Source organism: Amphibalanus amphitrite, unplaced genomic scaffold (assembly GCF_019059575.1).
Source record: "Amphibalanus amphitrite isolate SeventyFive unplaced genomic scaffold, NRLGWU_Aamphi_draft 000364F_arrow, whole genome shotgun sequence".
Lineage (NCBI taxonomy): Eukaryota > Metazoa > Arthropoda > Thecostraca > Balanomorpha > Balanidae > Amphibalanus > Amphibalanus amphitrite.
The window spans coordinates 221602-293690 of NW_024881858.1; the positions used below are offsets into that span (position 1 = coordinate 221602).

General features: G+C 45.6%; 1 protein-coding gene and 1 long non-coding RNA gene across 2 annotated transcripts; one reads left to right on the forward strand and one right to left on the reverse strand.

Annotated features, from left to right (window-relative positions):
- Positions 1–20950: 20950 nt before the first annotated feature.
- On the reverse strand, positions 20951–21988 carry LOC122389601 (protein ALP1-like). The gene has a single exon (XM_043381774.1). The coding sequence runs from the start codon at positions 21986–21988 to the stop codon at positions 20951–20953; it is 1038 nt and encodes a 345-aa protein (XP_043237709.1).
- An 8760-nt stretch (positions 21989–30748) lies between these two features.
- On the forward strand, positions 30749–31833 carry LOC122389607. Its single transcript, XR_006258006.1, has 2 exons — positions 30749–31098; positions 31530–31833. It is a non-coding gene; the product is annotated as an uncharacterized LOC122389607 (long non-coding RNA).
- The last annotated feature ends 40256 nt before the right edge of the window (positions 31834–72089 follow it).

Genomic DNA, 72089 nt, shown 5'->3' on the forward strand with positions numbered 1-72089 from the left:
GGGGCAGGGCTGGGAACACTTAAAGTCTGATATTTTAGTACTGATTGGATCCAATTATTCTGTGACCTGACATGACCCGGCGGTGTTGGTAGGGGTAGGGGTAGGGGTAGTGGTAGGGGTAGTGGTAGGGGTAGTGTAGTGGTAGCGGTAGGGGTAGGGGTAGTGGTAGGAGTAGTAGTAAGGGTAGGGATAGTGGTAGGGGTAGTAGTAGGGGTAGTAGTAGGGGTAGTAGTAGGGGTAGTGGTAGGGGTAGTGGTAGGGGTAGGAGTATGGGTAGTAGTAGTGGTAGGGGTAGGGGTAGATGTAGTGGTAGGGGTAGGGGTAGGGGTAGTGGTAGGGGTAGTGGTAGGGGTAGTGGTAGGGGTAGTGGTAGGGGTAGTGGTAGGGGTAGTGGTAGGGGTAGGGGTAGTGGTAGGGGTAGGGGTAGTGGTGGAGGCAAAAGCAGAACAGTGGCCCGGGCTGATCCCAGCGGACGAGAGGTGACCTATATGACCTGGCCTGACCCAAAGTGACCGGGGCTGACCCCTTTGACCCGTCTTGACCCCGTATCACCCAAATTTCATCCAACAACGCCCTCAGAGCAGTTCTTTTTTCAAAATTTTCTCTTTACATTTCCGTCCATATCTCCGCTTCTAGACGACACATCGACGTAAATCAAACACCATTCGAAAGCAAATTGGCTGGTGCCGCTTTTTCTCTACCACGCAGCAAAGCAAGTGGCGCAGCCGCTTGTCTATACTACTATTTGAACAGGATCCATCTGTTTGTTTGTTTGTCTGTCCGCCACGCCGTGTAGTGGGTTCAATTTAGCCGGCCTACAGGGCAGACGGTATATCGTAGGGGGTTGAAATTTACACACCTTCTAGGTGACAGAGCGGGTCAGCGCCTTTTCTAGGTTCCGACTCGCTGGGGTGCACGGCTGGCACGTGGCGGGCGCCGGAAGAACGCCAATGAAATTTTGATTGGTTCGTAGATCTTCATTGAGAGCCGGGGTCGACAAACTTTGTGGACTAAATGCATGCCGATCGGCGGCGGGTGCCTCGCATTGAAGGATGGTGAAATTATTAATTTTGATAAATGGTGGCGAAAAAATGTGTTGATTGTTGCTAAATGGGTACAGTTTGTGATAAGATTGTACAAATGAACCGCGTTTGCCGCAATGCGTCACATTGGTCACAGGGCGTCATTTTTGCCGCAAATCGCACAGTTTTGTCAAATATGGTCTGTTAAAGTTGCAATTTGGTGCAAAGATGCATGCTCAATCACCGGGTGAAAATGCGCCACGTTTGCCGCAATGCGCCACATTTGTCACAATGCGCCATTTCCGACCAATAAGATTAAGCGTAATGGAATGGCACGAATAGGAGCAGGGCTAGAAACTTTTTTAAGCCTGTTTTTTTTTTAATACTTATGTATTGCCGGATCCAATTCTTCTGTGACCTGACATGACCCAGTGGTAGGTAGTGGTAGGGGTAGGGGTAGGGGTAGGGGTAGGGGTAGGGGTAGGGGTAGTGGTAGGAGTAGTAGTAGGGGTAGGGGTAGGGGTAGTGGTAGGAGTAGTAGTAGGGGTAGGGGTAGTGGTAGGGGTAGTAGTAGTGGTAGGGGTAGTAGTAGGGGTAGTAGTAGGGGTAGTGGTAGGGGTAGGAGTATGGGTAGTAGTAGTGGTAGGGGTAGGGGTAGTGGTAGGGGGTAGGAGTAGGGGTAGGGGTAGTGGTGGAGGCAAAAGTTGAACAGTGGCCCGGGCTGATCCCATCGGACGAGAGGTGACCTATGTGACCTGGCCTCACCCAAAGTGACCGGGGCTGACTCCTTTGACCCGTCTTGACCCCGTATCAGCCAAATTTCATCCAGCAAAGCCCTCAGAACAGTTCTTTTTTTAAATTCTCTTCACATTTCCGTCCGTATCTATGCTTCTAAACGACACATCGATTTGAATCGAACACCATTCGATAGCAAATTGGCTGGTGCCGCAATTTTTTCCTACCACGCAGCAAAGCAAGTGGCGCAGCCGCTTGTCTAACTTACTATTCCAACAGAATCCGTCTGTGAGTCTGTTTGTGTGTCCGCACATCGTGTAATGGGCTTCATTAGCCTCGCCTACAGGGCAGACGATACGGCGTAGGAGGTTGAAATTTGCACACCTTATAGGTGACAGAGCGGGTCAGCGCCTTTTCTAGGTTCCGACTCGCTGGGGTGCACGGTTCGCGCGTGGGACGCGCTGGAAGAACGCCAATGAAATTTTGATCGGTTCGTAGATCTTCATTGAGAGCCGGGGTCGACAAACTTTGTGAACTAAATGCATGCCGATCGGCGGCGGGTGCCTCGCATTGAAGGATGGTGAAATTATTGATTTTGATAAATGGTGGCGAAAAAATGTGTTAATTGTTGCTAAATGGGTACAGTTTGTGATAAGATTGTACAAATGAACCGCGTTTGCCGCAATGCGTCACATTGGTCACAGGGCGTCATTTTTGCCGCAAATCGCACAGTTTTGTCAAATATGGTCTGTTAAAGCTGCAATTTGGTGCAAAGATGCATGCTCAATTGCCGGGTGAAAATGCGCCGCGTTTGTCGCAATGCGCCACATATGCCACAAAGCGCCATTTCCGACAAATACGATGAAGCGTAATGGAATAGCACGAATAGGGGAAGGGCTGGGAACACTTAAAGTCTGATTGTTTAGCACTCATTGGATCAAATTAGTCTGCGACCTGACATGACCCAGTGGTATGTAATGGTAGTGGCAGTGGTAGTGGTAGGGGTAGGGGTAGGGTAGTGGTAGGGGTAGGGGTAGGTGTAGTGGTAGGGGTAGTAGTAGGGGTAGTACTAGGGGTAAAGGTATGGGTAGTGGTAGGGGTAGTGGTAGGGGTAGTGGTAGGGGTGGTGGTAGGGGTAGGGGTAGTGGTAGGGGTAAGAGTATGGGTAGTAGTAGTGGTAGGGGTAGGGGTAGGAGTAGATGTAGTGGTAGGGGTAGGGGTAGGAGTAGATGTAGTGGTAGGGGTAGGGGTAGTGGTAGGAGTAAGTGGTAGGGGTAGTGGTAGGTGTAGTGGTAGGGGTAGTGGTAGGGGTAGGGGTAGTGGTAGGGGTAGTGGTAGGGGTAGGGGTAGTGGTAGGGGTAGGGGTAGTGGTGGAGGCAAAAGCAGAACAGTGGCCCGGGCTGATCCCAGCGGACGAGAGGTGACCTATGTGACCTGGCCTGACCCAAAGTGACCGGGGCTGACCCCTTAATTGGCCCATCTTGACCCCGTATCAGCCAAATTTCATCCAACAAAGCCCCCAGAACAGCTCTTTTTTAATTCTCTTCACATTGCCGTCCATATCTATGCTACTAGCCAACACATGGATTTGAAACGAACACCATTCGAAAGCAAATTGGCTGGTGCCGCAATTTTTTCCTACCACGCAGCAAAGCAAGTGGCGCAGCCGCTTGTCTATATTACTATTTGAGGAGGGTGCGTCTGTCCGTTACCGAGGTCCCGACTTGGTCGTGCTTTGCGTGGACTACAGGCCAGACCGTTGCACCTAGCCCGGTGAAATTTGCACAACTTATAGATCAAGGATGCACGACGTGCCTTTGAGGGGTCTCAACTTGATCGGATTGATAGGGAGCGCGTGGCGCGTGCTCAAAAAGTGCAAATTCGCGTCATAGACTTTACATGTATAAATCGGCGTGCGAAATCGGGCGAAAACGGCTAATTTTGGCCGACACGGGTCCAGTTCCCGTGCAATATCTTGGTGACCAGGGGTCCGACCGGCACGGGAAAAAAAACAGCATCGTGTAGATAATTGAATGGGCAATGGAATCGTGTGCGATACAGAGGATAGCACGCGCCACGTGCACCGGGGAGGGCACTTTTGTTGAAAAATTGCGGTTTTTGGCGGATTTTGGAATTGATTTTATTTTTAGGTGACCGTTAAACAGGGCGAGTTGGAACAACGCCTGTTGGCAAGAGAAATGTACCGCCTATCATATAAAAATTGTGAAAAGCTGATTGATCCAAATCAAGGTGGTACAAATCACGGGAGAAAATGGTGTTTGTCAATTTTGTGTCACTTTGTTCATCAAAATGGCTTTGCTCCATGATCTGATGTATCTGGCAATCAAAAATGGCACCGTTGGAAAGAGCATTCAATTCTGACCAAGGTTAAGTCTTCATTTTTGCATGATGAGCAACAGTATTCTTAAAAACGTAAATTTTCCAAACCACTGCATCGTCATTTTTAGCGAAATTCATCGATGGCCCTCAAAAGACTTCACGCCAGTTTTCGAATCATTCTAAAGTAGAACGCATGATAATACGACACGGGCACCTCGATGCGATGTATCTTTTTGTTTTCTTACAAAATGCTTGGCCGTCAAAAAGCAATCGAACGAAATGGATATCTACCAACCAAATCGACACAGACCAACCCAATACCCACGGGTCAAAAAATCCCCCTTCGCGTTGCGGAGCACGCGGGTAACCCTAGTTTTAAGTTTTTTTTTGCGTGTGTACTATATATCGCATCGCCTGCATTAGGTTTTCGGCCATGTCGTTTTCATTTCTCTTAGAGTTACGTTAGTGTGCATTAATTTGAGTCTCCGTTGCCATGGATTCGTGAGCCTCCGCTCAAAGACAGTAAGAACTAGGGTTACCCGCGTGCTCCGCAACGCCAAGGAAGGATTTTTTGACCCGTGGGTATTGGGTTGGTCTGTGTCGATTTGGTTGGTAGATATCCATTTCGTTCGATTGCTTTTTGACGGCCAAGCATTTTGTAAGAAAACAAAAAGATACATCGCATCGAGGTGCCCGTGTCGTATTATCATGCGTTCTACTTTAGAATGATTCGAAAACTGAAGTCTTTTGAGGGCCATCGATGAATTTCGCTAAAAATGACAATGTAATGGTTTGGAACATTTACATTTTTAAGGATACTGTTGCTAATCATGCGAAAATTAAGAGTGAATATTGGACAGAATTGAATGCTCTATCCAATGGTACCATATTCAATTGCCAAAGGTATCAGGTTATGCAGCAAACCCCGTGTGATTAATAAAGTGGCACAAAATTGACAAACACCATTTTCTCCTGTGATTTGCACCACCTTGATTTGGATCAATCAGCTTTTCACAATTTTTATATGAGAGGCGGTACCTTTCTCTTGCAAATAGGCGTTGATTCAACTCGCTCCATTTAACGGTCACCAAAAAATAAAATTAATTCCAAAATCCCTCAAAAACCGCAATTTTTCAAATAAAAGTGCCCTCTCCGGTGCACGTGGCGCGTGCTATCCTCTGCATTGCACACCATTCAATAGCCCGTTCAATTCTGTACACGATGCTGTTTTCCCCGTGCCGGTCGGACCCCTGGTCACCAAGATATTGCACGGGAACTGGACCCGTGTCGGCCAAAATTAGCCGTTTTCGCCCGATTTCGCACGCCGATTTATACATGTAAAGTCTATCACGCGAATTTGCACTTTTTGAGCACACGCCACGCGCTCCCTATCAATCCGATCGAGCTGAGACCCCTCAAAGGCACGTCGCGCATCCTTGATCTATAAGTTGTGCAAATTTCAGGGCGCTAGGTGCAACGGTCTGGCCTGTAGTCCACGCAAAGCACGACCAAGTCGGGACCTCGGTAACGGACAGACGCACCCTCCTCAAATAGTAATATAGATTTGCTCTTACTTGACAGATTGTACCAGCATTGACAGCCTTGCTTTACAGGCTGCCTCGATCGATAGCTACGTTTCTAACTTAATTTTATAATTTTGTCGCAGGCTCCACGTTATTATGTGTCTTAAGTACTGTCTCCACGTGTAAGCATTTTCGGTTTTTACGCGTTTTAGCAAACGAGAGTTTTGCGCTTTTTTCGCTTTTTAACAGACGCTTTTGCGAGTTTTGCGAGTTTTTTGCTTTTTACGGTTTTAGTTTGTCAGTGTAATCAGAACAATTACAATTTCAGAACAATTTCAATTTCAGAGAAAGAACATCTTTCTCCGCCCTTCGTGCGCTGTATGCCGTGGCCCTCTTGTCCCACAGGGCAGGTATCTGGCGCACGGCTTCTATTAACCCCTCGATTTTTGCTGTAAAGATAGTTATAGGGGTATCATCACGTTACCTATTGTTATCACCGCTATGACATAAGTTACCTAATTATCAATTATCTGAAATGATCTGATATCGTAATATCTGTTATCCATAGACTCACTATGTAATTATTTGACATCCACATCGTCGGAATAGCAACAGAAGTTATTGGTATGGTTGTCTGAGTACTTGCCATGATCATTGGCTTAATCAAATTGCGTTTCATCGCTTCCACACTTTCCATTGCATCCATTTCACCGTAAAATGGTATTAATAGCAGAAGGATTACCTTCTTAGCGTTGTCAAAAACCGGAAAACTTTCATTGGATCCAAATGTTTGGATAAAATCGCGCGTTTTTACAAATGAGAGTTTTGCATTTTTTAAAGGTTTTACGAGTTTTGCATGACACAACCTGACGCGTTTACGAGCTTTGCAGTTTTTTTATTTTATGAAGCCACGCGTTTTTCGATTTTTGACAAATCTTCCGCCGTGGAGATGGCACAGTGTAATTTAATGATATAGATCAACGCCGGATGATGAAAAACTCGCAAAAAATCAAAAACGTCATTAAAAACGCGCAAAACATGTACCGTGGAGAACGACCTTTATGTTTCACATTCTTCTTTTTGATGGTTTTTCTCGGTTACTTATTACGATGTACGGCAGGGCAGTTAAGTATTCCGAAGTTTGGCGGAAATCTCGTCCATTTCTGTCTGCGCTCCAGAGGACGTATGATTTGCTTGGCGGCGGTGACCTGGCGGCGGTGGCGTCGGCGGCTCCGGCGGCGGGATCGGCGGCTGCGCCCGGTCCGGTGGCGCGGCGGTCGGCGGCGGCCGCTGGATCGGCGCGGCGCGCGCCCTGTCGCCTCGCCGGTGTGCGGCGGCGGCCGGCGTCCCCGTCGGCTGCTGGAGCCGGCTGCATCTTCCTATCCTCGCCCAACATCGAGCCTTTGGTGAGCAAGGACAACCCTCACTACAGACGCACTCTCAATCACCAAAAAGAACACAGTACACAGTACTTACGCGTCTGCGTCTGTTCCGCACGCGTCTGCATCTGTTACGCTCTGCAACACTCAACAGCACCCTTCACCACACAATGCAAAGCAGCATGCAAAACAAACGCTCAGAAAACAACCTGGCAAGCTGTGAAGCATGTCTTAAACATTGCATATTACAAATACTTTAATGGCTAAACTGAATATAATATCCATGAACGCAAGAGGTTTGGGGTCACAACATAAACGACGAGATGTTATCCATTACTTGAAAAACATGAATTGTGACGTAATTTTGCTACAAGATACACACCTAGTGGAAAGTAAAGTAACAACGTTCAACTTATTAACCCGCGCCCCACTGGGGTCTGCGTATAACACGCCCTACTGGGGGGGGGGGGGGCTATTCATAGCCCCCCTCCTAACTCCGAAACTACTGGGCCAATCGTCAAAATTCAAACGGCGTCTGATAGCTCCGGAAAAACTGTCGAGCGAAACCTAATTTCATTGACCTCGAGGTCACTGATGACGTCACAGGTAAGGTCAAAGTAAAAAATATTAGCATTTTGGCTTGTTCACGTTTTGGGCTCTGGCCGCCGTCTTGCAAGTCAGATCAGGCTCATTTTTGGATCACACACTCGGGAACAGATGCTCTTGTTACCCTGAGGGTACCAAACTTGTATTTTGATTTTCAGGTCAAGGTCAGGTCATCACAGGTCACGAAAATATTATATCATGCGTCGGTCACGTGACACATGTTTTATGGTCCATTTAGGTCAGAGATTTCGAATGTGATGTCGTCTGTGTCATTCGAGGTCATTTTGAGTCGAATTTAGCTTAGGTCAGGTCACTTTCAGGTCAAAAAAGGTCAAATTTTGAAGTTAAAATTTTTTCAACAAAAAGGTGTCTATTGGATGCAGTTTGAGCTCAGGAGGAACACGATGGTGCTATTTATATTGGCGTACGATGTCAAATACGTGCTGAAAAATTGATTTGAAAAATTAATAATTGTGAATTTTTTGCAATAATGCGTAAAACTTGGCCATTTTTGAAGATATTTAGCTAAAACTTGCTAGAGTTAGTCATAATAATGCGTTCTATCACTTATATTCCGGTTTTTCGAAAAGTCAAAAACTTTTTGAAGAAAATGTAAAAATGTAAATTTTGAATTTTATTTTATAAAATTTTCGAAATTTTCAAAAATTTGAAAATCCGAGATAGCAGTTTGATAGCGCAGTCTATTCTGAGTCTTCCCATGCAAAGAAATTGGATCTAGCTTAAAAACTGAGCCCTTGGGAGCCATTGCCGTGGTTCAATGTTTTGCGTCGAAATCGGCCGAACATGACGTCACTCTGACGTCATTTCGCCGACCTATGGTAGCTACGAAGTTCAAATTTTGACACAAGGTGTCAAATTGATGCAGCCTAAGGTACTGAAAGTTTGGCGTCGATACGTCAAGCGGTTTGGAAGTTATTGCCGAAAAACGGGAGGGGGGGCTATAAATAGCCCCCCCCAGTGGGGCGCGGGTTATGGAAAGGAAAAGCGTATCACTCTTGCTACAAAAGCTGTAGCAGAGGTACGTCGATTCTGATAAAAAACGGTGTGCAGCGCGAAGTTTTAAGTCAATTTTCAAGTAGCGAAGGTAATTATATCTTAATACACTGTAAAATAGAAGGTAACTTGTATCTTATAGGCAGCATATATGGTCCAAACAAAGATGAACCGCATTTCTATGAAGCTGTCGATGAGTTAAGTAGAAAATGGTTTTTCCCAATTGACTTAATGTCGTGGGAAACATGCATTATTACTCTGTCAAAAATGGTTTTATATGACGCACGTCTGAATGAAAAGCAACCAACATTTAATCATCTAAAAAACAAGATTCTGCGAGAAATCATGACAGAATACCAAGCTGCTCAAAGCGCGAACAAATATGAGACATTTATGAGGGAATGGGGGCCAGCGAAGGAAATTATTTCCAAGCTTGCCCACATCCCTTCAGCAATATAACTCAGGTCAGATCAAAACATTACAAATAGACACACACCGCACGTTGCAACTTCTTAGCACGTGTGTTGACACTTTTGGCACATCGTCAAGCTCACATGCTCATACATACCTAAGCATATTCTTAGCCAATCGCACATACACATTCACACCATCCTATACGCATCTGGACAAACATGAAACAATCATCCTGATCCTATTCCCAACCCTACTTGATGCGGCGGGCGCATCGGCCGTCGGTGTCGCCGGACGTCCCGCCACCCGTTTGAGTTAGTCAATCAGGGTGGTTTAAGACATGTAAGCTGCTGCGCTGATCCGGAGAGCGGGTAGGCCGCCGCCGCCCGTCGCTGTCGCCGCCCGGGGCGTGGCTGCTGGTCCTGTCTTCGGTGCTGCTGACGTCGCTGACGTAGTGTTGTGCGTCATAAAACATGACCGTTAAGACTGTTACATGTAAAAGTGAATTGTAGCATGTGCAGGGAATCTTGTGATGAGTTGGTGAGGGTAATTATGCCTGATGCTTGTGAGCACAGTTGGAGGTTGGTTCCGTGTTTGTTTGCTTTCCGCCCGTTTTATATAAAAAAGTTCCAGTTCCTGCTGGACGACGGCAGCGTGGTGACGAGGAGCTACACCACCGACGAGCGGGGCCACCTGGTCTGGCAGGGCACCGACCTGCGGCAGGCGCCCGCGCCACAGCCCGTCTACCAGTAGGGCGTCAGCTGCCCTAGCTAGCTGATCTTGTATTTGGTGCGCTATGCTGTTGTATTTTTGCCGTTATCAGCTCACAATGTATTTGCTGAAATATACTCATTTAAAAAAAAATCTAATTTGTAATCTAACCAAACCAAACCAAACCTAACCTAACCTAACCCAAACCCTGCTCATAACTTTGATAAGTTGCAGTCCTAACTCCTAACATCACTTTGATTCTCCTCAGCCAATTACATCAAGAGGGAGACCACACTGACAGGGGTCCAAGATCCAACTCAGGCCCTACTGTAAGTGTGGATGTCCTGACCTGTAGCCAGAAGCACTGCCACTGGAGCACAGCAGCTAATTCCCTATCTTCCTTCCAGCTCCACAATGGTCTGCATTTCTGCAATGGTCTCAGCAGGCCTAACTGAACACAAAAGGCCTTTTCACTTGCTAACAGTTTAAGACTAATCTTTTTCTAAAAACGGTTGTAAAGCAATGTATAATGAAATAGATATACGGTGTATATGAATAGAATTAGGTGTGCTGAGACTTGTACTTTATGAACTTGAACAGTGAACACTAGAGTAACTAATTCAACTATTTCTTGTTATTCAGACTGCCCGCCAGTGGACGGAGGCCCGACGACGGACGCTGGCTCAATGTCCAACAGTGGCCCGCCCGCCGGCGCGAATAAATAATCTGAATCGTGAGTGCACTAGCTGCAATCAGTCGCGCGCTTATTGCTGAGCACCTGTGAGCAAGAAAATTATATTAGGTCGTTCAATAAGTAACGAACAATCGGTCATAACTTCTTTATTTCTTTATTTAACACTTTCAAACTTTCACAGATTATAGATCAGACATTTCTGAATGCAGCCTATGCCTCAAACCAGCCGCCGCCCGCCTGCACACACTTCTCCCAGCGTTCCGGCCAACGCCGGAATTCCGCCCGGAAAAACGCGTTTTCCGTCTGTTTCACCCAGTTCATGACAGCGCACATGACTTCAGCGTCAGTCTCGAAGTGTTCACCATGGATGCCATCCTTTAGGGGACCAAAGAGGTGAAAACTGAAGGAGCCAGGTTCGGACTGTAGGGCGGCTGGGGCATGATATTCAGCCCTGTCACGCGATCTCCTCGCGCGTGGAGTGAGACAAGTGCGGTCGGGCGTTGTCATGGTGTATGGTGATGTTGTTGACATCCGAGCCGCGCCTCTTCTTCAGGATTGCTTTTCTCAGTCTCCTGCAGGACTGTGATGTAGCGGCCCGCTGTCCATAGTCCGCCCAGGTTCAAGAAGGCTCACCAGGATGACACCATGACAACGCTCGTCCGCACATGTCTCACGCCACACGCGAGGAGATCGCGAGACAGGGCTGAATATCATGCCCCAGCCGCCCTTCCGTCCGAACCTGGCTCCTTCAGATTTTCACCTCTGGTCCCCTGAACGGATGGCCTCCGTGGTGAACACTTCGAGACCGACGCTGAAGTCATGTGCGCTGTCATGAACTGGGTGAAAAAGACGGAAAACGCGTTTTTCCGGGCGGAATTCCGGCGTTGGCCGGAACGCTGGGAGAAGTGTGTGCAGGCGGGCGGCGACTGGTTTGAGGCAAAGGCTACGTTCAGAAACATTTGATCGATAATCTGTGAAAGTTTGAAAGTGTTAAATAAAGAAATAAAGAAGTTATGACCGATTGTTCGTTACTTATTGAGCGACCTAATATGAATGTGGTAGTTCGTCGTGAAATCTGTGTACTTTTGGATTCAGTTGTCAGAACATAAGTGTATTTTTGCCGTGTCCACTGCAGCTCTGAAACAGAAACATGGAGATCGGCTGTGTGCTGTAGCTGCAGGGGCAAGTAGTCCGTGCCGAAAAAAATCAAAGGTGATATGTGAATTTAAGTGAATATACCTCGCTATATTTTCAATTTTATTATAACAACAAATGCGTCGACTGCTGATTACCCTCGGCTCCTTACAATAACGTTTGCAATACTGGAAAGTACATAGACAATAGATACCCTTGCGACCGACTGGCGCGATCCGAGAATCTCTCACTGTTTTTGCTGGCCTACACACGAAAACACGCCCGAATAGCTACCATCGAGAGCACGGAACGATGCTGGTGACTGACGGACCAGCGAAAATAGAGCTCCCGTCTACGCGCGGAACAGCGCTGATTGGCGCGGCTCACAGACTCCATTGGTTCATCAAAGTTCAGACTGTTGACGGTTGTTGCTCCTCCCTCCCCTCCCCGAGAGGGCGTAGCCAAGTAGCTGAGTTGTGTGCGCAGCGGGCGACCACCGCACAGTGGGCCAGGCGCTTCAAAAAAGCGGAATTAAATCATTGAGCACAGCTGCGGTGCCAAAAACGATTCGTTACAGGGTAAAATATCATGCTAAAGCCGAATCCGATATCCATTTTCAATTTTGATTGGTTACGCTAGGTCACTGACCTATGACGTCATTATTTAATTTCTGCGCTGCACATATGCCTGTGACAGGCGGGCACTATGCCGCATTTGCCGCGCGTTTGCAGTCTTTTCGTGGTTTCAAGCGTTCATACATGTGATATGATGTTGGTCCCATGCATTAGGGTGGGTGTAAAGGTCACCTGAAGGTCAGGTCAGGTCATTGACCTTCGATGACCTCGGTTCACTTTTTCGAGTTTTACATGTTTCTGGGCTAGTTTTTGGAGCTGAATTCGAATTTAGGAACCATTTGAACATTTACGAAGTAGTTTTGGTGCCTTCGTAACATGTTACGAAGCTGTCAGAGGCGGGTTGACATCTACTATGAATACCCGGCAGGACCCATACTGGTTGACCTGACCTGAGCTGACCCGACCTGGCCTAAATGCATGAAGACATCATCTGTGATCAAAACTAACATGATATTCGTGATCAGCATCCCGAAATCCCCCTTAGCAGCCACACTATACGACGTTCTAACAGGTCCCGACTTTCGGCCATTGACCTGACCTCAGAGGTCACCATTTGACCTATGACCTTAAAACCGGGTACCGTTGGCTTCGTCTGGTGACGACCTACACGATGGTTTTTTTCCGCGAGGCTCTAGCTCAATTAGGGGCCAAACGCGAGGAGGGTCGCATCCCCCTGTGCCGTCGAGGGATGCAAAACGGCCTATGCCGGCGAGGGTTAAACCCTTATTTGTCCATTTCGCGCAAAAATGCGCAAAATATTTGCATTGGGCAGCAAGCTATACACCTTGAGGAAAGTCAGGCAGCAAATATCTTCGTGTTGTTCGGTGACGTTTTCTTTATATCCTTATATAAATTCATTGCGTCGTTGCACTACCACGGTTCCGAACAGGCACTGTAAACCCCACCGCTACTAGTAAGCATGAAATAGTTCCCGGGAACTTGAGTACGAGAAACATGCGCAGAAATACCGGCTGTTTTTTTAAAGGTCGCCGTCCACTGCACTTTTATCCGCCGAAAATAAGCGCTTATTGGCAGAATTAACTACAGAGGCAATGGTAGGAGCAGAATCTGTAGACGCCGAAACGGCCCAGCCGCCGACAGCGTCTTTCGGCATGTTTATCTTTTCATCGCTTACTTTACGTTCTTAATTTAGTGGCGGAAAAGTTGGATCGTGGGAGCTTTTTCTGCCGCTGTTGACGCCGACTGCGCAAGATTCGAGCCCATACTATTATCTTTTGCGGTGAATAAAGACGGCGGTATCGGGATTTCTTGAAATGAAGTGAGTATATTTTATATATTGATATAGCAACAACCTGTAAAAACCCAATTGAGGTTTATTTTCATGCTATAAAGGGGAAAATCATTGTGCAAGGATTTTCTATTCATCCTCCGCAACGACATCTCAGCATTTTTTCGAATTATTTGTGTCTTGTAGACTTTCAAATGATAGCATTTTGTTGACAATTTTATTATATGCATGACATAAACCAGGGGTGGAGATCTGTCAAAATTTCAAGGGGTTCCAGGCTGGGCAGATGGAGGCGGCTGGATGCAGTACCATTGACTTACATAGCAGTAATTTGTTTTCAGGGGGGGGGGGTCCTGACCCCCGACCCCCCCCCCCCGAGATCTCCACCTCTGACATAAACTCATCATGGGCGTGGTATGCTGTAGGTACTTATTCCTTGGTAGGTGGCAGGCTGATTTTGATTCATAGATCATCTCAAATAAATTCACAATATTCCAGACGCAGGCAGCCTTCTGCTGGGTTCCACTCAAAGGTGCCACTAAATGTTGATATATCATATACCTATTTCTGAATTGAACTTGGGATAGGTAGTCTGGGATGAGACTGTAATCCACTCCAGATCTGGTATGTTGAAGTAAATTATTTCCCCAAATTTATTTTATGTCGGCATGGGCATTCCTTCGTTCTCAAATTTGCATTGATCCATATCCATTTCTGTAGCACATTTGAATAAAAGTAAAGTAATAAAATGTGTTTCTTAACAACTGTGAGTCTGCCAACCTGGAAAAACATGTTATGCCGAATATGTCCAGCGTAGTGGCAGGATTGTGCCAAAAATTTCAGTGCACGTCCATCTTAACTTCGCATGCACCAAGGTCAGCACATGGTGGCTGCTGAATTTTTCGGCGCAGCCTGTGACTGGCAAGTTACATGGCAGTTTCATTGCCAGTCATATTTTAGGTTGAGTGATTGTGTATCAGGTGTTCAGCATTTTGCCTGAAGCCAAAGATGACCACTCAAGGTATTTTTTTTTTTTTAACATTACAGAGTCTGTATTACCAAAATCTTTCCCAAGGTAATGCCATTTTTAAATGCTGGTATTTCGATGACGTGTGTGTGTGTGTGTGGGGGGGGATCTTAGATTTCTCAAGCTCAAAGATTTCTCAGACTTGCCTCCAACTTATAACAACATCTGTCAAAAATTATCCCACTGCTGTTGCTCTGACATCTTCCTTTTCTGTCACGATAGGCCCGGAGACAGCCAGCTGGTCGAAGCTGTTCGTAAGCGGGAGGCACTTTGGAATGTGCGGCAGGCAGCATATCACCAGCGCAAGCACAAGCTGCGGCTATGGGCGGAGGTGGCGGCAGAGACCGGACGAAATGGTGAGCATTTTCTGAAATGCATTTTTACATTGACTTTGTTTTGGGCGTATAATGGTCGTTTCACAAGACGATCTATACAGGTCTGGAGGATTTTAGGACTAAAGTACGTATCGCATAAGTACGTAGGACAAAAGTACGTATGCAAATGTTCGTACGCAAATATACGTAGGCGATAAAGTTCGTATGCCAAAAGTACGTACGCAAATGTTCGTACGCAAAAATACGTATGCAAAAGTACGTAGTGCATAAAGTACGTATGTCAAAAGTACGTACGCAAATGTTCGTACGCAAAAGTACGCATGAAAAAGTACGTAGTGCATAAAGTACGTATGCCAAAAGTACGCACGCAAATGTTCGTACGCAAAAGTACGTATGCAAAAGTACGTAGTGTTAAATGTACGTATGCCAAAAGTACGTACGCAAATGTTCGTACGCAAAAGTTCGTATGCAAAAGTACGTAGTGTATAAAGTACGTATGCCAAAAGTACGTACGCAAATGTTCGTACGCAAAAGTACGTATGCAAAAGTACGTAGTGTATAAAGTACGTATGCCAAAAGTACGTACGCAAATGTTCGTGCGCAAAAGTTCGTATGCAAAAGTACGTAGTGTAAAAAGTACGCATGCCAAAAGTACGTACGGTTCGTATGCCAAAGTACGTAGTGTATAAAGTACGTATGTTAGAAGTAGGGTATAGTCGTGTAAGTTGGGCCACTTTTTCTTAATTGCTGCTCTGTTGCCATACTGCAGGGAACTCATGATAAATTCATATACCAAATAATATAGCTTTGTCCATTTCGCCCATAAATTTTGCTATGCCTTGTAACAAATGCTCATTAAATAAAGAATCAGAAATGTATTACACATTGATCAACTTAACCCAAGGGTGGGGTACGTACTTAATACCCTACGTACATTTGCTATACGTACTTTTGTCCGTGACGTACTTTTGTCCACACGTAGGGTAGACCGGGGCAAGTCGCCCCGCCGAGGTAAAACGCCTCACCGATGTTTCTCGGAACTGGCAGGGTTCTGGGGAAAGATCCTCTCTTCTGTTAATCTAGTGTATGGGGCTTCTTGCCTCAGGCCGTGGGGTGTTTTGCCCTGGGGTTGGGGGAAAATGCCCCATTTGCAGTTGCTTCACAAAGCACTTCCTAGCTGGGAGTCCGATCATAAGTGAATGAATTTGAGGGGTGGAATTTAAAGTAAAATGTCAAAAAAAGAAACACACATTGAGCACAAATTTGGCCTTCCAGGTGATGTGAGACAAAAGTACACTGTAAAAAAAGTTTAGCACCCATGTCAAGAACCAGCACCCTATCCCTGCTTATTTTAAGCAGGCTAAATGGTTAATAAATTTTAGCACCCTTTTACGAAAAATAGCTCCCTGTGCTGGCTTATTTTAAGCACCCTGAATGGCTGCAACCATTTAGGGTGCTTAAAATAAGCCGGCACAGGGAGCTATTTTTTGAAAAGGGTGCTTAAATTTAGCACCCAGTTAGCCTGCTTAAAATAAGCAGGTACAGGGTGCTGGTTTTTGACATGGGTTTTTACAGTGTAGGTACCTATGTAGCAAAATAAATTATCTGCGGCGTCTTGCCCAAGGCTACCCTACTTTATACCCTACGTACATTTGCTATGCATAGGCTTTTGTACGTGACGTACTTTTGTCCATACGTACTTTATACCCTACGTACTTCTGCGATACGTACTTTTGTCCGTGACGTACTTTTGTCCGTGACGTACTTTTGTCCATACGTACTTTTACCCTACGTACATTAGCTATACGTACTTTTGTCCGTGACGTACTTTTGTCCATGCGTACTTTATACTCTACGTACTTCTGCGATACGTATTTTTGTCCCTGACGTACTTTTGTCCATACGTACTTTATACAGTACGTACTTCTGCGATACGTACTTTTGTCCCTGACGTACTTTTGTCCATACGTACTTTATACTGTACGTACTTCTGCGATACGTACTTTTGTCCTTGACGTACTTTTGTCCATACGTACTTTATATTGTACGTATATCTGCGATACGTACTTTTGTCCCTGACGTACTTTTGTCCATACGTACTTTATACTGTACGTACTTTTGCGATACGTACTTTAATCCTACGTACTTTTGCTTACGTACTTTTGTCCTACGTACTTTAGCGATACGTACTTTTGTCCGTAACCCGGTCTGAAGACATCAATGAGCTCGCCTAGCCACCACCCCACTGACATCTGGCGGAGCTTGTAGACACCAACCGATAGAGGGCAACACCAGCGGCCCCACCATGCGTAAACGCACGCACGTCACACAGCATGAAGTCGGCGGCGCCATACATAGGCGGAGCCTTTGTATGGCGGTACCGTAGATCAGTTGGTAGAGCGTTGGACTCCGTGTGGTGAGAGCACGCGTGCCCGGTTATAACAGTTCGGGTTCGAAGCGCGACGGGCGCTTGATATTTATGGGCCTACTGACAGGTATGGTTGCGGTTGGTGGCAGGCCGTAGCCAGGTCACCGCAACAAGCTTCGCTTAGCGGTGGCCCTGTCCTTGTGAAACCTTCCTATCAAAAAGGTTCGGACTAAATTTATTTTAAAATAGCCTTTCTTGGGAAGTTTGTGGGGCAGAAATTCGTGTCCAATTGTTATGTTAGTTAAGGTGCAACACTGAATCGATTTTCATTACAGAGATAATATTTTGCACTACAAAGACATTTCAAAGCTCCTCAATGCGAAAAAGATTGGTCTGCTAAGCAACAAATTCCTACAACTGAGCTTAAGTTGGTGGGGGCCAAACGCTTATTGGTGGGGCAAAATGGCAAGTTGGTGGGGTAGCCGCCCCACCAACTGAATAGGGAGCTCCTCCCCTGGCGCCATATCTAATCCAATCACCATCTGTATGACGTCTAATCTGTTTTTTCTTCACATTTATATTAAGATTTCTGACGAACTGTCCACCATTGTTTAGACTTAATCATCATTATCATCGAAATCAAAACGTATGTATGTATGTATGTATGTATGTATGTATGTATGTATGTATGTGTGTATGTATGCATGTATGTATGTATACATGTGAATGGATACCAGGATAGAGATGTAGTAAAAATAAAGGTATACTAAATACTTCGTTTTTTTCAGTTGCTGATGTAAAGTCAAGATGGAAGTCCATCCGGGACTATTTTATGAAGTGTCGGCAGGCCCCGCCGAGCGGCTCTGCTGCCAGCTCGACCACCGACGGCGCCACGCAGAGGGAGCTGAGTTTCCTCAATGATTCTGTCAAGCCAAAGCCGTGAGTTTTTTTTTTACTCTTACCGTTTTTCCCTTTCGTAATAGATAAATTCGTACAATGCGTGCATTTTCTGTGTAATTGTTTATTGCCAGTTGTCAGCTTGCTTAGCTCAGATATGTAAATGGATATGAATGTATAGTTTTCTATAGTTGTAGATGTTATGTGGGACAAGAGCTGATTGTGACCCCCTCTATAAAAAGTTAATTGTTTTTAAAACGGGCTTCGCTGAGGGCTGAGGGCTGAGGGCTTAGTACAACATTTGGGTTGCAATATGTAGGTTAGATGAAATGACCTCCCCTGCTTGAATAGCTTGTTTTCGCGTCACTGTTCTGTATTGAAATTAGTTATCAATAGTTCTGTACATAACATATTTTAGCACGCAATAAGATTTGTAACGTTGGACGGAAAGTTAGATTACACGTACGGGGTGCGGTCTACTCCGTCTGGTGACGGTCGGCCAACTGAACGCCCCATCCACAATGAACTTTCCCTTTCCCCGATGAACATTTTATCGTCCAACGCTGAATCATGCCATGCTTGCCTTTGCCTTATGACGGTCCTTTCACAGAGTGACAACAAACCTGACGGCGCCACATGCTGATCCTGATCCCTTATCGCTTGTAGAGGATCCTCACTTGGTAGGTTTGATGCTTTGCGCAGTCGATACGGTTTGCATGACGCGCTCTTGTAATAATGAACTTTGTGTAGTAGCGTAATCCTGTCAGGTAGCTACTTATCTTGCAATTCGTCTATTGTGGGTTGTGCAATTTAACAATCAACTGACAAGGTGAAACCTCCAATACTCCAAAACCTCCAAACTTAAAAAGCAACAACAAGAAGAGAAGGGCGTTTATGTCTAACTAACTTGTAACTAGTTATGTCGTTTAGGCGGAACAGGACTGAAAGTACGAGGGTACACAGATTACCGTTCTGTATACTCAGCGCCACGGTCAAAGCCATGCTAATCTCTTTTTCAGGAGAACCCTGACATAGAAGAAGAACACTCTGGTGATCCATGGCTCGTATTCTCGGAAGGTCAGTTAACAGTTTCTTACTAAGGCTATAATGTTTACGTATGTTATGCAGTATGATGGAGATACTTTTTATGTGTATTATGCATTTTTAGAGTTCTTGAGATCACAGCGAAGGTTTTATGTATGTAGGCTAGCCAAACGTACTTGATGTGTGTTGACCGTAGATCATTAAAGCATCAACAAATACCAAAGCTTGTTTCGGAAAGAAAATAGCTGCAGGTGTGATTGATGTACTAATAGCTCTATCTAACTTGATGCTTGTTTTTACTAAAGATGAAAAATAGAATTCGAAGGTAATGCATTAAATGCCCCTTCCCACAAGGGTCGAAATTATTATGTACCTTATACACAAAAACTAGAGAAAAGCGGTCGTCGATTCCAGACTCTGCAAATGGATATTTTTTCTTCTTTCACGACAGTGGACGACGAGTGGGAGCAGGACTCCGCACCCCGCGCGCCGCCTGCTGGCCCGCAGAGGGCCTCTACACCTCGGGAGCCATCTGCTGAACGCCCGCAGCAGGCCTCGGCACCCCGCACGCCGCCTGCTGATCGCGCGCAGGAGGCATCTGCTCCTCGGGAGCCGACCGCTGACCGACCAGAGCAGGGCGAAGTCCAGCCCCAGAGGCCTCGCCGGCGTGCCCGTCGGGTGGCTGCCGACGAAGGGACCAGGGAGATCCTGCAGCGGGCGATTGAGCAGGTGCAGCAAGCCGTCGAGAGGCTAGAGGACGATGATGCCATCTTTGGACATTTGGTGGGTCAGGATATCAGGCAAGTGGCAACTAGAAAGAAGTCCCTTCTTAAAATCCAAATCATGCAGCTGATCCACGCTGCGGCATATGAGGAATGATATCCAGTCCTGCAACAGCTACAGGGCCCGGCATTTGTTTTGCTTTAAATCAATGCTGTTTTTAATGTGTTATAGAATCGCTAGGCTTATGTTTGATAATGTTAGCAAGCGCTTTTCTCAGGCTCATTGTTAATAAGATAATGATAAGAATCAGTAGCCTTATAATAAAGCTCAATGTATTGCCGAATATAATTAAACCAGAATGAGACGACAGTTTCGGGCGTAGCCCATTATCAAGTCTGACAATTCCGGATTTGAAATTTCAAATCCGGAATTGTCAGACTTGATAATGGGCTACGCCCGAAACTGTCGTCTCATTCTGGTTTAATTATATTCGGCAATACATTGAACTTTATTATAAGGCTACGGCTTTTCATCATTATCTTAGGTTATAGAATCGCCGTAATTATTTATTTGCACATCAATTTTGTACTTGTGTTGATTCCAATTCATTACCGTTCAAATTCATTACACGCATTGTGGTTGTATCTGATCACGAGTGGTTGTATCTGATTATTTTTTGCATATTTCGTCATGTCTTTTGCATGATTTACATTTGTTTTATTCGGTTTGATCTTTGTAACGTAATAAATGTGGGCGATTAAAATAAACGTCTTGCATTGGAATCTCATCGTATGTATTATATTTTTGATCGCAAGAAAAGGAATGCTGCTCTTGCATAGTCACAGATAACATGTAACAATATAGATAAAAACGTAACAAGGGCACGTAACAAGCAGTTTCAGTCGTAGCCGCCGAACAGCGAAGAGCGCCGTGCAAGGCGCCGAACAACAACAACAGGAGAACACGGCGGCTGCAGACAATCGTCGTTGTAGGACTCGCAGACGGCAGAACTTCCCCATGCCCTAGACGGCAACCACGTCCTCCTGTAGCGCCAGCAGACGTAGGTGGCGAACAGCTGCACTTGCAGCGCAGCTGACTGCAGCTCAGACAGCGTGCTCCATCTGCCATGGTACAGCGCCCTCACCGGCGAAGTAGCGCGCGAACTGATCGCGCACGTGCTCGGCAGCTCGCGTGTAGTTGTTGGCCCCGAGACGGTGGAGCGCGTCAGCCAGCCCGGCCGGGGCGGTGGCTCGATCTTGCTGGTCGAGTTCAGGCCTTCCCTGCAGTGCGACGACTTCGTCCGCGTGGAGGAAGTTGTGCAAAATGCACGTGGCGTGCACGATCTTGCAGGCGTGCTGGACGTTCACGTTCATTGGCCGACGATATATCCGCCAGGTTTGTGCGAGAATGCCGAAAGCATTTTCCACGATGCGACGAGCGCGCGAGAGGCGGTAGTTGAATACCGTGGCTCGGACTCCAAGTCTTGCCTCTGTGCGCCCGGGATACGGCCGCATGATGGCGGTGGTGAGCGGGAACGCCTCGTCGGCGACGATGACGTGCGGCATGATGGTGTTGGTCCCGGGCAGGGCTTTGGGCGGCGGCAGCTGCAGAGAGTCGTCTCGGAGGGCGGCGGCCAGGTCGCTGCGGCGGAATACGCCGCCGTCCGATTCCCTGCCGGCACTTCCCACCGACACGTACACGAATCGGTAGTCGCCGTCCACAGCGGCCAGGAGAACCGTGCTGAACGTGTGTTTGTAATTGAAATATTCGCTGCCGGTGTTGGCTGGCGCCTGCAGGACGACATGTTTTCCATCGAGAGCTGCCACACAGTTTGGGAAGTTCCACCGGTCTCGGAAGGTGGCCTCGCTCCTCTCCCAGGTGTGGCGAGTAGGGGAGGCCAACACCTCCGGACCGACGGCGGTGATGATCGCGGCGCACGTGTCGTAGACTATGGCGCGGACCGTCTTCTCTCCCAGGCGGTACGTGGGAGCTAGAGCCGAAAACTCCATCCCTGACGCCAGATACCGAAGGGTAACGGCCAGGCGCTGCGCGGGGTCGATGGGCTCTCTGAAGTTGGTGTGTTTTCTGGCGATGGTTGGCCCGGTCTTGCTAAGAAGGAGATCGAAAGTGTCGCGGGTCATCCGGAAGTAGGTGCGGTGCCGCTCAGGGTCGTTGGTACGCAACTCTTGTACGAGGTTGAAGAATTCAGGCCCATGTCACTCCACTTTTGATGACATCATAAGGGGGCCTCAGGACAATTAATGGCGCGGTGCGCCACAATCGCTCCCAAGCTACTGGCCAACAGCTGCCATTTTTGAAAATATTATTTTGAAATAAAGTTTCAAGTAATGAAAATATTGTAATAAAGTTGCAACTCAAATCTATACCATATCTAAAAACTTACTGAAAAATGAATTATCCAAAGTAAAAATATAAGCTCGGTGCGTTTTTACGTTGCTTTCCTGCTGCTGCAGAGGGTTTTTAAATCGTCTATATCTTCAAAACCGGCCATTTCTTAGCATATTGCTGCTCATTTTTGTCGCTGGAAAATTAGTTGGGCTTTCCATTGACATCAACGGCTGAGCGGTATGTGCAGAGTGCCATCAATAATCTTCAAATGAAATTAGTCATTTTTACGTTGAAATGAATGGAGTACCCCTTGCGAGCATCAGGGGTGACGTCACTCAGGATCTGTCTCTGATTGGTCGGCGGGAGAGTGACTGTACCTTCTATAGATGGCCTTGGAAGAATTCCCCCCGAGCTCGGCGGCGGCGGTTCACGTCAGCGACCCAGCTCTTGTGCCGACGTTTCGGACGGCACTCCTCGTCATACTCCATCATCAATAGCTCGGCTTGGGCCAAACTTAAGCCGACGTCCATTCTCGATATATAAAGTATAGAAGCAATAACAAGAAGATATATAAAGTATAAAAGCAATAACAAGAAAAGGTACTACCTGAGATGTTTTGTTTACATTTGTTTTCCTGACGGCGGTATTTGCTTCGTATGTAACCCAAGAGTATTAAGAAAAATGTTGCGTGCTTATTTTCGAAGGATTTTATTTGTTTATCTATTGCATCATGGTTTACCTGCTAAATCATTTTTTATATTTTTATTTTTTTATTTTCCTACAGAATTACTATCATTCTGTGACTTCAGGTGGCTTGCGCACCCTATATTAACAAAACACTTGATACTAACATAAGCGCGTACTTTCAGCACCTCTGCCGATGCTTTTTGTGCAGTGGACGGCGTCATTTTAGGAAACGCCGAAAATACGCGCTTATCGACGATTACGCGCTTACTTTCGGCGGATGCCAATGTGCAGTGGACGGCGACCTTTAAAGCTATTTTTGCACGGAATAACTTTAATGATTTTACGCTGAGAGCTTTTGAATCGGGGGAACGGAATATGGTACACAGCAGTCATTTCCACCTCCAGTCGGTAAGTCCTACTTTGCGACGTTATAGCATTAGCTGCCTTGACATTGGGGAAAAGAAACTTGCTTATTCGGAAACTTTGGACATTTTTACAATACTCTATCCCATAATTACAGGAATTTCACCGAAGTTGATTTTCGACTTAATTCCGCTTTTTTGATGCGCCTGGCCCACTGTGCACCGCCCAGTCGTCTTTATGCATCTGTGTAACCGTTGAGTGGATGGTATCCAGACGAGCTAGGCGTCGGCGTCGCCCTTCCAGCGGCCGGGCAGCGCAGGTGGACGTGCCGCGGATGGTCCGCCTCCGATCTCGGCACACTCTGCAGAGTGCGGCTGGACGCTCCACGGAGTTGCATAGCGTCGATAGGCCGTATGGTGTCGCTGTCGTAATTATAAAAGCGGAAGTAGAAGGTTGAAGCAATATATAGAATGCTATCTTTTTCCAGCTTTGTTGCACATAATTTAATAGGTATTGGCCGTTTCTTTACAAATATTGCAAAGCACAGCTTTATGTGCTGGTAACGATATGTGCGCGTCGGTTGCGGCGGTAATCGTCGAAAAATATATAATTTATGAACGTTTCTTGATCATTGAATGATAAACATGGCAATGTTTGCCTGTTGTGAAGACGACTCCTATACTGCCGCTCTAACGTCCGGAATTATTCGTGTCTGATTACGGGGATTACGCCACTCTATCAGCTGATTTTTGTTTCCGAGTCACGTGACCAACCGGTGTCTCCCTGGGGGCGATACAGTGATGAACACTGAACAGCGATGAACTTGCCGCCGCGCCGGGATGAACTTTGGCCACCGGGCGAACGTTTTACGTGACGAACTGTGTTTACTGGTTTTTGTATGCCTCATGTCTGTATATATTTCATATAGCTCCGCTCTGGGGCGGGGAGTATTGTGGCGCATCTTATGCATGTATATTTTTATTTTTATTTTATCGAAGCATAATTATTGTATAAGTTTCGCGAATTATCGATCTTGTTTAATTATTATTGATTAATTGCGTTTTGTATGATTCACTTTTATTTTCCCGCCTGTAACCATTGGCAACCACGCGCATTACTTTTTATGTCATGAATTTTATTTGCCTTGAAAATTGAGGTTGCTTTTGTTGTTAGTTTTTGAGTTGTCTGTCTACAATAGTATATGTCCGAGGACCGAGAACTTGCGTTGATCATAACTCTTACAATATAATTTCTCATCATCAACAATTACTTTTATCGACCCTTGCCTGCCACGTCATACTATTCATAATTACGCTCAAACTAGCCATAGCTCACCCATGGATGAGATAACACTGGATTGGTGTCTCGTGGAAATTAACATTGGGGTCCGCGACATTGGGATCAGGCCTGCCATCTAGCGGGAGAATTATCGTAAGTTAGGAGCAAGCCGAGTGAACACCATTGTTCAGCATTATGACACACGTGGGTGTGGTGTGTTTATTGGCTTGAAGTGCATATTCCCATGAGTTAGAGGTAATGTTACTGGGCCTGAGACGACAAAAAATGTCGTAAATGCTTGAAAGGCAAAAACGTCCAGCAGACTTAAGGTAATAACGAAAATAAAATGCGAAAGACGGTGTGTATTGGACCGCCCAGTCCCGTCGGCTTTTACGACCTTTGCTATGGTAATTTACTCACAATGGTACTATTGGTCTCAAGATAAGGGTCCAGGCGGCCTGTAGGTTTGATGCGGTGAATACCCTCACCCTCGCCACAGCTCGAGTGGGGGTAGGGGAGGGGGTGCATTCGGCCCGAGTCTGACAGCGGGGTCGCTCGCCACAGTGTGGTGTCCAGCGGTGCAGTCGGAATCAGGCGGAATTATGCCGGCGGCGGTAACCGGTCGAAGGGCCTGGCTCAGTCGCGTCTCGAGACGAGTTACCGAGCAGGGTGTCAGCGATAGATGGGAGGGGGTGTGGTCAGGGCGCCGTTTGCCCACCAAATCAGCATGCTGTCAGTTTGCTGGCGTTTCTCATCTTCTCATTGGTCATTGATGGACAACACGTGGTGTGTGCGATTGACCAATGAGAGACTAAGAGACGCCTGTAGGCTGTAACTGGCTTCCATATATTGGAAAACCGACAGCAAGCTGAAAAACGACAGTGCATGGGGTGCACTAGCTTTGAAGGTCACTCCGCAAAAGCATAACTTTCCATGGTTGAGGGTGACGGGTGTTACCTACCCCAGACGCCTTGCCCCAGACCTCTTGCGATTACTCTCAACAAGGCAACCATAGAAAGCTGAAAAATAGCACACCTGACTTGATTCAAGCCGATTCTCTGGTGACACCAACGACCAATTACATTTTCAATTCTTGTCGAGTCACTGACCTATTACGTCATAAAAGACTTCACTCGGTTCTAAAATATTAGGGCTTGGCAACTCCGTTATTGCTAGGTCAACTTCTGCAGGTAAATAAAATTCACAGGACTTCATATTCTTCCGAGACCTTGCAACTTTTATGTCTCGTAATTTTCTATAAAGCAGTCACGTAAAGCTAGGTCAATGGCGTGACCTCACCATCGCAATTCAACAAGGGAAATATTAAAATTTATTTTGCTGAAAATATGATTTAAGACTATCGTTTGCACATGGAGTCGTGCTCGTGTCGCTTCACTCCTTGCAAGATCGATGCTCAACTTTTGCGTTTTGAACCATGTGCAACGTCATAAATGACGTTACATAGATATCGGTGTTTTTTGTCATTAACCCTCGCCCGCACATGCCATTTTCCCATCCTAGAACGCACATGGGGATGGGAAAATGGTGGTTGCAACCCCCCCCCCCGCGCCATTTCGTTCCTGTTGGAGATAGAGCTTAGCGGTAAAGACCAAAAAGATTCTTTGGGAAGAGACGAATCCAATGATACCCAGTTTTACCTTCTCAGGTCAGTCATTGACCTTCCAGGTCAGGTCAAACTAAAAAATGTTGCTGTTTTAGGTCACCGTTGGATATCAAGTGCGCTGCTTATCAAATACCGATGACGATGCTGTTTTCTGGTGCCAAGCCAGCTAGAACCTCTTTGTCACACTACCCGACCAGAATTTTACTGCTGAGGTCATTTCAGGTCAAGTTAGGTCAAGGTCAATTATATGTGTTTGTATGTCTGTGTGTGTCTGTGTGTATACTGATGTGTGCACCGATTGTTTTTGGGTCCATATTACATGAAATCATGATCTGAGAAGCTTTTACCAAAAATGCAGTCAAAAAACTTCACTAAAAGTAAATTCAGCTTGCCTAAAACGCAATTATCTTAGATGACCTAGGTTGACCTTGACCCTGACCTTGACCCCTGTACATCGTCGAACAACATGTTCCATGATAGGTGGGAGGTAAGACTGGCAAAAAAGGCCGAAATCAGGGTGTCAAAAGCTCACAAGGCCCATGGCAAACGCAAGATGTTGAGAATTGGCCATTTGGGTCATGACATGACCTGAAAAACAAGGTCATATCTCCGAAACCAAAAATCACAGAAACTTGAAATTTTCAGTGGACATCAAGAAAGAATAGAGGAGCAGCTATACGAAAAATCAGCCCTATAGCTCTAAAAATGTTGAGTGCAGAGCAGAAAGACTACCTGGGGGGGGGGGGTGGCAACCACCCCCCCCATGTGCGGGCGAGGGTTAACTACTGTTCCAACTGAAATACAGGGTGGCTATATATTAAACCGCGAGTAGGCAGAACAAATCTTTTAAACGTCGAGCCGTTAGGCGAGACGTTTAAATGATTTTTCTACCTACGAGCGGTTTAATAATTCTATTCCCTACCGCCGATATCTTTCGAGCGCTTAATAATAAGGAATACATTTTATAGGTATAAAAATACAACAGATTTCATACTAGACGAAATGTCTACTAGACGTTTAACAGTTTATTAATCGCCTAGACGTTTTACAAACCAATACACAATATTACACAATATACACAAAGTTACACAATATCTGATAATTTTCTCTCTTTGCACGTGAAGCAATTGTAAACACTGTCTATGGTGCGGGATAAACGCATTTAAACATCCACGCGCTATCCTCTAAATTACAGGGTGATCAATAAAAGATGACATAAAGTGAGCCCCCGCCAGAGGCGTAAGACAATGTATTGCATAAACAGCTTACCTACCGTTGGAATGATAAATCTTAGACATTTTACATCGCACAAACAGAAATCAGTTGTGACACTGGCCTTGGATGTGTTCAGTGGCCGTATTCACAATCACGGGTTAAGGGTAGGGTAGGAGTAACGGGTAACGGGTTATTTTTGTGGTCATATTCACAATCGAAGTTTACTCCTGATGGTCGCCCGGCGCCACGCAGACGGCACCTGGCCTGCGTGGTGCCGTCTGCGTATGATGATGACGAGATGTCAATCGAATACCAACGTTTTGGCATACCGATACCAAACCGATACAAACTTGGTATTTGGCGTTTCGAGGCTAAAACATTTGGTATTTTGTTGGTGTTGTGAATACTCGCTAATGTAAAAGAGACTGTGACTTTGGTAAAAAGTTGGCATTTCCCTGATATTCCCAAGTCGGTTCGGCTTCGGTATTTTCCCACGGTTCCTGTTGGTATTTGGTTTGGTATCGGTATCACGACTTTCTGTAATTGACAGCACTAGTCCATATGTTTAAAAAAATGCCTTCCCAGGTTTCTATCCATTGCGAACGTGAATACTGGACACATTACTGAAGAATTGCTAGACTCTCTTCACCTTCGAGCAACTGAACAAGATCCAGCACCCCTGGTCACTCTGCAGTCTGGATTTTTCGTGCTTGGACCTCACCGTTTAACCTTAAGCAACTCAAGTTGCGGAGCGAACTCAAGAGTCCAAGACCCTTGATGAACTGAACGCTGCCGTGAGTCGTCGAAGGCTTCGTCTGCACGATAGCCGGCGATCATTTGGGGGCTGGGGCTCCAGCGGGGGCTTACTTTATGTCATTCACTAATGAACACCCTGCACTAGTGCACGTGACCTGACCTCAGAGGTCACATGTTCATCTGACACTTTTAACATGATTGTGAATCGCTGGGTGTTGTTTTTGTTTGCAAGGCTTTTAGCTTAATTATGGGCGAAACGGCGTCGAGGGTCCAGCACCCCCCCCCCCCCCACACACACACTCTAGACCCCTCTCGGTATTCAGAAAGTCGATAGGTCCGAGTCCGACGAGGAATAACGGATACAACGACAACGAGACACGTGCACTCTTGAAATATGTTTGTTCAGTGTGGATTTGATTTTTGAGAACGTTTCCTTGTCTTGTCTATAAGCTGAAATTCGCCAATCAGTCTTATGCATTACCTAGCTGCATCGTTTCGAGTCCCATCAGTGGGAATGGCTTCTACACTCTACACTATTAGTGCTTTCTAGGAATGATATCACGTTCGATAGAAGCATAAAGCGAACACATAACGAACGGGGCGAGATTAACATATTGTTTAATGGTTAACCCTACCGAAGGTTTAACAGTGCAGTTATTGAAATGAACTGTTCAACAGTTGTTCAGCGCAATAAATGAGATTATACGAAACAGTAGGAAATTAATAGTTATGAAGGTTGAAATATGCAACCGTTAAGATAATGATATAAACAGCGACGTTGGCGGCGGTATGCCGATCATGACAACATTATAATTGCTACGTCTTAAACAAATTGCCACGTATTGCAGCCTAAGTTGAAACTGCAATGAATGATGCGTGAGCTATATGGCCCGGCATAAGTTTTATCCTCTAAAAAAAGGTTCTCTCTAAGTTGCTACATAGGGGACAGCGATTCTCTTGCGTTCAGTTTATTCCCCACGAACAGGGATTTACATTACGAACGCAAATTTGCATGCTGGTAACTAGGTTGTGCAGTAAATACGGCTGGATTTTTTTATCATGCCCGTTTGAGCTGTAACGACAAGGCGCCGAGGCTAGCAGCCGGCTTCTGTTTGTCCAGGTCCTGCTGGACGATAGCCCGAAGTTCGTCGATCAGGATGAGGTCTGGATGGCAGCCGGCTAGCATGTCTTTCCTTCAGAAGAGCACGTTCAATTCGCACCACCGCTAGGCCTTGGCAGAGCGATGAGCTGGCGCGCCGTCCTGATTGAAAATGCATGTCAACATGTCATTGACCATGCGTTGGCCTAGCATTGGGCCGAAGGTAGGTAATGAGCCTCGGAGAGCTCTTCCAATAGCGTCTCACGGTCCTGTTTGGAGATGTGATAGCGCTTCAGCGCGAGCCGTTTGGCCAATTTTGTCGCGAACTATTGGCCCCTCTTCCCGGCCGCCTTTTTCAATGCGATTTCTGTAACGTTTTAAAGGAAGACTGCCACCTTCAAAAAGTTTTCTCAGATCGGCCCATGATTTTTTCCCTGGATAAAACGAAATTTTAGAATTCACCTGGCAAGCTATCATCACGTGAATCGCGTAAAAAAATTATCGATTATCATAAATTATCAATCGGATAATGTCTAGCGACAATGTTGACACATCACTAGACTTCAAGGTCATAAGATATGGAAGCGGGTTTTGTCGCCATAAACGGCGCGCATGTTACAATTGAAATATACAATGATCCTTGCTTTGGTTATGTATGTCGTGTTTACGCTTTTGGAATTGCCTGTTTTAATGAGTTATGTTATCTATATCTTAAAATATTCCAATTCTGATTCATCTGATAGGTATATATATACATGTATTTTGGCATGTGATATTAAAAGCTAGACTATTTCCAGGTTTATATGAATAGTGATAGACTAAGTTGAGACAAGTGCTATTTGAATAACAAATACCTATGGTATTGGAAAAATTGTCATGAATCTGATAGTGTTTCCATTCCAGCACCAATTTCCCAGTCTTCAAAGTGTGGCAGGGAGCTCAATCCGTGACAAGATGTTTGGGACAGCTTAAGGATTTCGCCAGAATCCCCACAATCCTTAAGGATCCATAAGGACCCATAAGGATCAGATATGAAATCCTTAAGGACTCTACGGACCCTCTTGAATCCTTAAGGACGCATTCGCCGATCCGTAAGGATTTTAGGGCGATGTTTGGTATCCTTAAGGATCGCTCAGTATTCCGTAAGGAAATTGCTACTTGCTAGTGTCGCTTAATCTTTCAGGATAGCCGATGCAGCCAGTACGTCAATCATTATGGAGTGATTGAATCATCCCTACTATTATTCCGTGCTCCGTATCCGATAATTTCTTAGCCATATGACATATACGGCATGTAAAAACTTTGTGACGGACCAAAGCAGCGTTCGCTATCAGCATAGGCGCGGGAACCGGGAGGCGAGGGGGGCAGTGGGAGCAGCTTGCCCCCACTTTTGTGCTGAACTTTGAAATTAAATATTTTCGATTTATGGCATTTCTCGATATTGCGAGTGCCAAACCGGTGATTGTGAGCCAGGGATAACAATTTGGCTATCTTAACTCAGAATTACTATTCAGCTAGGATGGTCACCTAAATGTCCACGCTGGGTTCACCCAGACTCCAAATCGGATAGACGAATAGTTCTGATAAAAAGTACCTATTGGTATCTCAACCAAGTGCCACAGTATGCATGTATCGTATGGCCTTAGTGCCACCGGTGCCACAGTGTTTGCGCTGTGCTCTTTCAGAGACCGTACCGACTGGAATTTAGCGACCGCTGACCGTTTTAAAGACTGTACGGGCGGCAGCGGGCGGTCTGATCCTCGCCTCCGGCAAGAGGGGAGACCGCGCGTCCCCCTGTCGCATTGTGCCGCTGCCGCTCGCGGGATGCGGACGAGTCTGTTGAGTGTGTTGTGCCGTCTGCCGTCTCCTCTTCGGGCCATGTAAGTCTCTGCCATGCTGTGTATCAATGAGATAATTGATCCTAGTTATTGCATTGATAGATACAAAAACCGGCGCTGAAACGTTCACTTCAATTAGTGGCGATCGTCGTCGTCATTCATTTGGCTGCGGCAAATGAAAGTACTACCGGTAGCGTCTTTTAGCGTCATGCCTTGGAACGAGGCCCAGGTAAATATGTATAATAGAATGGATTCAGGGTAGTAGGACGTAGGTGCATATGTGATGCATTGCTAAATGAACATACACAGGCATCTAAGCTGGAAATGACTGAACTGAATTTACTCAAAGGCTCACCAATATTCTTTGGCTGGGACTGCAGTCTAAGCCTAAGAGTAGAATTCGTGAGCCTTTGAGTAGGTATTGTTGATCAGTATATTACTGTTATTACATAGGAATATCCGCCTTGTTACAGGAACGCAGGATGCAAGACTGGACAGGCGACGGGCGACTCAACCACTCAAGATGTGTAGAATGTGGATGGCGGAGGAGCGGCGGCCGAGGACGTGTGATGATAATATCTGAAGCGTGGCTGACTCGAAAAAGTGTAGACTTATCTTCATGTAAATATGTTTTTCGGAAGTCCTCGGCTCATATTTCTTGGAGCCTCAGCTGCAACCTGCGAATGCCTAGAGCTCCATATATGTATACCCGGTCGCCTGTGGTTGGCGGCTGCTCCATTCCTGGCAATGAAAAATGGCTAAATGTGCTTGTTTTAACCCGGCACCGCCTGGGCTATTTCCGTACCCACATCAGCCTGGGGGGGGGGGGTCGGATCCGACCCCCCCCTGTTATCTCGAGAACCAATGGTCGTATCGAGCCCCGCGAGGCGGCGTTCGAAAGGTCTCTACGAGACCTTCCCAAAGCACTCTTAAGATTTTAAGATTGAGGTCAACTTTCGGATCAAGGTCAGGTCAAAGGTCAAATTCAGGGGTTTTGCATGATTAGGCTTACGGACAGCGGAATCGATAGCTGCTGCTCGAAACTCACCACAAATGACCTCAAAGACCTAGTGAAGGTACCATGTGCGTATAGGGGTCATACTAAGTACGGGTCAAGGTCAGCTCAGGTCAGGAAAGGTCACGGTTTTCACTTTCTGCTACATGGGCGTGCGACACATGTTTTATGGCTTATTTTTCACGCCAAATCCGATGGTAATGGTTATATGTGACCCCAAGTCACTGTGCTGGTGATAAGTGTGCATTGAAAGCATAAAAAATCGTTTATACCATCCATAACTAAACGAGGGCTAAGAAAAAAAGTCAATTTTTCAACTTTTTATTTTTGACATAAAAATGCACTTTTCTAGACCAGCTTTGTCCCAGGAATCTAGTGGTGCCATTTGTTTTCACATGCGATGTTCAGAAGTGCCTCTAATTCGCGAAAATGCTTATGACGTCACCATGCCCTATGCATGTTGGAGCTATTTTTTACAATTTGGGGGTCAAAAATCAAGATAGAAAGTTGAAATTTGGGACATCTAATTTTCTAATAGAGCTCTATAACATATATTCCGGTTTTTTGGAAATTCTCAAAATTTTGGATTTTATTAGCTGTTTTCCAAAAAAAATAGTTTTTTAATTTTTAGGGGTGAAAAACGCATTTTATGGAAAATCCGAGATAGACATTTTAAAGAACTCGTTGAGCTGCGTCCTTTCATGTCCTTAATTTGCAATTTGCTTAAAACCTCGATTTTTGGCGATTTTTTAAACATTTACCATTTTTTGACTGAAAACGCCATGTAGTTACATCACTAAAATCGATATATCTCAAAATTTGTTGAAAATTTTTTCTTAAAAATTGCACAGAAGACGTCAAATTGATGGGGGAGAAGGTATGCGAAGTTTCAAGTTGATAGCGCAAGCGGTTCATGAGTTATTCAAGAAAAACGGAGGGGGGGGGTCGGATCCGACCCCCCCCCAGGCGGTCGCGGGTTAAGTAAAAAATATAGCACCAGAGACCGTACAAATGTGTTTGCTAGGGTTTGATCCTTACGGATTTATATATCGTTCATTAAGGAAGAGCCTCAAAATCCTTGAGGATTGTCGCCAAGATCCTTAAAGATTTTGCTACAAATCTTTAAGGAAAAGTCACAAAGTCCTTAAAGATTATTACCAATGTCCTTAAAGACATTGCTAGAGATCCTTGGGTGCGGCTAATTGTGGGCTACGCTTTTGCGAAACTGCCAAGTTTGGCAGCCCAACTCGACCAAAGCGAAATACGCCTAGAACCATCCTGGTAACCTGTCAGACCGACTCAGAACGACTCAAACTGACTCAGACCGACTCAACCGACTCAAATCGATTCTGATCGACTCAGACAGACTCAGAACGACTCAGGCAGACTCAAACCGACTCAGGCAGACTCAAACTGACTCGACCGACTCAAACCGATTCAGATCGACTCAGACCGACTCAACCGACTCAAATCGATGCCGATCGACTCAGACATACTCAGAACGACTCAGACAGACTCAGGCAGACTCAAACAGACTCAGGCAGGCTCAAACCGACTCAGGCAGACTCGACCGATTCCGATCGGCTCAGACCGACTCAGATTGACTCAGAACGACTCAAACTGACTCAGACCGACTCAAGCGACTCAAATCGATTCCGATCGACTCAGACAGACTCAGAATGACTCAGACAGTCTGTGAGTCTGTCTGAGTCAATCGGAATCGATTTGAGTCGGTTGATTCGGTCGGAGTCAGTTTGAGAGTCGTTTTGAGTCTATCTGAGTCGGTCTGAGTCGATCTGAATCGGTTTGAGTCGGTCGAGTCAGTTTGAGCCTGCCTGAGTCGGTTTGAGTCTGCCTGAGTCCGCCTGAGTCTGTCTGAGTCGATCGGAATCGATTTGAGTCGGTTGAGTCGGTCAGAACGACTCAGACCGACTCAACCGACTCAAATCAATTCCGATCGACTCAGACAGACTCAGAACGACTCAGACAGACTCAGGCAGACTCAAACCGACTCAGGCAGACTCAAACCGACTCAGGCAGACTCAGAATGACTCGACCGACTCAAACAGATTCAGATCGACTCAGACCGACTCAGTCTGACTCAGACCGACTCAACCGACTCAAATCGATTCCGATCGACTCAGACAGACTCAGAACGACTCAGACAGTCTGTGAGTCCGTCTGAGTCGATCGGAATCGATTTGAGTCGGTTGATTCGGTCTGAGTCAGTTTGAGAGTCGTTCTGAGTCTATCTGAGTCGGTCTGAGTCGATGAAGTCAGTTTGAGTCTGCCTGAGTCGGTTTGAGTCTGTCTGAGTCCGCCTGAGTCTGCCTGAGTCCGCCTGAGTCTGTCTGAGTCGATCGGAATCGATTTGAGTCGGTTGGGTCGGTCTGCGTCAGTTTAAGTCCTTCTGAGTCTACCTGAGTCGGTCTGAGTCGATCTGAATCGGTTTAAGTCGGTCGAGTCAGTTTGAGTCTGCCTGAGTCGTTCCGAGTTTGTCTGAGTCGATTGGAATCGAATTGAGTCGATTGAGTCTGTCTGAGTCAGTTTGAGTCGTTCTGAGTCTATCTGAGTCTGTCTGAGTCGATCTGAATCGGTTTGAGTCGGTCGAGTCGGTCTGAGTCTGCCTGAGTCGGTTTGAGTCTATCTGAGTCTGTCTGAGTCATTCTCAGTCTGTCTGAGTCGATCGGAATCGATTTGAGTTGGTTGAGTCAGTCTGAGTCAGTTTGAGTCGTTCTGAGTCTATCTGAGTCGGTCCAAGTCGATCTGAATCGGATTGAGTCGGTCGAATCAGTTTGAGTCTGCCTGAGTCGGTTTTAGTCTGCCTGAGTCGTTCTGAGTCTGTCTGAGTCGATCGGAATCGATTTGAGTTGGTTGAGTCGGTCTGAGTCAGTTTGAATCGTTCTGAGTCTATCTGAGTCGATCTGAATCGGTTTGAGTTGGTCGAGTCAGTTTGAGTCTGCTGAGTCGGTTTGAGTCTGCCTGAGTCGTTCTGAGTCTACCTGAGTCGATAGGAATCGATTTGAGTCGGTTGAGTCGGTCTAAGTCAGTTTGAGTGGTTTCTGAGTCTATCTGAGTCGGTCTGAGTTGGTACGTTATCTTCTCCTACCCAGTGACGTCACAGCATGCGTCGGCTTGGCACGGCGGCCACAGGTGGGGTGCGGCTAATGGTGGTATCTCGCTTTGGTCGAGTTGGGCTGCAACTTGGCGGTTTCGCAAAAGCGTAGCCCACAATTAGCCGCACCCGAGATCCTTAAGGATTTAGCTAAAAATCCTTACGGATTTTCCGCAGAATCCTTAAGGAATTTCTAACAAAATCCTTAAGGATTGTGTATCAATTTCGTACAAGGATTTTGTTAAGGATCGTCCTTAAGAAATACATAGGACTGTCCTTAAGGATTTTTTCACTAGGGGAGGGCCCCTCATGAATATGATGAAAATGATATAATGATGAAGTGCATCATTTAATAAGTATGAGAAGCGAAATGAATCAATGCTGTGACAAGCTTTCAACTTCTGCCCCAGATTTCCTTGCTTCTGCCCCAAAATTCCTCAAACCTGCCACAACCTGTGGTGTGTGCCCTGACAACATATTGTCAAGACCTGCCACGTTTTGCAGACTGGCCCACTCTGGTAGGTAGGCGCACTCTGCAAACTGGAATGATCAGCGACACTGCCAGCAGCCGTATGCTTATCCCACCAACACCGGGCTGTGCAGATAGTTCGTCTATAATTAAGACTTGCAAACAAAAACAACAGGCAGATGTCCCAACCAATCAGCAATGACACGCTGTGTCATTTCGGCCTGGAGCATGCCGACTGTCTGGTTCAGCTCCCTTGATAGAAATGTCAGACCTTCATGTAGCGACGCAGCCTTTCAGGTGGACAATCTCTGTGAAAATGGCCGTAGCTCGGTGATCCGTGACCCGAGGTCCGTTCGTCACCTCATGTTCTGCCGCCAAGGACCGTGCAATGCAGGAGTGCAGCCTGAACCGTCATCCCTCAGGTGTAGACACGATTAGGAACCGGAAAGTGTTGTCATGGGTAGTGGACATAACTTTTGCCGAGCCATGTAGTGTCGTCCTGTAGCGTCTTTCATTGTCAGCGAGACGCTACATGGAGTTAAAATGGCGAGCGGCTCTCCCGCCGGAATGGTAAGCGCCCTTCTCTGTCAAACGCGGCGCTAGTTTCCGCCTAAGCTCCGCTGGCCCGCTCAACTGCTATGTCATGCGGCACAGTCTACAAGTACAGGTGACCGGTCGCGAGATCGGAGCTCCGTAGCACCGAGCGAGTGTGGCGAAGGTGGGGGTATTCACCGCATCAAACCTACAGGTCGCCTGGACCCTTATCTTGAGACCAAAAGTACATCAGCTTGACAATACGTCACACATATTTTGTAGGCCCATTCCTTCTTCTCCGAATTTCGCCCGATTTTCTACATCTTAGTTTATGTTACGGCACGTGTCACGTGCCAACTTAGGGGTGTCGAAATCGTTGCACATAAAATAACTCCGCAATGGCTGGGCCCATTACGGTAAAACTTCGTCAATAGTTAGGCACCCAGCGGACAATGCATTTCCGTGTGTCACCATGGGGGTGCTACTGCACGTGCGCACGTGCGGGGTGCCACTTCCATATCTCAAGAACGGCTGGGCGGATAACACTCAAACTTGGTACACAAATGTCACATCGATGCTCGCACTGCATTGATCAGTAGTTACATTGGTGAGTCGTTACGAAAACGATGAAATGAGGTGCGTGGTGTTTCTGCCTTTCTGTTCCAGCAGTTGATTGATCCGCAACAGGAGACCTTTGTTTGTGAAGGCTTCATCTTACTTTTTCCACTCCTTGTTTAAAATAATATTAACAATATACGAAGAAGATCACACATCAAAGTTGTTTTAGGCGGCTATGTTGGGCCAGGGCTGCGGAGTTGTAGTCAGAGCCAGCGGTTCTGTTCCGGTTGATTTTTAAAAGCTGTTGTCGGAGACTCGGAGTATGAGTCGAATGTAACCGAAAAGTCATCGACTCCACAGAGTTACCAGGGCTGCAGAGTCGGAGTCAGAGTCGGAGTCTGTCTGAATCGACAGTTCTGCCCGGAAGAGTCGGAGTCTATATTTGGATACCGGAATCGGAGTTTGAGTTAAAAATCACTGAAATTTCATCGACTGGTTTGCACTGGTTTGGTCCTTTTTATAGAGCATCTTGAATGACATAATGAGCGGCAATGACGTTAGCAATTATGTTTAACTTTTTCATCATACTTATAGATAGTACCTACTTACGTTCGATCGGATAATTTGTATAATTGAGGCCAAGTAAAGGTCCCTTTAAAAAATAGCGAAAATGACACGTGCTGGCGAAGTCTCCAATAACTCCCCGTTTCACGATTTTAAGAGAAAATAACAGGGAACCGCTTATCTCATTACTGACCCTGCACATAAATTCATTAATTTCTTCGCTTTTACTGACATGTAAAGACATAACCTTTTGAAAAATTGCACAAGCCTGCTACTACACCACACTCACGTGTGTCACAATGCTAAGCAGCGGCGTTCACTCGGCTCGCTCCTAACTTACGATAATTCCCCCGCTAGATGGCAGGCCTGAGCTCAATGTCGCCAAAAACTGCGAAGACACCAATCCATTATTATCTCATCCATGGCTCACCTTCAACGGATGACGCTCTTGTCTTCTTCCTTCGACATCTTTCCATCGAATTTGACATCTCCAATAAGTACCGTACTAAATTTCTACATCAAGTTTACATATGCTGACGACACCTCAAGCCCAGGGTATATTGAGTGGAGGGTAGGACGAACTTTGGTAGGAATTTCTAGTATAACTACTAGAAAACCTACTATATGTGGTCGGGACTAGCAAAAAGTTAGCTGAAACTAGAATATGGTAGCGCTTATGGTTGGCAGTCATGACGCGCACGTGACATTCATTTCTTAAATAACAGGTTTTAGGGGCCGATTAGTGGGCAGATACATTCAATTAGCTATTAACCCGCGCCCTGCTGGGGGTCCTGGATTTCCACGCCCTGCTGGGGGGGGGGGTGTTTGAACACCCCCCTTCTAACTCGGCTCCTGGGCCACGTAGCGATACGCGGAAGGCAGCGTTCGAAAGAGCGTCAAAAATAATGAGGAAATCACTTCAGTCAATTTTTTGGTCAGGTCAAAGGTCAGGTCACCAGAGGTCATGGAAGGCAAAATTTCGCCGATTTCCAGGTCGAATGTCGAAAATTTCCAAGAAGCCAACGCATAACTCGGGAACCAATAGAGCTACAGCGCCGCGGAAAAGCGCATTCGATAGCCCTATTAACGCCCTTTCTGAGTAATTCTCTCAGATTTGACCTAACTTCAACGGTTTTGCCTGCAGGGGGCAAAAACTGCAAAAATAGCCGATTTTTTCGGAAACAGTTTTTCTGCAATAACTTTTTACCCAAGCATTGTACGAGCTTACTTTTACCGGCATCGTGTTCCTCTCGTCAAGACGCATCGAATGAACTATAACTTGACCTTGAAAGGTCAACTTGAAAATTTGACCTCAGGTCAAGGTCATGACCTGACCGGAAAGGGTCATGTTGCATATCAGTCGATCCGTATCGTCGAGCTGAACACATCTAAGGCGTTTTCATCGCTCTAGCATGCCTCTATCAAAAGTTATTTGCGAAAAACTGTTAGATACCATTCGTGACCTAAGATGACCTCAGGGCATAAACAGGGGTCACGGACACCATTTTCATGTTCAGTGTGTCTAAACCACTTGTAATTCAGTGTTTGGGAGTGTTTATAATGTCTTTCGTCCAAAAGAGGCGCATTTTAATTTTCTCCCATTGACTTATAATGGAGAGGTCGCAAAATTGACCTGACCTTAGGTCATCGATATCAAAATTCTGAGATATACATTTTATACATGCTATTGCTCTTAGCAATCACTGAAAGTTTCAAAGCGATCGGTCACTCAGTGTAGCTATGACAGACATTGAAACTTTTTATGAGGTGAGGTCACTTCAAGTGACCTGGTGACCTGACCTTGAATGACCTTGGTCTGAAATTTTCACAACATGTGTAGAATTGATGTATGATAAGGTGTACCAAAAACGGCGGCGCTCCGCGCCGCCGTTTTTGAGATATTCGCGAAAAACCACAAGGGGGGGTGTTCAAACACCCCCCCCCCCCCAGCAGGGCGCGGGTTAATAATTGATAATGCAAACATTAAAGAATCTACATCATTCAATTCTAGGCAAAATCACGCTGCGCTGCCAGGATTCGAACTCACGACCCTCGGATCTGTAGCCCGATACGCTACCGACTGCGTTACCGAAAACCGCGCGCCGACGATCGGAGAGGCGGATCGCGGGTGCTGGCGTGCAGAGAAATCTTTACCCTGTACGCCGTAGAAGATCGGCTGGGTTTCGTGAAAAATGGTAGAGGAATTGTCGAAAGAAAATTCATCGATCTATCATTTGAGACTAAGAACCATTGATTCCTTCAAAGGTTGACCGAGATATCGCTCACCGAAAACAGGCCATTTAACATGTAAACCCTATGGGCTGGTAGGAAATGTACGCCGTGTAGCAGCAGTGCTACCAACTAACTTCGGCGGGGGCCGCCACAAGCCTGCCTTAGGCCACCCTGAAGTAATGTTGGAGTGATGTCATGTTCAATAAAGGACTTACATTTTTCAACAACAAAAAAATATTGACGCCAAACTAATCGCAGATGGTAGTTGTGTAAACCGTGTAAGTAATCCAACTTTGACAAATCTAATGAATTTGGTCGTCATTTCATATATCTATGATCATCCCTATTGTAGTAAAGAGCAAGTAGCCTACAAATGTAGTCAGGAAGAAGCATTACATATGAATAAGCGGACCGGTTTCTTCTATCATTGACTTCTTCAGCGCTTTTTCAAAAACGCTGAAAAACGCGCTTTTTCAAACACGCTGTTTTTGAAAAAGCGCTGAAGAAGTCTTTTTCAAAAGGGCTGAAAAACGCGCTTTTTCAAACACGCTGTTTTTGAAAAAGCGCTGAAGAAGTCTTTGATAGACGAAACCGGTCCGCTTATTTATGTGTAATTGCTTCTTGGTTATATTCGTAGGCTATATCTAATCCATAGAACGATCATCCCTATTCGCTAGCCTCAGAGCCATGTCAGCTCACTCACATGTCAGGCACTTTGGTGTTGGCAGCGGCGGCGGGAGCGGCAGCGGGCGTGCTCCGCACTTTGAGCCGACCGACCACCATGACGATCTTTCCCATAGATGTCTTGAGGATGGAGGCGGCCTGCTCCTGCGTGGCCATATTCATGTCCTGGCCGTTGACCGAGAGAATGCGGTCGCCCTGGATCAGGCGGCCGTCCGCCTCCGCCGCGCCGCCAGTCACCTGCACGGCGGACACAAACAGTGGCTGTGTGATCCGACCCCCACCGGACACGATTTGGTAGCCGAGGTCTGTGACGTCAGCTGGGCGTGAAGTTTTCCCTTCACCATAGGCTTTGCACACAAACTGGCCAAAGTTCATGCCTGGATAGCCAAGCCTGAAGGGCAACAAATGATTACATTTTGCCCTTATTAGATTCAGCGCTTCATTTTATAACTGAAAACGTCCGTAATTAGGCCTATATGGAGGTACAAAGTACTCGAAATCGAAGTTCAAGAAGATGCTGTCCGAGCACAATCTGGTAACATCACGTGACTTCTTTTCAACAGATTATATATAATTTAAGGATATATTTACACGATTTCTGCCTAAAACATCATAAATAGTACACTTTTAATATTTATTACTTCTGTTTAAGTCATAACATCATAACATTGTAAAACGCAAAGTTTATCATTTTAGTCACGTGACCAAGGGTATAGCAGGGGGTTGGGACAAACACTCAAAGGATTTCAAGTTTTGTAATTAAGTTATATAAGTTTCATATTGAAATTTAAAGACTGTATTTTTTGCTTATAAAATACAAATTTTCGTTTGTAGAATATTTTCCTTTAAGGCGAAATTCTCCATATAAGAAATGTCCGTGACGTCACCAGGGCTTTACTCAAAACACCCGACCTACCTGTTTCTTTAAGGTATCTTGGTGTGATCACACTGCCACGGCCAGTGCCGAATCCAGCAATTCGTCAGGGGGGGGGGGGGCATACGGTGTTGTGGTGCCCCCTGTCATTTGGTGCCCCCCCCCCTAAACAAAATCCACGGATTTCGGTCACTTACTTTTCGGGATGGTGCCCCCCCCCCAAGGGCTCCGCCACCGGGGGGGGACGGGTGGGACTTGTCCCCCCCCCCAACCAAAATGTTGGGTGGGACATACTATCTTTTGTCCTTCGCAATCACACGCGCGTCATTCCGATGATGAATCCAGTAGGTATATCCAGATCAGAGGCCAGTTTTACCAACAGAAAAATAGCTGTCTGCCGGATCTTTCTGCCTAAAGACCGTAAACACGATGGCCACGTAACGGATAAGGCTTTTCCGTTATATGTGGAGTGGCCTTTAAGCAAAAAATTCCGGCAGGCGTCTATTTTTCCGTTGGTAAAACCGGCCTCGGGTAAGGATCTCTCAACCAATTATAAGCAGACTAAACCAGGGGGGGGGGGCGGTCCGTCCCTTACCGGGCCATAGGAGGAAAATTGCTACCAAATGCTGCCAATGTGACGTCACTGGGATGGTCGAAAGCTGATTGGTCGCTGAGATTCAGTCGATGCTGTCAAATCTGGCGCACCGGCGCAGTGTTTTCCAGCCGTTGCGTGTATTGTTATCTGTTATACAGAGTTTGAATATTGTTTATTTGATAATAATATCACTTTTTATGTGTTTGAAGATCGGAAAAGTATACATTTCAGTGGCATTCACACACCTGTCGTCTCAGAGATCATGAAGAATGACCAGCTTCAGCAGTTCAGCTCAGGTATTCAATTCAACTGTATAAGCTAAGCACACAATGGCTAAGCATGAGTATCATAGGCAGATCAGCCACGTTTCAGTTCAACCCGGTTTAACCATTTTTGTGTAATTTTCGGCTTTCAAAGGGAGCATGATACACTCATATTAAGCTGTAAAATGCCTTAGCATTGTTGAAAAGATAATAAGAAGGAGATGGAATAGTTGTACATTGTTTTAAAAGTTGCTAGCTTCTATAAATATTAGTACTTTGTGAAAATGACTACTTGTTTGTAAAATAAAATAGCATCAAATAACAAATAAATCTATGCTTACCCCCAGGCTGGAAAACATTCACACACTGTCAGATGCGTCAGGGGCTTTCATGTCTCAAAATTCAGCGCAAGCGATTTCTCACAAAATTTTTGGCACATCTTGCGTCACTTGCGTGCAAAGTTGAAGCTTATTGTTACTTCTTTTCAATATAAGTTGTTGCCAGATTTTATCATCTGTATCTAAACTTTCAAATTTTTGGTGAAAATTTTGAATTTAAAAGGTGACATGCTTATTGCTGAAAACCCCTTTCTTGCTTATGTAAAAGTTAACCCGCGCCCTGGTGTGGGTCTGAGCCACCTTCGCCCTGGTGGGGGGGGGCCAAAATGACCCCCCCCGTCTAACTCGAAAACGAAGAGGGCTAGGAAGACGCGGAAAAAAGCAAACGAAAGCCCATAACAAGTACGTTCGAAAGTATTTCGGTCATTTTTTCGCTAAGGTCAATATTGAGGTCGCTAGAGGTCATCATAGGTCAAATTTCAGTGTTTTCGGTGTTGCCGGACATATTCCGCTGTAGCTCGGAAACTAGAAGAGCTAGAGAGCCGCGGAAAAAAGCAATCGATAGCTCTTTTCAAGCTCTTTCGCCAAGGTTCGTCAGATTTGACCTCAGCTCAACGGTTTGGCCTACAGAGGTCATGCAAGGTCAACTTGGCAAATTTTGTTGAAAATGTTTTTAACTATAGCATGCATTCACGAGAAAATAGAGAAACGATTCATGCACCATCGTGCTTGGCTCGTCGAGACGCGTCGAATGATATATAGCTTGACCTCGAAAGGTCATTTTGAAAATTTGACCTCAGGTCAAGGTCATGACCTTACCGAAATAGGTCATGCTGCATATCATTCGATCCGCATTGACGAGACAAACACGATAAACGTCGAACGGAGTCTCTATCTCTATTCAATAACAAGTAAGTGCAGAAAAACCGCTGGTGACCTCTGGTGACCAGGGAGATGACCTAGCGTGACCTCAGCGAGGTCACAAGCAAATGGTTTCACATGGGCTGTGATTTGCTGACCCAAGACACTTCAATAACGAAATATAGGATCAATCACGCCCGATTTAGCTGAAAAACAACTACTTTTCGATTCTCCCATTGACTTATAATGGGGAGCAGCGATGACCTGACCTGACCTTAGGTCACATTTATAAAAAATCCGAGATAGCCATTTTGTAGAGCTGGGTGACATCTTCAAGTACTGTAAATTTTACATCGATCGGATAAAAGCTGTGCCTTTGAGAGAGCTTTGAACTTTTTTAGAGGTGGTGTCAGTTTTGGTGACCTTGTGACCTGACCTGACCTGACCCGAACCCCCCAAAACAGGACATGATGTAAAAATGTTGAATAAACAGCTATACAAAGTTTCAGGGCGCTAACTCAAGTGGTTTCTGAGTTATCGCTGAAAAACCACAGGGGGGGGGGCCAAAATGGCCCCCCCCCACCAGGGCGAAGGTTAAGTAATTGACATTTGCTAACTAAACAAGCTCGTCCTTGTCTATATATTGGTTTCTTTTTATACCACCTGTGCTACTACTAAGTTCTATTTGTTGAGAGTGAGACTTCAGACTATATACTTAAAGGGAAGCCGGTCTCGTAGCTCAGTTGCCGGTCCCGTAGCTCAGTTGGTAGAGCGTTGGACTCCGCGTGGTGAGAGCACGCGTTCCCGGTTATAACAGTCCGGGTTCGAAGCGCGACGGGCGCTTGACATTTATGGGCCTCCTGACAGGTATGGTTGCGGTTGGTGGCAGGCCGTAGCCAGGCGAAGTCAGTGAGGGGACCGGCCGTGCGCGGCTATGTGCGCACGCTAAACTTTGGACTCTAAATTCTGCCATAGTACCGGAATTGCGCGATCGGAGGGTAGAGGGCAGGGTCACCGCAACAAGCTTCGCTTAGCGGCGGCTCTGTCCTTGTCAATCCTTCCTATCAAAAGGTTCGGACTAAATTTATTAAAAAAAAAAAAAAAGGACTATCCCACCTTCAAAGAAGTACTATTTAGGATTCGGAAATGTTACTCATGATATTGTGACGAATTCTGCAAGTTTTTACGCGTTTTCATTGTATACTTTTTGAGATATTGCGACTTTTATATTTCGTCGTGACGTCATTTAGATCGGATCCGTGACGTAACGAAGGATTTACTTCATGTCAATGTGGAGGAAATTTGGCAGCAAATATAGGTACTTGCTCTCAAATATGACGCGGCTCATACAATAACAAGTAACTAGATTTCCCCGACGCCGATTTCAACTTATTCGTAAAACAGGTCGAACGTGTGAAACGGCTGATGACGTCATCAAATGGCCGTTAATAGTTAAGAGATAGGGCCTTAGCTAAGGCCCACTTTTCAAATGAAGGGAACGAATTTCTTTAACACCACGAAACTGAGGATATTGCGACCAGGATATATGTATAGTGGTTTCTGAACCTGGCCGCCAACTTGGCTATCTCAACTAAGAACTAATGCAAAGGTGGGACAGTCCCTTTAAAGGAAGGGTGCCACCTTTTGGACACAACGCAGTTTTTACAAGATTAGCCTCACATGAACCTAAAAACCGGCTTCACTTACCTATGCTCGAGACGGTCAGCATTGAATCCGCACGTGAAGTTATCATTTGCGAGTTTTGCTGCCAGCATTCGGGCAGGCAAAAATCTTCAGCACTATTTCCTCGTCGTGTTAAGGGTATTTTATAAAACATGAAATCAGCAAAGGTATGTATAAAAGTTATACTTTTGAAGCATGCTTTATCATTTTGAAAGGGTATATTTTTTCTTTATGGTATACACTTAAGTTTTAAAATTTTAATTGGGAAGTTTTTCTAGTAAGTTGCATGAAGGGTGAAGGGTTCCATAGATCTCTTAAGCATTGTAAAGGAAAAACCTTTACTCGACTTATTTGATGTTCTTTAACTGTTGGCAAATATGGCCAACAGTTACCTACTTGGTTACCTACAACTTAGTTCAAATCATGTTATCTTCTTCCTTTTTATTTGTTCATCTTTTTGTCTCAGTTGCGCCATCAATGCAAATGGCAGAATGATATGTTGCCATGACAACAGGATATGCCAGCCGTCCTAGCTGCCACATCAAACGACCTTGAGTTGTAGTGGTGATATAAACAACGATCTTTTTTTTTTGGCCAATGTATTAAATGCAATGTTTCGGTTTTTTGTATATTGTGGACGCGCTAACCACGTCTAAAAATTCAAATAAGTAAAATAGATTCATAGAACAAAAATTTCGGAAGGTGGCACCCTTCCTTTAATGCATTTGCTTCATATGATTTTATACGCAGATGCACCTGTGCATGGGACAGTAATGCCAGACTCAAATTCAAAATATTAATGAAATAATTTGTGTTATTTGCTTGTTTCACCTGAATTCTGAGTAGGCCTGCAATCAAATAATACATAAATATAAAATAGGTACATGTTTTGAGGCTTCATGTCAGCACATAGAAAAGGCAATCAAAGAAAAGGCACCTTTGGGACATTGATTATTTTTGCTTGCCATCGCCTAGTGAAATGTTTTTCATGTTGCATTGTGTTAATAATTTGGTAATGTGTTTTCCAGGTCCGGGGCTGGTCCTCTTGACGGCGTGCAGGAGAGCGAGGAGTGGCTACCTCCGTCCTGCACATAACAGCACAATGACTGGCACCGAGCTGAGGGCATAAAATCACATCATATCGACTTCAGCATCTGTCTCCCAGCTTTCGAGACGTCGCCCGAGTCCCTGAGTGGCGAGCGCCAGTTTCCGATAGGAAGTTGAGGAAGGCGACCCGAAAGCACCCGCTGGGCTGCCGACACTCCTGCGCTGCCAGCAGGGCGTGCTCCGCAGCAAAGCCTCGCTGCGTGGTCTGTACGACACCCGACACCGGCACCCAGACGTGCAGTTTCTGATGACATCCCACCTCAACCAGGGCTGCCTCGAAAATCTGCTGACTGCCTGCTGCTGAGGCCGACCTGCCGAGCCTGTCGCCGCCCCGACGGACCTGCCGACGACCTGCCGGACCTGTCGCCGCCGCGCCCTGGTGAGCCTGAGCCGCCCTGGGACTTGCCGCCGCGTCTACGCTGCCGCCCTGGTGAAACTGCCGCCGCCCTGCCGGACCTGTCGCCGCCCTGGTAAACCTGCTGCCGACCTGTCGCACCTGCCACCGCCCTGGTGAATCTGCTGCCGACCTGCCTGACCTGTCGCTGCCGTGGTGAACCTGCTACCGACCTGCCGGACCTTTCTCGCCGCCTTGACGAGCTTGGGGAGCCTGTGCTCAGTGCTGAGGTGCCACCGCTCTGCTTCACGTGTAATGTTGCCCGGTTCCTGGCTGTCGCGGAGTCAATCGGCACATTGTGTTCAGAAAGGCGACATCTTTTACAACTTTCAGTTCGACAGTTCGGACAGTTCGTAGCATTTTATTGTACCTACTCAAGTCGCAAGAAATTAGGCTTGTGCCTTATCTGTCCTCTACCAATCTGTCCAATATGGTTTTTAACGTTATAACTACGATTTATGGTATGACATAAACCGGTATATTGTGTACGCATTTGGTTCGTTCCAGTCAGAAGTTTGGAATGTGTATGCTTGTGTTACGGTACAATTTCGGTTTGTGCAGTTCACACAACCTCTCTTAATTACGGGGCGAAATAGACGCAAAACCAGGGCTGCGGAGTCGGAGTCAGGGTCGACAGTTCTGACCGGACTCGGAGTCGATTTTGGAAACCGAGTCGGAGTCGGGGTCACCGAAAATCCATCGGCTCCGCAGACTTGGCAGGGCTGCGGAGTCGGAGTTGGAGTCGGTCGGAGTTGATAACTCAGCCCGGAGTCGGAGTCGGTTGGTTTTTGGAAGTCGCGGTTGGAGTCAGAGTCACCAGCAATCCATTGACTCCGAAGACTCACGCAAAACTATGGCGATTTTCATCTACGAGAGCCGCTGATGTGCACTGTGCAGGCCGGATCACCGGCGGGGCGCACATTGGCTCGGTCCGATCCCAATAATGCCGCCAAATCTTTGAGTTCGAGTAACAGCTGGTCCTGATTTGCTTCACTGAGGAAACATCACACCGTTCTGCCTTGCATCGGACATCAAAACTGCACTAAAATCCGCTGAAAACGTATTTGTACGTCCGTCCTCCATAATGGCTACGGACGGCGGCCGGCGAGTTACCATCCCAGTGACGTCACTCGGGCCCGGTAGGGGGACGGTAAAAAAAGCCTGATGACCATGCCTGGCTATATGGCCTTGGACTAAACAGAACTATAAACGCTCAACACGGATATTATTCTTTCGGGTAAACGCGTTCGTTCTTTTAGAGGAAACTTCCATCGGTCAAATAGGAATATCGCAGTACTGCAGGATGAGAGAAGCTGCTTGTTTTCAGTGTTTGAGAGGTTAACCCTCGTTCTTATGTTGGATCGGATTGACCCACCCCTCAGTTTTTCGCAAGTAACTCGCGTAAAAAGTGGTTTATCGTAACGAAACTATTCGTATTTCCCGGGAAACTTACACATTCCCTGAAAATTTCATGATCCTAGCCCCCATGACCCTTGGGCCTGTGGCTTATTTCTCTAGACCATGTCAGGCCGAAATACCAATTCGGCGTATGTTAGTGTACATTAGCCGTTTTCACGACGGGCTATCCGGCAAATGCACCTAATTTGACCAGATCTGCACCTAATCTCTTTTACAGCAAATCTTTTCATTTTATGAGATGATTTCAGTGTTTTAATCGATGTTGCTCTCTGATAATATGACAAAGCAGGCATATAAGCAATTGGATATAATTAACTTTTTTGCTCTACCATCTTTAATTTACTTGTTTGTTCGATCTTGTGCTGTCTGGTGTGTCTGACCTATTGCAGTCTCTGCGCCGCTTTTGTCACTTGTCTGTTCGTGCTAAGTCCCTTATTTTTTGTGTGTGTTTTTTTGTGTCTTGCAGCTGTGACTCTATTTTCATTCTCTTCTTCTTATTAAATAGTGTGTCTGTGACTGTGTGGGAATGGGTGTCAGTATGGATGAGGTTGAGCGACTTGTGAGTAGAGCAGTCAAGGCTGCGACTGATGAGCTGCGGGTGGAGTTGAATGAGGTGAGAGAGGAGAACAGAAAACTGAAGGTGAGAATGACTGACATGGAGAGGGCCTTAGATAAAAACGAACAGTACAGCAGGAAAACATCCCTGATTCTCAGTGGGAAGTCCATCCCTGTTCCCCAGACTAATGAGCCCGAACCTCCAGCAGAGACCAAAGCCATAGCAGCAGAAATGATAAAAAAGAAACTCGAAGTCATAGGTGTAGGAACAGGGGGGACGGGGGGGCCGGTGCTCCCCCCACTTTTCATAGTGGGGGGCCAGTAATGTTAACTGCCCCCCCCCCACTTTTTGCCGAACTTTTTAATGTATTTGTAGGTATCACCCCGAAGAACAAACTTGACGGTTCTCTGGCCTGCCCTTCCATGAAGATTTCCATTTGTGCTTCATCGTTATTGAGTGCAATTTTCCTCCACCCAATTAAAGGTAACTTTGTCAGAAGCAATAAGTGGCAACTTAGGGGCAGCGCGCGCTGCAAAGAGAGACAGTACTGGCGCAGCAGAATGCGTAAACGGCGTAAACTAACAATTTATGCTAGGCGGCCTTACATTAGTTGATCGGTTACTGGCATAGGCGTAGGAACAGGGGGCAGGGGGCAATGGTCCCCCACTTTCGAATGGGGGCCAGCAATGTTAACTGCCCCCCCCCCCCACACACCTTTTGCTGACTTTTCACTTCTCACGTTTCACGCTCGCTCGTAATAAAAAATGTTTTTGGATGCTTCTGGAATTCGCGTGGGTGCCAAGCAGTGGCGGATCCAAGGTGGGGTCACATGGGTCATGCCCCCTTGGGGCCCGGGGGCACCACAGGCCTACCAGGGGCACCACCGACCTGACAGGGGCACCACAGACCTGACAGGGGCACCACCGGCCTGTCAGGAGCACCATCGGCCTAGCAAGAGCACCACTGGTCTGCCAGGGGCACCACAGACCTGTCAGGGGCACCAAAGGCCCTTCCAGGGGCACCACCGGCCTCGCAGGGGCACCACCGGCCTCGCAGGGACACCTTGGGCCTGTCAAGGGCACCACGGACCTGTCAGGGCACCTCAGGCTTGTCAGGACCCAGGGGCACTCTATTCCTTTCAGGAGCACCACAGGCCTGTCAGGGGCACCAGAAGCCTAGCAGGGGCACCGCAGGTCTGCCAGGGACACCACAGACCTGCCAGGGGCATCACAGGCTTGCCAGGGGCACCCACTGGCCTCGCAGGGGCACCTTGGGACTGTCAGGGGCATCACGTGCCTGTCTGGGACACTTCAGGCTTGTCAGGAGCACCACAGTCCTGTCAGGGCCCAGGGGCACCAGCGGCCTAGCAGGGGCACCACGGCCTCGCAGGGGCACCACCGGCCTCGCAGGGGCACCACCGGCCTCGCAGAGGCACCATGGGCCTGTCGCTGGTACTTCAGGCTCGTGTAAGGAGCACCACAGCCCTTCCAGGGGCACCACAAACCTGTCAGGGGCACCTGCGGCCTAGCAGAGCAGGGGCACCACAGGCCCGCCAGGGGCACCACAGGCCTGCCAGGGCAAAAACAAATAAAAAAAAATGAAAATAGGGCACCACAAAAATTAAGTGGCCGAAATCAGTTGAGGTTTTAATTTTGGGTACAGGTAGGGGCACTACTTCGATTCATGACCCTCCCCTTGGAGTTTTCCTGGATCCGCTCCTGGTGCCAACGCGGCTACGGAGGCCAGGGGGACGCGTCCATGAGATTTAATTTCTGGACGGGAGTCTCCCCGAGATTTTGGTCGATTTTTTTGTCTGGTCACGTTTTTTTAACCAATTTGAGCATGCTTGCGAAAATAAAGTGGCCGAAATCCGAGGAGAAAATGGATTTTGGGGGTAGGTGAGGTTTTGTGCCTCTGGGAGCCTGCCCCCCCCCCCCCCCCACTTTCGAAAACGTTCCTACACCTATGCTCGAAGTAGACATGCAGGGGCCCATCGTTGCCTGCCACCGACTGAAAAACAAAAAGAGAATCCTAGTGAAGTTCCAGGACCTCTCAGACCGTGATGCCGTCTACCAGGCAAGATTCCAACAGGAACAGTCTGGAGATGACAGAGTCATCATTCATGAAAATCTCACAGAAACCAGAGCTCAAATGATCAGGACACTGGGTGACATGAGGGAGAAAAACTTAGTTACAAACTACCACACAAAGAACGGTAACATCTTCGCCAGAAACTCACATGAAAAAGATACACAAACATAGAGCCATGGTTCACAGAGAGTGAGATCATGCATGCCATGGAGAGAGAGAGAGAGAGAGAGAGAGAGAGAGAGAGAGAGAGAGAGAGAGAGAGAGAGAGAGAGAGAGAGAGAGAGAGAGACCATTTATTCAATAACAAACAGATGAATATAACAAATAAAGTATGCAATTGGCGCAAAAGTGCTACGCACTTAAATCATGGCGCCGCTTGCTAAACGAGAAGTACTTAACGTATTTAGCAACAATAATAATGATGAAACACAATGGAACAAGAAGAACGGAATAAAAATATTTATGTTGCAAAACAAGTCAAAGTGATCGTCGATCGACCGGACCGCCCAAGCCCGGTAACGCTCCGCGACCCCGGCGGCACTGCAAGGCTGCCCCGCACCGCGCCCACTCGTCCGACCACGGTAGTGGTGAGGATTGGGACTGGGATGTTGTATTTTATAAGCGATGGGTATGGATGATGAAGGATTGGACAGCGGTGGCAACCACACGGCCCTCCTCACGACTCAGGTCTGTACCGTGGATAAGGATGTCGAGTTGTTTGGAGGAAGGGAGAGTGGAAAAGTCAGTGCGGATGACGGGCGACACGGTGTTGTAAAGAATGTTTCGCTGAGTATGATAAAGTGGACAGGAAAGTAGGAAATGTTTTGTGTTCTCAGAATTATAGCCGCAAGTGCAAGAGGGTGAATTAGCTTGTTGTATGGAGAAAAGATGAGCATTAAGTTTTGAAGTATTCAGTCGTAGTTTTGTGTGTAAAATGTTGCCTGTTTTTGTGCCTAGGAAATAATACAGAGGTGGACGGGGTTGTGTAATCAGTTCTTTTAGGTGTTTTTTAAAGGTAAAGTAGTTATTGTTTGTGCGTAGATGTTCGGGCAATGTGTTCCAGAGGCTTGTAGAGGATGGGACGAAGGATCGGTGATAGGATGTGGTTCTGGCCAATGGTATTGTTTGAGCTGAAATATTTCGTAAAGTTCGTGTTGTGTTTTGCTGTCTTGTGTTAGGAATAATGGTCTTAATAAATTCGGGAACTATAGGATTGAATATTAATTTGTGATAAAACTGAAGTTTGTGGATTTTCCGTCTGTCGGTCAAAGAAGTCCATCCTAGTTCTCGTCGCAGTCCGTTGGTCGATGTCCGAAGTCCGGTCCCAGTGATCAGTCGTGCTGCTCTGTTTTGTGCTTTTTCTAGTCGCATGCCGTCAGTCGTTGTGATGTGTCCGTCGTAAGTGATGTCACAATAGTCGAGGAAAGGTTGAACGTAAGTAATATAGAGAGATAGAAGCATTCCTTTAGGTATGTGTTTTGCTATTGGGTATAAAGGGCCCATAGAACGATTAAATTTTAGAAGGACGTCATTAATGTGTGTGTGAAAGCGTAGATCTGTGGATAGTGTGAGGCCGAGATGTTTATGGTCATTTACTATTGGAATGGGGTTACCGCCGAAAGTAAGGGTTGGTCGATTAGTTTGTTGTCGATGTGAGAAAGTTTGTTGTGTGGTTTTCGTTGCATTGAATGTTATAGCCCATGTTTGTCCGTAGTTGTGTATGATGTCTAGGTCTTTCTGTAGTGTCGTTTGTGCGTCGTGAAAGTTGTCAGTTGGAGAGTAAGACGAGTATAAAGAGCAGTCATCGGCATAAAAAAGCATTTTGTTTGTGGTTTTGTCACATAGTCCGTTTAAATATAAAATCGCCAGAAGTGGCCCTAAAACCGATCCTTGCGGTACCCCAGCGTCAAGTGTCAGTGTCTGTGATGTAATATTATTAATGTCAACTGTCTGCTGTCGGTCCGTCAGATAAGATTCAAGCCACGTCAGTAAGTTGTCCGTTATTCCAAACTCCTTTTTACACTTAATAAGAAGACCCTTGTGCCAAATCTTTTCAAAATATCGAGAAATGTCTAAGTATATTATGGTGAAGTCGCGTCCGTTGTCGAGAGATTTGTACAGTAAGTCTGTCATGTATGTAAGTTGCAGTTGAGTGTTGTGTCCTGGTCGGTATCCACTTTGTCTGTCGGTTAGAAGCGAAAATTCAGTAATGTGTTGATATATATGAGCGAATATAATTTTTTCAAAAACTTTTGATATGCACGGAAGTAAACTGATTGGGCGATAATTATTTAATTCAGACGGAGTTCCCTTTCGCTTAAATATTGGTCGAACTTTAGCCTTTTTCCAAGATGTGGGGTATATTCCGGTGGTGAGAGATTTGTTAAAAAGTTGTGTCAAAGGTTCGTAAATCAGTAATGCTGTCATTTTTAAAATTTTCGTAGGCAATCTGTCTGAACCACAAGCTTTATTAGCGTCTAAGCTGTTCAGGGTTCGAAGGACTTCACCAGGGGTGATGTCAATGCTGCTGAGAGTGGGTACTGGTTCAGTGTTTCTTGCTGTGTATGTTTGAAGCTGTGCAATGTGTGCGTTTGTGATGTCAAGTTGTGTTTGTGAGGCAAAGTATGTATTCAGCATGGTGGCTTTGTCAGTGTCAGTTGTCGCTGTTGTGCCATCGTGTTGTATGAGTGTCGGTATGGAATGGTTTTGTTTATGACCTGTTATGTCTCTTAAAATTTTATGATATTTGTGAGGGTCGTGTTTGTTCTGAAGTAGAAGTGATACTTTATTTTTTAAATGTTCGTCGTAAAGTTGTCTATTCAAATTTGTCACGAAGTTGCGTTGGGTTTTCCATTTTGCCCACGCTTGTTTGTCGGTTTTTCGTTTTCGGGCAGCATTAAATAAACGTTCACGTTTCCTAATTTCCTTCAGAAGTTCTGGTGTCACCCAAGGTTTGTCATGTCTTCGTTTGCTTTGTTTTATCGGTATGCACTCTTTGGCTGCGTCAATTATACTGTTAGTAAAATCAGTCGCTGCGTCATCAGTGTCCTTGTTAAGAATTGTTGTCCAGTCTGTTTGTTGTAAAATGTGTGTTAATTTATCGGCGTCTGTATTTGCATAGTCCCAGTACTCGGTTACATATTTGTCATCATTCCTTTCTCCCTGGATTGATAGCGTCACAAATACAGGAAAGTGGTCAAGTGTTGAAAATGAAGAGAGAAGTCCGCTATCAATGATAAATTTAGTATTGGATGTAAAAAAGAGGTCTCGTAGGTTGTATGTGTCATTTTCAATACGCGTAGGTTGGTCGATGAGTTGCGTTAGTCCAATGGTGTCAGTTGCGTCTCTTAATTTTCGGTCGAAAGCTGTCAGTCCACTATGTTGATAGGTATCTGGAGGGAGGAATAGGTTGCCAACATTTAAGTCGCCTGTCAATAATACATTTGGGGAGTAGAGATGTGCACGAGTCACACTGTCGGTTAGTCTGTCTATAAACTCTTCTTGTCGATGTGCTGGAATATTGGGTGGGAGATAGATTGAGCACAGTAAAAATGTAGAGTCTTTTGTTTTTATTTTTATCCAAATCCATTCTTCACCAGGCAATTCGAGTGAGGAAATTCTGGAAAATGTAAGTGAGCTGTGAATGTATACTGCCGTGCCTCCTCCGTGTCTGTCTCTGTGTCTTGTAATGGGTGGATGAAAATTGTCAATAGTATAAAGGTTCGGGTTAATTGAGTCGTCCAATTTAGTTTCAGTGAGTGCGAGAATTGTGATTTTATTAACGTCGACAAAATTTGTTAGCTCTTGGACCTTGCCAGTGGCCGTTATACTGTTTATATTTACATGGGCTATCGTAATATTATTCGATAATTTCTTGTTATTTATTGGCCCAGGGTTTGATTCAATTCCTCCGATAATCAAAAGAATACGCATGTCTGGAGGATAATTAAATAGTTTCAATGATGCATGATTTGACACAGAATCGGGAGAGAATTGGGTAAGGTTGAAGCGGGTTTTGGGAAGCGTTGGGGGAAAGGAGAGGAGGGGAGAGGCGGCCTGAGCGTGTGCTAGAGGGCGGCGGGGCGTCCACCGCGGTCCGGACGAAAGAGAGGAGGAGCAAACGTGCAGAGATACACTATGCAATTGGGTCAGGGGATCAATGAAGCTGACGGAGAACAAAGTAGTATAACAACGTTTCAGAGAAAGAAAGGAAAAATAGGACCGGGATGAGGGATGTTCCGCAGTCGGACGGTGGCCCGGCGCAGGGACAAAAGTCACAGGTGGGGCGGGCCGAGCGCCCGGGTCGTTGGGCGGGCGGCCAATCGCGAAGCTCGCAAGTAGTTGGAATAGATATATGATAAACTAGTATGCAGATGCAGCCAAATCATAAATAAATATACGGGGAACAAAAATACAGCGGTCGAGGACTTAACGAACTCGTTATCAATCACGGACATCGAAATCATCAAACGGACACACTCGTTATCAATCAATGACTAAACCAATCCATCGACCTGTCATCGAAACCAGACACCTCGACACAAAATAAGAGGGAAAAACACACTCTTCAACCTACCATCTGAGTTAACTGAAATTAACTGGGTCAAACTGACCGAAAAACAGACACGAAGCGAGTTACTTGCCGCAGCACTCGGAATAACTTACTAACTACATATCATCCGGGTAAGTATATAGAAGCGCCCTGAGCGGGCGACCTGACGCTCAGTGAAAGCAGTGGACATCAACAGTCAAGTCCAAGTACCGCGGCACTACACAACATTCATTGTTTACTTTTTCTTTACTTTATCCGCTCGGGTTTTGCGGGTTTTTCCGACCCGCTTCCCGTGCTTACCTCCAGCGGCGGCAGTCTCACCGTCGTCCGTTACCGGCTGGGACGGCTCAGCGGCATCGCTCAGCGAAGTCGACGGCGTCCCCATGGACTCCGGAGCAGGCGAAGCAGGTGACGCCTCCAGCTCGGGCGACTCGGTCGACGTCTCCTCACTCGATTCGACCGCGCCAGTCGCGGCTCCTGGCCCACCTACCGTCGCCGGTGCAGCCTCAGCAGACACCTCAGACACTGATGGTTGCGCGCTCGTCTCGATCATTTCACTCGCGGCCGGGGCAGCCGCGGCTCCAGCCCCGGCTACTGGCACGTCCGGCTGGACGGCTGCAGCCACGGGCGAGCGAGCGGCCGCGCTCACCGGCACCGGCGCGGGGCTGACTGACCCGGTCACGGCCGCGTCACCCCCCGCCGGCCGGCGCGCAGCGGCGGGTTCAGGCACCCGCGCGGTGGGGGCACGCCCCGCTCCCGGTGCAGGTGCGGCGGCGACTCCGGTCTGTTGAAGAGCGCTCCGGATGTCTGGGTCGTCTCCGACGACATCTCGGAGGCCGGTGAGTGAGTTGATCTTCGTCGTCGGTCCACCTTCCCTCGTGCGTACCTTTATCACACAGTTGTTTGTCCAAGCCGAGTGCAGCTTGCCTTTTCTGCGCAGCTGACGAGCTACGAAGAGGATGAGCTGGTTCCTCTTCGTCAGGTTCTCGGCGATGTATGTGTTCGCCAGGACTTGCTGCGTCAGGATCGGGTGCTGCTGCACTCTCCCGGCCCTCAGGTTCGTCCTGGCCTCCAGCAGCTCCTGGCGCTTGTTGAACGCCACAAACTTGGCGATTATCTGTCGCGGTCTGTCTCGTCTCGGCGGACCGACCCTGTGCGAGCGGTCCAGATCCGCCACTGTCACGGTGACCCCGGCGGCCTTGGCTAGGTCAATCACCAGGGCGTCGGTGCTCTCCCGCGCAGACTCGGGCAGGCCGGTGATCATGAGCGAATTCCGCCGGGAATACTGCTCGAGGCTGTCGACGTCGTTCTGCGCGGCAGACAGCTGGGCTCGGAGCTGCTCGATCTCCCGGTCACGAGTCTGGAGGGCCTCCGCCACACACTGGGTGATGATCGGCGCCAGCAGCTTCTCGTGGAGACGAGCAATAAAGCCCTCATCTTCAAAGCACTGGGCGACAGAGTTTTTAATATCGTCCTGATGCATAGCTATAAGCGAGTTATGCGACTGACCACCCGCCACCAATCACTCGCTATCCACGGCTGGCAGCTCTCGCCAGACCACTATCACCGCGCGGAGCACAGCACTGAGCGGTCGGGGTCGTGACCTCGCGCGGGGCCGCGGCAGCGCTCCGACCCGGGCGGCGGTCAGTCGCAGACTGTATTGTATATGCAAATGGAAGCTGCACCCATGAAACAGGCCAGGAACCCCGGACAACCAGGTGGATCAGACAGATTTCTGAGATCCCAAACTCTTTCTAACATCCCACCGGGACATGTCGCCTCCCTGGCTGATTATTTGGTGGAGAAACCCCCTAAGAAATAAAAACCGGGAAAGTAAGCTTGAATTGGCTAAGTAAAAATGTACTTGATTGGCCGACTGGGTACCCTAACCCACCCATGTACTTTTTTCCTTTTGTGAATTTATTTCTTCCAATCTCACTGACTGACGTCCCTTTTCTTTCCTCATTTTGTCATCTATCATCATCACAATTGTATTGTTCAAACACTTACAATTCACATGATAGTGTGGAATTGCAGAACACTTTAAGCCATGTGTAATGCCTACGCTGTGTGTTGCTGATAATTTTGATACCTATTTTGGTAGCTGGTGGTGCTGGTTAGATACCACAGTGTATCTTATCTTTGTGTATTGTATATACAAATTCAACTGACTGGTATACGTACATGATATACCTATCTGGCTTCCGTCGGATTGACATACCTTTCACAGGTAGCTTTCATTGTGGATAATACTTGAGGTTGTGCAGTCTCTGTGATACTGATGCACTTTTGACTGTGTGTGTGTGTGTGTGTGTACCTTGGTGCTTGGACCATCTGATGGTTCATTTTACTATTTTTAACTGGTATGGGCTATGCATGAACACATGGTGCTCGTGAGCTCCATTGTGTTTGATCCAATGATGGATCATTTTATCCATTTTAACAGGTGTGCTGTATGAGTGAACACATGGCTGCCCTCGGGCTCCATTGTGTCTGATCCAGTGATGGATCATTTTAAGCTGTTTTAACTGGAATGGGATATGAATGAGCACCTGGTCACCACCATACTGTCATTGTGTGTACCCATCACCCTGTGATGAGACAGATGAACATTGAACAACTCATAGTATCCATATGACTGCCTTGTAATGCAATGATTGTTCTGTGCACTGTGGTGCCGCCCATGCATACTCACAAATATGCAATTCACCATGCCCTATTATCAGCATCATTTACGGTTGAAGGCCAGAGGTGCACAAACCTTCCTACTTGCCTACAATGTAGGAGACAGGAAAGAGCCGAAGAGGGTAGCCGCGAGACAGATTTCAGTTTGTGTTTTCTGTACAAAAATGACTGTAAAAACAGCTAACTGGTAGCAATTGGTCGGTACAATCAGCTGTCAACGGCATTTGGTCATTACATTTCTTTACGTGTCTTCAAAAACAGTTCCTACAAATCTCCTCCATGAGACACCCACGAGACAGTTCCCATTGGATTAACATTGTGTCTCATGAGACACCGTGTAGGTAAAATGTAGGATGAAAAACTGCGAAAGTGGTGGGCATGTTTCGAAAAACGGCGCACAAATTCTTGGGGCGCCTTAACAAAACTCCTGTTCGAAAATGGGTTCTGGTAAAGTTTCGTCAGCTGGTTTCCATAGCAACCGCCATTTGTGGGACAAGCTGACGCCATTTGCTAGCGCGTTGCGTGGTAACCAGCTATCGGTGTCAGTTGAATTTGAAAGATAATTGTAACAGTGAACAGCTCGCTTCAGTTGCTGTACTGTGCTGTGGATGTGTGTCTTGTGCAGTGTAAGCAAAGTGTATAAGGACTTTCACATTATATTTTGTGATGTTATGGTGTGGTAATAGAAGGTTGTGAGCTCCAAGTGGAGTTAAGGAATTGCCAAAGAAATGAAAACTCTGCATGGGCCGGAAATCTGCAGCCTGCACTTCTATAAACTCTTCATAAGAGGTTCGTGGCAGGGGGCATTTTGGGGAGCGATTATGGAGGTGCTGGCAAGTAGGTAGGTACCCAACCTAATTGGCTTGATGAAAACTGAAACTGAAAGTCAAATGAATTGTGAAATTGCTTTACCTATCCTATCTGATCACTTCTACTTATTTTTTTCTAAATTTTCCATTCATTTTGATTGATAAAGAACAACATTGAAAGATGCTAACATGCAGGTAACTACCTACCTAGCTCTAATGTACATAAATAGGTTCCTAATAATTTCCCTCAAAAGAATATATGGCTCTTCAATGTACTGGAGATTTAGTAATTGAAGGCATCTCACTTAATTTTGAACATTACCTAGGCATAACTTCCCTAAACTGCATGACAAATTTTCAATTTCCTTGTTGTAACACCAATACCACAAACATTCATCTGGGCACAAGGCTCACAACATCAAATTATTCATGTTTTATAGACAGATACCTATACAGCAAAAATGCAACAGATATGTGATTATTTTAAACATAGGCTTTGTGTTCAGTTGTGTATATAATAATTTTGTGGGTGAAAAATGTGTCATGAACTGTCTACAGGTCTGTGTAGAATTGTAATTAATATGATTATAGAAAAGGGAATGGTCAGTTAAGTAGTCAACATGTTTACTCAATAACAAGATATGCTGGCATGGAGTTTGCTCATGAGTTTGCTCAAAAACCTTTCAGTTTGTGTGGGAAGCATAGCAATTTGAAGCATATGCTTATAAAACTGATTTGTAATGGGGTTTGTGAAGTTCTCCATAAATTTCACACCTAGCAATGTACCTACCTAATGCATTGCATTACTTTAAAAAGAGAGAGACCATACAAGTTGTCAGGTAGGTAGGCTTTGACATTGATTTCAAGATTTCAAGGTGATCTGTGCTTTTTGCTTATAACTTGTCCTCATTCTCTGACTAAACGAGTGGCAATAAAATCTGACTTGTTCTATTTTCCTCTTGCCTTGCCATTTTTGACATAATCCTTGCCCAGGCTATATGTTGGTATGATGAAGGTCAATCAGATGACATATTTCAAATATTACCTACAGTCATGATTTCAGTTGAATTTGCCTAACTTTGTTTAAACAATATAAGATTACATATTGCATAGCTATAACAGCAATATTTGACCCACCACTGGCATAGAAATTAACCCATTTATGCCCAGGAATATTGACCAACATGAAAATCGACGAAATCAAAATATGTTATGCTCCTACCAGGGCCTTGTATGGAATCGAAAATAATTTTTGCCTGCAGCAAAAGTTTCTCGAGAAAAACGTAAAAAACATGCGTTGCGAAATCGCAACGAAGGGCACACCGGGCGCCATCAGCGTTGCGAAAACGCAACGACGGGCACATCAGACGGACATAAAGTACACTGAACTGCCGTATATGCTAATATGTTTTGACAAAACATCAATCAACTGTTGACAACTATTGCTTGAAAATGCGGAACCCACATCCGTCATGCTCTATAACCCGCCTAAGAGCCTCAGTGAGGAAGCATAACTTCATGATTCGCGAACGGGGAGATGGCAACACGGTCATTATCAACCATTTACGTTGTCCATTGCTGTTCATTTAAAGTTGTGGTCGACACGTATCCAGGGTGATGCTTTCTTTTTGGAAGCTAGACAGATCCATTACCTCCACCTATCAGACCCTGCACAGTGCACACTGAATACAATTAAACGGAGGATTGGGAGTAAACCAGTGCCTCTCGTATGCACGCATATCCGCAATCATTTTTAACCACCCTCCTAGGAGTAAAGTTAAATTCCATTGCAGGTTAGTCGTACCCACTCTCAGCAAAAAGAAAAAAGGACCGATCCGGCTCTAACAAATTACCCGCGTAAGGCGTATAGCGCATCACAACAAATCGACTCCCAGTTTATCATGTTTACACCTAATCCAAAATTTTCATGGCCCCACTCTCAGCGACCTTCACGTGTAACCTCTTTCTCGAGACAATGCCAGGACAGAATGGTGATTCGACGTCAATCCGTCCTTTCCATCTTCAGGATAGTTGAATCCTCCTCCACGCCTCATCCCCCTGTTCCGGGCTGGACCGGCAACGTATATCGCAATCGGGCAGCTCACATAGGAGCGCGCCTGTAGCCGGGTGCAGTGAGTGCTTGGGAGGGGGGAAGGGGGTGGGTTATGGGTGGCGGCTGCCCACTGGCTGGGCTCAGTCTCCAGTCTACGATTAACCGTGTCCGGTCAGACAAATGTCTCCCCTAATTCCAATAATCCTGCTAGCTCTAAAAATGGTCTGATTAGATAAAAAACCTATCAAAGTAAGAAAACAGACGTATACTCCACATCAAGCAGCTTATGAATCTATGCGAGTTATGAATCCTAAAAATTATTATTTTCCCATGGGTCCGCCCTCATTACCCCTGCCGAAGGGCTCAGCTACCCTCAGAGGGGGCCTATCCCACTATTTGCCGACCCTCAGTTATCTTTTCTAACGTAAATGCTGGTAGTCAGCAGATTCTATCCAGAGAATGGCGATGCCTATCTGTCGCCTGATACCAGAATACATCCCCGTTATTCATTATTTATGCACAATGTACATAGTAGATCCAATTTCCAAAGGACCTAATTATCTCTCAGCTCCGTTAGCATCGCCGACCGTTTGATGCATGGGTCCTTTTCCTACCATGCGATTTTCAGATGCATGGGAACACATTGCTTAGTGAACGAACAGCCCGAGGCCGAAAATTTGCGAGAAAAAAAGAAAGGAGTGTTTGTGGCTGTTTGAGCCAGCAAATATGAAATGTGTCGCAACATTTTACGTGCGAACGCACCTTGCACTAAACATACCTATATAGTATATACGTCCCTCATGGCATAGGCGGCGGAGCGGGGGGAGGGGGCACCGGGGCACCGTGCCCCCCTTGATTTTGCCATTTTAACATTATCCCGATAGGCGTTGCATGGAAATGGAAATGGAAAGAATGAGACCAAAAGTCAGCAGTGCTCCCCCCCTTAATTGAATATGTTCCGCCGCTACAGCCTCATGGCTACAAAATGAGAGAGAGAAAGAAAGAGAGAGAGAAAGAGAGAGAGAGAGAGAGAGAGAGAGAGAGAGAGAGAGAGAGAGAGAGAGAGAGAGAGAGAGAGAGAGAGAGAGAGAGTTGGGGAACGAGGAGGAGAGGGAGGAAGATGGGGGAGAGAAAGAGAGAACCCACAGCGTATCACGAGTGAAGTCTACTGTTGATATTCATACTTCCGCTACCCTGCCAATGTGCCCATCGTTGCGTTTTCGCAACACCGCTGTCTTTCCGATGTGCCCTTCGTTGCGTTCCCGCAACGCGACCGTGGTCATATTTGAAAATAGTCACAAACCCTTTTTGTAGCATTATTTCTTAACAAAATGCATATCTACGCTATTGTAGGGACTCTGCAGAATATGTTTACACAATTTTCATTACGATATTATTAAGCACTTAGCCTACTTATCTTGGTTTTCGTGACGTCATCACTCACAAAACCTTCGACTTCCCTCTGGGAGCTCTAGGCAGTAACTTACCGGCCGCACAGACTTGTAACTGCGTAGTATCATGCGCACAACCATGCTACACACGCTGAAACTTGTCTCATCGGTTAGTCTCTTTTACACACTTCTCAAGCTTCGATCACGTCGACGCTTGCTTGCGTTGCGAAAACGCAACGAAGGGCGTAAATGGGTTAATAGGTTGCAAAACATTACTCAGCAAGAAGAAATCAGTCATTGACAGTGGGGAAAACACATCTAGACTTGACAACAAATTAGAATTGATTTTTCTTCTATCCATCATGTTGGCATACCTAAGTAATAATTCAAATGGATACTTAGTGCATTTTTCTATAGATTTTAAGCACATGAGATCCATCCAAAAGCACAGACTCGGAACAAAGGCTGTGCTATAAACAAGGATATTGCACCTTTTTGGTATTTTAACATGTTGTTATATTCCGACATCCTAAGAAAAATAATATGGTAATCTGCCCTGCTTCATTTGATACGTATCGATGAGTAATTGGATGTTGCGGGAATGCAGTTAGTTTTCCGGCAGTTGTCCCCAGCAGCGACAAAATGCCCGCTTACTTTCTGTCAAACATTTGCTTTCATATGGCTAAGTACATTAATTTCACTTAGTCTAACTTTGTCTAGCAAATATCCAGTTTTACTTCGGAAAAACCGGCAGCGTGTTCCACATTGGTGACCCCGCCAGGCGAGGCAGTTCCGTCGGCCGTTGATGTCCTTCGGTCATATATAACCCCCAATAAAACTAGCGCGTCGAACGATCGGCAGCATGGATGGTCTCACACCATCCATGGCAGGGACCGACCTCACAGAGCCACGCAGAAAACAGGAATATCGGATTTATCTGCCTCTAAACTGTAATGTATGAATGCGTCGTGAAAATTTTACAAGACAGCTGAGGTTTGCTAAGCAAGAAAAAATAGACCGATCTGTATTAACGAAGAGATTAGCGATGCACGTGAAATGTGTATAGATTGCAGCATAGATGTAGTCAGCGATGGATTATAAAAGGATTTAAAGCCGCTTCTTAAAGCCTACAGTCAAAACGTTTTCTGAACGTTTGTGGTCCTCAATATTATAGGTATTCCATAGCAATTTAATGGGCTTCGTCCCATTAGCAAATATTGCAAAATCGTCCTCAAATAATGTTTTCTTACCTAAATGAAGTAATGTTGATCCAGGAAAAAACTTGTTACACACTCCTTAAAGTTTCATATTCCTAAACAGAAACACTGATGTGCACCGTACACTGCAGCGTTACGTCACTTCACCTTCAGCCCGCCAAGTAGTAACTGCCCCACTAAACGGGAGAGGGACGCTATGGGACGGCAGATGGACGCCCGTCTGGTTCATGTGGAACTGAACCCTCATTGGATGAGAGGAATTAATTGAGCGTCCCGGTGGTTTTATGAGGGTAGTTCTTGACTTTCCAGTGTTTCCAGACACACTCAACAACCAGACCGCCTCACTCTAGTCTAATTATACACCACCAGTATGCATTTCAGGTGGAGGTGTACCAAGTCCTGCCTCGCACTTTGCCCAAATCAGCGCATACCGTAGGTATGTCTGTCGGCTTCTTAAAAAATGACGATATATCTGCGGATAGCTTCAGAAATAAAAACACTTCAGGAATAGCGTTTACGTCCTGTAAATATTGATAACTGTACTGTAAATAACCAGCTTTACTTGAAAGTATAGATATGTTGGGATATACCTAAGGATGATCGGTGAGACAAACCGGAGCCATCGGAGACCGTGTAGGAGACAGGCTGGGCTATTTGTGCACCTCTGTTGAAGGCATTCTATTACATTACGTTACATTCATTGTATGGTTTTGCTGTTGTTTCACCCATAGGGAACTGGCTTGGTGCCTGCCCTTCCCCATTGTCGTAGCGTCAACGCTGGATAGTGGCGCCACCTACTATACGCTGCGGAGCGACACCTTGTGGCTCCGCCTGGCCGGAGGCTGGCCAGATATCAGCTAGATGTCTGTCACGGTAGGTGTTACTGATTCAATATACAATATACATATACAATATACAGCATATATATATATTTGCATACAATATACAACAAACATACAATACATATAAACATAACTATTTGTAATCTTCTATATAGTATCCAACCCTCTATATAGTAATTCTTTCTTTCTTTCTTACATAGATATAAGCTAAGAATGTAGCAGGACACCCATTCCCTCTGTAATGGTGTTTTTCTCTCTTTTTTTTCTAGGAAAACTTTCACCCTTTTCTCTTCTTCCTTTTCTCTAACTCACATATTGTTCTATGCAATTACAATCAAATGCGTGTCTCCCACCTCTCCTGAACGAAAACATAATTGATGCATTCCAACACATTGGTCCTAAAACTCTGTCTTTTGATCACCAGAGGTTTGAACTAATCAGAAACAATGGGGTTGGGAACTCGATTTTTTAAGAATGTATAAAAACGATCAAACTGTTTTCGCAGAATTTATGGTGCATACAATTTCCTCATAAAATCAATATGCTAAGAGAAATGGGAGAAGACAGATAGAAAACATGTTTTTCAAAGTTCTTGAAAAAGACGCTCTTGATGCTGTTACGTCACATGTCACCTTCTGCGGTTGACAAATAACGGCGCATCTGGCGCACCACCGATTACATGTTATTTCTATGTGTGAAAGAGGTTGTTTGTTTCACTCTGCCATTCGCGCTGTTTTTAGCTTTAAATTATGCTAAATCATTCACGGATGTAGGTTCAGTGTCAAAAATTGATGCTCTGCCGTGTACTGTTCCCATTTAACATTGAGCGCGTGGTAAACATTTTGTGTACCTCGAATTTTCAAATGAAAAACATGGTGAATCGGAAGATGCTGAAGAGCAAAAGTTCTTTCTAATACGTATTTGGCATAATTTACAATAAAATGTTAACCTTTCTCTTATCTTATTAATAATTTCTTTGTTCTTTTTCATAAAAATAACTGAAGGCGTTGAGTGCCGAGGTAATTTCTATCTACCGTGCCCTAACTTACCAGCAACAGCAATTCATCTACGGTGGCAAGGGAGACTGTGAAAGAAGCGTAAGATGGATTTTAAACAATTCTTTTGTGATATACTGAAGGGCAAAGTGCAGGGAAAAGCGTACAAGTCCTGTTTTATGCCAGGCTGTTGCAGTAGCACTCATGAAACTCCGAAAAAGATCTTCGTTCATGTCCCAAACAACATTACCCTGAGGAGATGATCGTCCGCAATAGCAAGAAGAGCTGATGCAAGTATGTACCTGGAAATCTACTAGCTAGTCGGCGGTATTGTTGTGATGATCACTGTGAGGTGAGATATTTTGTGCAAGGTCTGAGTGTAATGCCCAGGAGATGACCTCCGTTCGCCCTCTGACTGGTCAGGGTTATAAAATTTGAGTGGATGGCGGTCCGTTTGGGGTTCAGATGTCAATTATATTTTGTTACTGTCAAACAATACATGTTATGCTGGCAGCGAATGTGTGTAACGTTGGTTTTCAAAACAGAAGTTAGAACTGTAACGGCAGAGTGCTTGCTTGTCTCATCGTAAGTATTGTAACAGTATTGTAAGCATTGTCTATATTGTAAGTATTGTGAGCATTGATGTATGGTAGATATCACCTCACATGATCCCGCCCTCAGATAACCCTCTCCGGTGCCCCTGTCCGTAAATGGCACCTAGATCATTACCTACAGATAAGATTATTTGTCATAATTCTTAAAGAATTGGGTAGTTTTGACTCGTTTACTCGAGGCAGGTCGCATTTCAATATTTTTTTTCATAGGCTTGCAATGTAAAGGTCACGACTCTGACCTGACCTCAGTGGCCGTATTCACAATCACGGGTTAAGGGTAGGGGTAGGAGTAAGGGGTAACGGGTTATTTTTGTGGCCGTATTCACAATCGAAGTTTCACCCCTGATGCTCGCCCGGCGCCAAGCAGACGGTACCTGGCCTGCGTGGCGCCGGGCGAGCATCAGGGGTAAACTTCGAATGTGAATACGGCCACAAAAATAACCCGTTACCTGTTACTCCTACCCCTACCCTTAACCCGTGATTGTGAATACGACCACAGGTCACAGATAAAATTTCTGAGATATAGGTACAAACGACACATACTGGAGGTACTGTTTTGAAGACCTGATGAGAGGAAATAGCTCCTTGAAAAAAACTCAAGCTCTGACGTGATTGCAAACTTTTCTTAGGTGTAGCCAACAAACCCGTTCTGGTTACCTGACCTGACCTGACCCGTCATTTTTTTTTTTGCTGAGATGTGCGCAATGAGCATTTAGGAAAAATCACCAAATATGGGCTGAATGTCTCGCGGCGTTTGACAATTGCACAAGAAAATCCTGAAAGGCCTCCCCCGTCCGAAATAGGGTTAAAGGGACCCTCCCACCTTCAAAAAAAGTTAATGAATTGGCATAAAAGTGATGTAGCGTGAATCACAAAGAGCGAAAATGAACATCTACCAAATTTTACCGGAAAATATTCACCCGTTTTCGAGATATAAGACTTTTATTTTTGTTTACTTTTTGGGAACTCCGCTGTTTCTATGACGTCACATAAAGGTTTTCCTTACGTCGGCATTTGGAAGCAATAGTTTGGTATCAAAGTGCGACAAATATTGCGCGAATGATGCGTTTATCTTATCAAGGTCAATATATGATGACCAATAAAGGATTCCAGGACAATTCTTCTTATGGCATTTCTTCGTATCGCAATTCTTCGTCTGCAAATCTTCGTCAGGGCATTTATTCGTATCGCATTACTTTGTCTCGCATCAGGGTATATGAAAATCGGCTCGCATTTCTTCTTCAACGCAAATATATGCAAGAGTAGGTAAGCATTGAGGGACAAATAAATGCACCGACGAAGATTTGTAGACGAAGAAATGCGGACGAAAAATTGTGCTACGAAGAAATGTCATGCGAGGATTCGTTCGGGTACCATGACATTTATGTGATTTCAAAGTCGAGGTTCACAGCTGATCTGCTAAATCAAGCCAAGAATCCAAACTATCAAAAAACTATAAATATTTGTTTGTCTGTCACAGAGGTCTCAAGCAATATAAGGTTGACATATGTTGAATCAAAAATCTACTGCCACAGCTCACATCTCCTGCCTTAGTTTATCATTGTTGTTTTAACTTGCTTTTAAGAGAAACAGAAGCCAGTATCTGATATCACTTCAGATGATTGTTTCAAGATCTGAGTTCAAATGGAAATAAAAGCAAGATCAAGATGAAACAGGGATTATTGCTGTTAAAGTAGTTTGGCCATGATACAACAAGCACATAAATCATTAGCCAAATCAAAAACTGGTTGGTTTGTCAAGATGTTTGTTGTCTGTCGTCTGTCGAGCTGCTATGAACACTGATGACTGAACGCTCTCACTCTTACTTTAAAGAGAGCAGTTTAAGTTGAATGGTAGTGAGCTGTAATTAGACAAAGCAGCTATTCAGTGCTCACATCAAGCCAGGCTAGGAAATGGCATCAACTGTGGTGGGAGGAAGCAGGTTCGGCAGCCCTATGTTGTAAACTTCTGTTGTGTCTTGTGTTTGATCAACTGATGTTTTCTGCAGTGATAGTAGCAGGTAACTGCATGCTTGTCAAATTATGTGAATAAACGAATTCATAACATTGCATTTTTCTCTCCATGCAAGGAACAAGTAAGATGTTGTAGAAAATGTATTAGAGGGCTGCATTGCTGATTTTGCACTTTATCAGAGCTTTATTTAGAATTGCTTTCCTGAAAGCTACACACAGGCCACAGCACTGAAATTCACAATGTCATAGCTTTTGGCAGAAAAAAAAGAAAAGACTTACCTAGGTAAAATTGGCTGAAAGTATGGCAGAGCAGGTCTTGATGCGTATGCCCATCCGTGTGCTTGCCGAAGCCGAACTGACTGCAACACATTAACTCTGACCCACCATGGTGGCTGGCATATCCTGAACTTTCACCACCCTAAACAAGACAACTTTCAGCCCTCAGCATTGTATTAAAATAAAACACTGTACATGACACTCAAAATTTGTTTCAGTGCCATCCACAGACAACATCAGTCGCCGTTCACCAGGCCAGTAAAAACAGAATAGATAATAGCTTCAAACCCATGTAGTCAGAGTTACTAGGTCTGCACCTCAAAACAAAATCCAGGTGACATTCACCACGCCAGTAAAAAACAGGTACTTAGGTAACGTAACAGCTTCAAATCTGGTAACATGTTGGTCGGACTTTACACTACCATATTTACATGGAATAATATGATACCAAACAATAGTGCAACCATTCTGGACAACAAAAGTGTATGATAAAATTAATTGAGAATACTTTGGCAGCATGATTTACGAGCACATGCAGATGTTACCTACCAGCCTCCTCAATGCTCGTAAACCCAACATTGTAGTTTTGATTTTACCTTACATGATAACACACTTGGCTGCAATGACACATTTAATTTAATACTGTGAAAAGACCAGTTATAACCACTTCACAAGCACAATTGCACCTCATGCCGACAACGACATCCTTTTCCAAAGACAGTCAGCAGCGTCTTTCGTCAAAACTGGAAGATCAATCCCCTTTCAACTGTTAACATCAAAAATATTTCTTCATGGTGTGATCTCCATATGAAAGCCTTGCAGGAAAAGAATTAATGTCAATTGTCAGCTCTTCAAATTTCTTTGGACTTTAACTTGCAGTACCATATCCAGTTTGCTTTGATATTTTGTTTTTTATTCCATGTTAAAGTTCAACACCAAGCTCCAGATATAGCAGGCAGCTTGATCATCTTCGGCCTTGGTATAATATATATGGCCTTGGGTATAATATCAGTCCAAGTTCCAGTGGTGGGTATCTTCTAATATTCAAATTAAAATGAAAAGCAACAGGCTTTCTCAGCGCCCACGGTCATAGAATACATAGGTATCTTGTAGAATACTATCAGCGCCGACGACGGATTTCACGTTGATAAAGAAGGGAGCTCAAGGTCAGCAAAACTCGGGTTCAAGGAATGGCGGGCGTTGAAATGACTGCTGACGTCATCAAAAAACCGCTAATGGTTAACCCTCGCCCTGGCAGGGCATTTTTCATAACACGGCCTGGCAGGGGGGGGGTCGATGCGACCCCCCCCCCCTCGCGATTGGCTCCTATGGCACCTAGAAACACCAAATTTGGTAGGTAGGTGGGCCCCCTGGAGTTCTCGCCCCTGTGCAAATTTGGTTGCTCTAGGTCAATATTTAGGGGGGTTTTGGGGGGTATAAATGTAAAAATTTCGCTAAAAACAGGTCAAAAGTTTTTTGCTTATAACTTTTGATCTAATTAAGATAGAGCAAAAAGAAAAGCACCAGTGAACTCAGCACGTCAAGGCGCGTCGAATGATATACTTTTTAGCTTGCTTAAGTGTACTTAAAGTTTTTCTTAAATTTTAAGTAAACTTAAATTTATAACTTAAGTTCAAGTTAACCAAATTGCATCATTTCGCATATCATTCGATTCGGCTGATCACCAGGAACACAATGATACCATTTTTTAAGCTCTAGCGTCATTATGTGCCAAGTTATTGGCAAAAACGTCATTTGACCTCAGTTGACCTCATTTGACCTGACCCATGGATAAGTACACCAAACAAAGAAGCACCAAGTGACCTGCTGTTACGTACTGTGGTTTCAAAGCACAAAAGTGATAGAACGAAGCGGATATCTCCAGTATTTTCCGAATTTAGTATTTTCCCATAGGCTTAACATTACGACGTAATGACCTCTAACTGACCTCAGGTCAGTGACCTCAAAAAAAACCGGAATATATGTTATACAACTCGGTGAACTTAGCACATCCTGAAAGTTTGAAGGAAATCAGTCCAAAACTGTGAGTTGGACAGGTGCAAAAAGAAAATTGAAATTTGACCATGACCTTGTACCGGTTTTTCTGACCTGGTGACCTGACCCAAGGTCACCCGGACCTGAAATTTTCAGGTCATATGTAAAAAGGTTGCCCCATAGGCTGTGCCAAATTTGGCGGCGCTGCGCGCCGCCGTATTTACGCTATCTTCGAAAAACCTTAGGGGGGGGGGTCGCATCGACCCCCCCCCCCTGCCAGGGCGAGGGTTAAGAGATAGGGACTAAGCTGGTCCCACCCTGCGTAAAGGGAAGAAATTTCTTGAACACCATAAAGCTGCGGGGTTTGCGACCAGGATAAATGGTGGTTTCTGAGCCTGGCCGCAAGCTTGGCTATCTCAACTCAAAACTAATGTTAAGGTGGGATGGTCCCTTTAATGTGTATATCAAGAGTTGCAGATGTCAAACATACCCAGATCTAAGACTGCAGTCCCCAGCGCCGCTGCAACGTTTTTAAAACAAACATACATACATATAACATACAAACATGTTTATTTTGCATCCGTTTTGGATAATAGCAAATCATGGCGCCATCACCCGCGATAACGGTTATGATTTGAGATATATTTTTATTTAGGCCATGATATGTTTGGCTCTAAAAACTTGTACCTATGTTTATTAATATTAGTTGGGCGGAGTTTGGTAGTTTTTTATTTAACTTGTGGTATGTTGTGCTGATTGCGGGTTGTTCAAACCTTCCAAATGTAAGGGCCTTATTGAAGTCAACCGTACCCCTACACTACCCTACATACGACTGGACGCTTCCCAAGCCCGCAAGCATCACGACACCGAGATGGAATGTAGCCGGGAAATCACCCTCGCCATCTGCTTAGAGCTAATCGGTGTTGGGCGGCGTGTGGGGCGCCGCTTAGCCTATGGGGGTGCACTTTGACTTGATGGGGGTGCATTTCTAGTGGATGGGGGTGCACCTACACTCTTTTCATATGGAAAGTTGCTTCCCTTATTACAGCTCCCCGTATTGCACATGATCAGGGAACGGCCAGCAGACGAAGGAACTATTTCTGGATGACAGGCGAATAGCCGCTCACGCAAGGAGCGGAGCTCGGCCCCGTCCAAAGTGGCCAACAAAGCAGACAGAGGCAGCATCACATCTTCCATCAAAGAACTGGTTTCTGGCTTGGAAGATGAGCTCCATCTTTGTATCCGAGTCGGTGCTGTCAGGAATCAGCTGGTCTAATGGAGTGAGACGACTAGCCATCGTATCAGAGCTGCCTAGTCCTCGTAGCATTTGCACCGATTCTTCTCGATTGGACTCTGAATTCTGTCCCTCCTGCTTATTGCTTGAGGCATTGCTATGTAGCACAGTTTCATTATCCATGCTTTGCAAACAGTGCCATAACAACACAGTTAATTAATCAAAAAGATTCTTTTTGAATGATGTTGAGGGTTTCTTTGAAAATGAGCCCCATTATTATTAAAAGATAATAATGGATAATAAAGATAATAATAATAAAGATATTCTTTTCCATTTCTTCTGTCTATTATACAATGAGCCAAAGGCTATTACTTGCTTATCTTTTAACAAGATTCTTTGCAAGTCCCAATATAGTTGACTCGCACGCGATTTGAGTGCAAAAATCAAGAGCAAAGGTCAACTTGTTCCAGTAAAATATTTTGAATATTGACCTAAAAAATGAGTAATTTCCAGATAAAATAACAGCGGAATCAGTTTTCAATTGCCATTAAAACTCACAGATATTGAAGCTCCACTATTAAAGGAACATTTTAGTATATGTCATTCTTGATAAAACTTCTTAGCCACGCAATACCAGCGCAAAATAAAGAGACACTGAATAAACGACCAATCACTCCGATTTACCATAGGGAAATACATAGAAAATGTATGCCTCAACTGCGCCAAATATACAGACAGCTATATACCTACATGTGACGTCATGATTAGCCCGACCAATCAGAAGCAAGTTGTTTTCAGTCACAATTATTTAATTTTTGAGCTAACTAGGCATTTTTTTAACAAATTGATTTTAAATTAAATCATTAAAAATTCTGAGCTTTCTTATTTTACCAAAACATACAGAGCATGCAGATAGGTCCCAACCCTATTGTAAGTATTACTCTTGTTCAAGGCCAGGATCTTTTCTACATAACAATGACAACGAGAATCTTATCTTGCATATAAATGCTAGATCCATATTAACAAATGAGAAGTTTGAACAATT

What these genes read in the sequence shown, in the direction of transcription:
- LOC122389601 (XM_043381774.1), bottom strand. Translation starts at nt 21,988, where the DNA reads ATGACCCGCGACACTTTCGATCTCCTTCTTAGCAAGACCGGGCCAACC.